The sequence below is a fragment of the Talpa occidentalis genome, unplaced genomic scaffold (genome assembly GCF_014898055.3).
Source record: "Talpa occidentalis isolate TD23 unplaced genomic scaffold, MPIMG_talOcc4v2.1 talOcc4.5, whole genome shotgun sequence".
NCBI classification, from domain to species: domain Eukaryota; kingdom Metazoa; phylum Chordata; class Mammalia; order Eulipotyphla; family Talpidae; genus Talpa; species Talpa occidentalis.
In genome coordinates, this window is record NW_023604861.1 from 15,628,329 (window position 1) to 15,700,417 (window position 72,089).

Below are 72,089 nucleotides of genomic sequence, written 5' to 3' on the forward strand. Positions count from 1 at the left end.
TATGTCCAATTGTGTTTTAGTGTAATTATAGTGAGTCTTGTATTATTTCACCAAACAGTGCTGTTATTTCATAAGTCTTGCTAATTTCTCCAGTTCTCTTTCCAGTTTTTAGAGTGTCTCCTCTACAGATGCTAACATCCTTGCCTCAAAGACCAACTCCTAAGGTAATGACTTAGTCAAAATGCTCGCTGCCAATAACTTAAACTACTAATAACCTCAATTTCCACTATTTCCTTTTATAGTCACTATATTCTTTTTAGTTCATTCTTTCTACTATACCTCCAACAGCTGACTGATTCTACTTACATTGTGCTTTCTCACCCCATAAATGCCTTCATTCCCATTTTCAAGTGGTTTGTGTGAGTAACTAGAACCATCCTAAACTTTAGAATAAAAAAAAAAAATTAATTTCTCTTAAAACTTCATTCTTCCAGTTACTCTAACCAGAAACTTTGGACTCATTCTTGATTCCTTTTTACTTCTCATATACCGAATCACAGCCATCATAATTGCTTATTGACTTTGATTGAAAAGTAGATACAGATAATAATCAATTTGTCTGTCTTTACTCTTATCAGACCATCAAACTACTGTCTGGATTTCTGAAATTACCTTCTACCTGCTCTTTCTACTTTAGTCTACACTGTTATATGATCTGTTCCTAACATTGTGTCCTAGCACATGTGTAAGTTAGATTGTCACCTGACCAGGAAGGGGCTCAAAGCACCAGAATCTGATCCTACCATCCAACAAAACTGCAGATAAATTGCAAGAATACTAGCCAATGTCCACTACTGCATCCACTGGGAATCAGAGAAGTGGACAGAGGGGCCTTGTTTCCAGCCCAGGAAAGGGCTCTTGAGACCCTCTAGTCAAGACTGAAAAGAGGTTTCCACAGATACCAGTAAGGGCAGGCAAGGAATCAGCATTTTTTGATTAGTGAAAGAGCAAGAATAGAGAGCTCTGGCGAAACCTCTTTGGACTTGAGAGATTCCTGGAGGTGGCAGAGCTAGTTATCTATATAGATTTCAGGGCTGGGGTTTGAAACAAAGGAATTAAGATTCATTGGCTGAGAAAGTGATGAGAGTGTGCTTGGCTTAAGTCCATTTGTCCATCTTAATGTGGTCCATTTGTTGTTGCTAATTGTGAGCACCAATCAGCTACAACTTATTGACTCTGCAGGGCTCATGAATATCTCATGGGCAAATATCTCATGGGGGTTGTGGTGTGCATGTGCCCACAGCTCTATTTTGAACCCATTTGGTCTCAGTTGTCTGTAACTTACTTGTTCTAGAACAGCCTGTGGGCTTGATAAGCTATAAAGAGATAACTCAGGAATGCAAAGACTGGAGGAAAATTAGTAATAAAAGCAATGGGCCTAGGGAATTTATCACAACAGATGTTTAGACCTAGAGCCATCAGATTTGTCTAACCTCCTGTTTAGAAACCCATGGAATAGTTAAGTTCTGTGTTTGAGTCCTGTCCTTGTCCAAGGACCCTTCCTGTCCCCTGTTCAGGAAATCCTTTTACAGTTAGCTTACCTGAGATGCCATTGCTTCCTTATCTCTCAGTGTAAAAACCAAGATAATAAAAGTCTTAAAAGCCTGTCTAGGGCCTCCCTGGTGGAGCAAGGGGTTAAGGCGTAACCTATAAAGCTAACCGCAGCCACTGCAATACAAGTTCAATCCCCAGCCAGGGAGCAAACCACATGGCACAGCAGACCTCTCCTGTGTTGCCCGCTGCTTCCCTTAGCAGTTGTATTTCAGTCAGTCTGCCTGTTCTGTTCCCCGCTCTGCCTCTGGTGAACCCTCTCACCCACCCTAAACCCACACCTCTGGCCTGTACCCCGGCTCTTGTATAAATCAAAGATTTATTTATTTATACAAGAGCCGGGGTACAGGCCAGGTGTGCAGGAGGGTGAGGGGAATCACCAGAGACAGAGCAGAACAGGCAGATTGACTGAAATACACTGCTGAGGGGAGCAGTGGGCGAGACAGGAGAGGTCTGCTGTGCCATGTGGGAATCTCCCTGGCCGGCTGGAGTCGGACCCCCCCCCCCCTCAAGCTGCAGAGGCTGCAGACAACTTCTCAGTGAGGCACTCAAACACCTGCGCCACCAGGGAGGCCCAAAATAAAATAAATCTTTTAAAAAAAGAAAAAGCCTGTCTGAACTGCATCCAGGACATTCTTAGACCTGATCCGTTGAAAGCTTCCTTTTCTTCACTGTGCCCAGTTATTAATACAGTTTGTATTGGTAGCTCTTTGAACCTAATTTTCCTACTCTCTGGGATGTATGCCCCGATAGCTTTAGCTCACTTCCTCACTCCTTTTGGATCTTTCCCATCACATACTTAGCAAGACCTTCAAGAGTTCTCCAGGAAGAAAAGAACAGAGACTAACATAAAGTGAAATACATTAAATATGATATTTTAGGTAAATTGGAATTTTATCTGTGTAAAAATATGAATTCTTATGGAGAATGTCTGGATAAACATCCAATAGTAAAACAGTCCATATATCAAGGGAAAAAAGTTTTCTGGTAGAAACTAGCAAACCCACTTTTACCCCTCTTTGTTAATGTTTCTGTTTTCTGGGTTTTTTTTTTCCCCCAAATATCTCTTAGTACCATCAAACATACTATACAGTTATTACTACATATGTATTAAGTGACTATCTCTACTAATTAGATTGCTAGTCCCATGAGAGAGGAAATTTTTAATTCACTTCTATACATACACACAGAGGAAATATAAAATAAATATTAAATAGCTAGTAAAAAAGAACAAAGCAACTCTATGCTTTTATGTGTACTAATATGGAATGAAAGCAATTTATCAGCAGTCAGTGGGGGAAATGCAAGATAATGTGCCTCTGTGCTACTATCTGGCTAACAATACTTTGAGCAGGATATACCGTTTATTTTGAAATAACTCTGGACATGAGACAGTAACTCTGGATACAGGGACTCCGAATGATATGGGAGAAGTTCCTTTATTCTCTCAAAGTATATTATACGTGTATGCATCATGTGCATGTGTCATATATCCCCCAAATAAATATATTACTCAGAATAATAAAAGTAATAAAATTTTACTATTAATGAACTGAAAATGACCAGAATAGTGAAATACATAAACCTGTTAATCAACATATTTATTATCTGCCATATTTAAAAGATGAAGTAGGTAATTTGGGAAATTATAAAAATGCAAATTATGCCTGTTTTGATAGTGTATACAATTAAGCAGGAAAGATAGGACAGAAAATTTTGAAAATTTATATAAATGAATCATGAACTTAGAATTTTTTTATAGATGTGTCTTCTATGGATATTTTATATATGTACATTCCCAAATTATATGCAATATGAAGTTTTACATTAGTATTCAATAGATTTATAATAAAAAAGGGTAGGAAAGAACATAAGCGTATGTCCTTCCTCACCCACATGGAACTCTGTATAATTGTTATCCAAGGTACATGGTGACCCAGGTAAATTATGGCAAAGCTTCAAAAGACTTTGGATGACTCTGGAGAAGCAGAATTGAAGCAGAGCACAGGGACTCCACTGAGTTGCATGGTTACTCCACTGTTTAGCTGGCAGACTTATGGAGAAGAATCTTCAAGTTCAGGTTACCCTGCCCTAGCATAGCTTGTCAAATGTGTAGACTATCCAAAAATAGAGCAGGGAACCTTTTCTCTTTTTTGTACCAAGGGCTATGACAAAAGAACTCCGGCCTAGAAAACAAATCGATAGCTCAACTAGAGAGATTATGTAACAATCTTGCTGATATCAGCCAGAAATCTGGCGATTATATTAAAAGAAAGTTTAGTGCAGCAGCTAGACAGCAATATGCCAGAACACATAAGATAGGAAGAGGGAAAAGAAGTTCCACTCATCCCAAGGACTTTCTCTTCTGTCTCTGTGCCAACTCTTAAATTCTTATTAAATATAAGTAGAGTGCAATCTGATATTAAATATAAGATGAATACATAAGATGATTCAGTACAGATACTTTCCTCTAAATATGGACTATTCTTAAATCATAGTCACTTGAATTTTAAAGGACCTTCAACATATGCTTGCACAGCCAGAGGAAATTATACAATCCAAGAGAGCACATAGCATACTTTGAACACCTTTCACACCAAGGTCAATACATCTGGAATTAGCTGACCTGCTTTTCTAAGGATTCTGTAAAGAGTTCAAGGTAGGTTCAGGTATTGATTCAAAAATATTATAAATATTTATACATTTCACATAATCTTTTTTGGAGAACCATTAAGAGTCCAGAACTAGCATTGGCTGGACAAAGAATAAGTAATTATTTTCTAGGCAATAAAGACCCAGGCTGTCTGATCAGCAAGCTTTCCATAAAGTGTCCCATAAATCAAAGATCATGCTTTGGGCATCATAAATGCCCAATAAGGGAGGAATGACTGTTAGTGATAAAGCCTGTTTTCCTGATAGTTCCAGGAAGACCACAATGCTGACAGCAGAGACAGAGAAAGAAATTATCTTTAATGACTGCTGGCAACTTGGCAACTTCAAGTGTTATACTATTTTTCCAGGAATAAGTGCTTTCATATACAAAGGGAAAATATTGTTGGTGGGGTGCTGCAATCTGTAGAAAAAAATAAGTCCTCAAAGTCCAGACTATCACCCACATTTCAACTCAAGATGGCATTCTATCTATCCAACACTGATACTTCCCCATATTAGAATGGGGATGGGCATAGGATGGGTGCTGTAGGGGAGTGAAGTCAAGTATGGATTTATCAGGTAGCTCTGGGGAGGGCTATTAGGGCATTAAGGAGAAGCCTTACTTATTCCCAGATCTTTAGAGGCATACTGATTCTACTGAGACTAAGTAATTAAAGTTAGTTTATTAGAATTAAATTTAGGCATAGAAGAAGAAAAGAAGAAGATTCACTCTCTCTTCCTAAAACCCTAATCTCACATCCCAGGAACCTGATTGCTCAAGCTGGGTAGAATGGGCATCATTGTGTGAAATTTACAAATAGCTGAAAAGAGGTCCTGTAGAACTCTTCTTCATAGAGGCTGACATTGGTGCCAAAGAGGATAGGCCTTATAATTCTCTGTGATAATTCCATTATTGTAATAATTTTTAACATAAATCCACCAATTTATGGTAGAAATGTTAAAAACATATGTTGATTCAATACAGAAACATTCTTTTAAATAGGCTTGTTGTCTGTGTGAGAATACAGGTAAGAGATAAATAGATGATAGAGCAAGATTGGGAGAAAGAATCTGAATAAGTTATATGTACACCATTTGACTATATAGCCATCAATATCTTAGTGTCCCAATGGCCTTGTCATAGAACTAAAGGCATTATTACTGATGATCCACAATTCTTTGAGAAGATATATTTTAGTCTCAAGATGGCATGTTTCACATCTGAGAGCCAGATTTGAATCTCAATCCATCATGAAGAATATCCAGTGTTATGTGCAATCAACTATTTATTATCATCTTGGCAGACTGATGTAGCATTCCAGTAGACATCCCATATTGAAACTGGGTTGTTTTATCAGTAAATCATGTTCTTTTATCAGGCGGCAAGTTTTATAGGCAGGGTCTTCTTGTAAAATATAGTAAATAGTACTGGATCTATGACTTGTGAGTATGTTACCACCTCTTCTTGTAATTCATCCAGTTCTTATTGACCTGGATTGACCCTTAATAGACTGCATATTTTTTTACTTCACAATAGAGGACATGGGCACATCAGCACTCTAATTTCCTCATTCAAAGTCTAATCTCTGTAAGATGAGTAATTTTCTCAGTGGGAGTCACCATCAGAATGTCTTCAATGCAAAGAAATATCTCAACACCTACCAGTAGTTTATATTGTGCTACAACATATCTGACTCACTGATGAAATATTGCAAAATAATTAAAGAAGATCTTTGAAAGTGTTAGTGGGCAGGCTGAGGAGTGCACAGATAGTGCATGCCTTGCCACATGGAAGCAAAGTGAACATGATCTTTTTTAGAAAGAACACACACAAAGAAAGTGCTAACAATGTCCAAGGCTTCATACCAGGTACCAATAATGGCACAGTCTGTTCAGAAGTTAGGATATCAGCCCTGGCTTGCACAAGGCTATTTTACTGTTTCCGCTTTGATATTCTACAGAAGGGTTCCAGACATCAGTAATAGTCACTGTTAATGGAATAGTTCGTCATGGGACCCCTGCCTTTATTAAATCATTCGTGAGAAGACCAAATACTTTTTCTTCTCTCATTGCAACTGTATAATCTTGACAAGCTTTGTAAGTATAGCACATCCCTGGCAATGCATTAGAAATATATTTATGGAAGCTGTCAGCAGGAGTCCATGGAGTGTGTCCAACTACCAGGTCTATCTGCTTGCACTGGGCTTATATACCCCAAAATGTTCATAACAAATTTAGTGTTCAAAAATGACCATCAATCACAGTCTATCAAAGAGTCCTGGAACCTCCCCCACCCCCCAAATTGCAGCCACTGCCTCTTGACTAAAAGTAATGTCATTTCATAATGCAAGAGGGAAATTTAATTATCAAGGTATTATCAACCTTAGGAAACTATCTGAGCTTCCCTTCCAAGGAGGCCTAGAATTACCCAACAAAACCTCAATCCCTGTTCTGGGTTTTTTGGTTTGTTTGTTTTAGTGAACATAAATTGGAGAATACAGTCAGTAATCCTTTTCCAGGTAACAGGTAAGTAGGCTTTATCTCAAGTCTTCATTTTATAGGAATAGCCTCACTGCTGAGTTCCCTAACCAGAACAGAGGCACAGAGGGGGGCTTGTTTAGCTTTTCTTGTTTAGCAGGGACAACTCAGGATACAATTCAATGCTGTCCTCTACACTCAGCTACAGAAACAGTTTCTCTTTTACAATTTGGAACTTTTCCAAAGTGACAAGAAGGAACTAGGAGACACGAAACATCCCAACCTTGCTGGCCCTCTATCTTAGTTTCCTATTGCTCCCTTAACAAATAAGTACCAATGCAGTAGCACAAAGCAACACACAACATCATCTCATAGATTTTGTGAATCAGAAGACTGGACACGGAACCCTTCACCTACTTCTGCTGCTCTGGCTTTTATAGGACTGGAATTAAGGCATCAAGAGGGCTACCTTCTCCTTTTTGGGGGGTTTAGGGATAAATCCTCTCCCAAGATCATTCAAGCTATTGGGTGGATTCAATTTCTATTTGTTCCACTGGCTTCCAGGCTGTGCCTGACCTTTGCTTTTAGTGGTTCCCTTGCCATGTGGTGGTGAATCCACTCACAATTTTGAAGTTACTTGGAGTGCAGACACAGCTTCTCATTCATCCAGGCTTGGTTATTCAATTTAACCAAATGACCCTCCACAGTCAAGGCAGGGAGTAAAACTGATGAAGTCAGATTTCAATTATTTCCTACTTTCAAGCACTGTAAGAATGAGACTCTGGCATGAAACCCCCTCAGGGGATAGATTCTTCAGCAAAGTACCTGTGCAGATAATTAAGCTATTTCCTCTTATCCCCAAACCCACCCTTTTAAATACTCCTTTGTGATTTGGTCAGTGGACTGATTTCTCCTTTGCCTGGTGTTTCTTTGTTAGGGTGGTCTTAACTAGAGTATAATAAATAGCAAATTGTAGAGAGGAGTTGGGGATAAAGAAGGGCTCTTCCTGTTTGCTTTGTGTTTCTATAGTGTTGCCATAGTAATACCTTTTATCTTGGAAGTGGAGTTTGATTCCTAGTTGCCCTGCCTGAGCTCCCTTTATCACATGCTTCTGAAATACCAGCCCCAACCAGCATCCTCTCCCCAGCCTTTTGCATCCCAGACATGGAGTTACAGGATTTTCCAAAGTTCTAGATTCTGGTGATGTCAATTCATTTCCTTAGTTTCCACACTCCTAGGGTTACTGAAGTTGCTGCAGCTTTATTCTTTCTGTTCTCTGATAAGTTTTATCAGTTACCCGTATTAAATTCTCTTTAACAATTACTGTGCTTCCTGTATTTGTGACTTTATCTTCCTTAACTTACCACAGAACTGCACAACACACAGTTCCCCCTCCCCACCTCCATATTCCCATATGCTGCAGTTGCCTGGAGGATGTACTGACTTTTACAGGTAAACAGAGGTGACAGGGGAGGTCTCCAGGCCGCTTACCCACATTTGTCTTTTCTCCTGTTACAGGGTACCATGAGGGGTACCCCGGGACCCCCCAATCTGCACGGTCTGAGTGGGTTCTGTCATTGGCTGCATAAAGACAGCTCATACTCTAGTGCATAATACCTTCCATAGAAAATAGCTAAAATACAATTAGTGTGCAAAAAGAGAAGAGAAGAGAAAGAATATAGGTTAAAATAGTTTTCAATTAAACACATCCTTGTGGATAAATACCCAGTTAAACACAATTGGCCAAAGTGGACTGTTACAGGGCAGGGAGGGGCACCTCAGACCCCGCCAACCTGCCTGCTCTAAATAGGCTCTGCCATCCGCCCCATCAACACAAAACATGAGATTTTAATCAAAAGGAACTTTAATACAACTAGGAAACAATACAGGAAAGGCAAAGAATCTAGTTTGTAAATCAGGCACCCAAAGTTACCCGTCCCCTCGTGGGTAAAAGTCCACCCAAACGGGACTGGCCCAGAGCAAGGCCCCAAAGCCTGTCACAAGTCCAAAGCACCTTCCAGTGGGGACCCACAGAAAAGAGTCAGAAACAACCAGACAAAAGCAAAAGCAAAATCAGCCAGACAGAGGGTCAGGATGAGAAACAACCAGATAAGGGCAAAATCAAAATCAAGAAAAAAACCGCCACTGTCACCTCCCCACGAGTCTTACCCACATCTGTGACTCCCAGTCCACAACCAAAAGGCAAGCGCAGTTTCTTCACGTGACTCTGCTCCATGTGCCTCCTCCAGGTCTCCTTCTGGCTCTCCACTCTGGATCCTTCCTTCCTCAGTCTCCTCTGCATCTTCTTCCCTCCCTGCTCAGCTCCACCCTCCTTTGGGCGGGGCAGGAAACCTGGAACCTCCCCCTTTCCTGGGGACCACCCGGTTACAGGGCCGCTGAGGACCAAAATCTTGCCGCATGACTAAGGCACCTTCTGCTGGGGACCAATAGGAAAGGGGCAGAAGGGGCCAGGCAATTTTGGAAGGAAAAGAGCACAAGCAAAATATAAGTCAAGATAAAGGCTGACATTGTCGAGCTCCTCCCGTGTCCTCTCACCCACATCTATTTCTCTTTCTAGTGTTTCCCAAGACCCTGGTACAAGTCCAAGGCCACCAAGCAAATGCAGCTTCTTTACATGTCTCTCTGCTCCACATGCCCCGCTAGTCTTCGTTCTCCATTTCTTTCCACTTCTCCTCAGCCAGCTCTTCTCTCTCTCAGTCCTTCTAGTCTTTTCTAGTTTCGCCTCCCTGACTAGCTCCATCCTCTCTTAGGGTGGGGGCATGGAATCTGCACCCTCCCCTTTCCCAGGGATTACCCTGTTGTTCTCCATCACAATTGAGTTTACTACTTGCCTGAAGGAAAAATCGCAGGCCTTCCTGTGGGCACAGGGTTAAGTCTGGGTGCTAACAATCTATTGGCAGCCACTGCAACCTGAGTTCACTCCCTCGCCTGGCGCTGACCCACGTGGCGCAGACCTCTTGTAAGGTCAGGACAGGACACAGGGCAGGTTTTCTAACATCCAGCAGACCGGGTAAAGGAGGAGTCAGAGTCCTTAGTGGCTTTTGCAGGTCTTTTATTGGGGTTCACCAGGCATATGGCAGGTAGGGGTGCTGGGGGGCTGGGAGGCGGGCTTGCAGCCCCCTGCAAGTCTTCACTCTATCCGGGCTCTCTGGCCTTCTCTCGGCTTCTGCTTCTCGCTTCTCTCTCAGCTTCTGCTGGTGTCCCCATGCAGCCACCCTTAAAAGCCCAGTCGAATCCCATCTACCTCTGCCCACACCCTACTCCGGGTGCCTGCCATCAGGCATGCATTCAGGACCATGGGGTTCCGTCATCTATCCTGATGGCGGGAGGGCAGAAAAGCCTGACACCTTGTACCTTACCCTACACCTCTCTTTCTTGCCCACTGCTCCCCTCAGCAGTATACTTCAGTAGACCCTCCTGCTCTGTTCCCCACTATCTCTGGTGAATCCCTTCATCTCCCTCACCTCTAGCCTACACCCCAGTTCTTATATGCATAAATAAATAAATCTTTTTTAAAAAAATAAAATAAAATAAATTGTGTTTTAATGAGTATCATACCTTGAAAATCAAGTACATTTCTATAGTGCCAGGAAGGGCAAAGACCAGGTTTTCTATGATTGGAGCAGATGGGTAAAGGAGAGTCCTGGAGCCCTGGATGGCTTTTCCAGGTGTTCTTTTTAGCTTTTACATGTCGTGCAGCAACCAGGTACATAGCAAGCAGGGGTACGGGGGCTGGGGCTCGGGAGGATCCCAGCGAATCTGCACTCTTTCTGGGCTCTCTGGTTCTCTCTCTCCTTCTCTTGTTGAATATAAATGCTGCAGCCTCTGCCCACAGAAGTAAACAGTACAACTGAAGATAACAATGTAACAAAATGCAGGTGACCACCATCAGGCATGCCATCTTTTTTTTTTTTTTAAGATTTATTTTTATTGGGCCTCCCCGGTGGCGCAGCGGTTGAGCGCTGGGTTGCAAAGCTGCCCGCGGCCTCTGCGGCGCCAGTTCGATCCCCGGCTGCTCCCCGGCCCCGGAGGAGGAGGGTCCCACATGGCGCGCAGACCTCTCCTGCCGCCCGCTGCTCCCTCAGCAGTGTACTTCGGTCCTTCTGCCTGCTCTGCTCCCCGCTCTGGCTCTGGTGAATTCTCTCACCCTCCCGCGCTTCTGACTGTACCCAGTGCTTGTATAAACAAAAACAAAACAAATAAAGAAAGAAAGAAAGAAAACATGCCTCTATATAAAAAAAAAAAAAGATTTATTTTTATTTATTTATACAAGCACTGGGTACAGTCAGAAGCGCGGGAGGGTGAGAGAATTCACCAGAGCCAGAGCGGGGAGCAGAGCAGGCAGAAGGACCGAAGTACACTGCTGAGGGGAGCAGCGGGCGGCAGGAGAGGTCTGCGCGCCATGTGGGACCCTCCTCGGGTGGCCGGGGAGCAGCCGGGGATCGAACTGGCGCTGAAGAGGCTGCGGGCAGCTTCGCATCCCAGCGCTCAACTGCTGCACCACCGGGGAGGCCCAAGGCATGCCATCTTAATGGCCGGTGGGCAGAAAAGCCTGAAAATCGTTTACCCTGCGTTACCAATACTTAACCTATTCCAGAGTAACAAAGATTATATTTGTTTCATAAATAGCATGGCTTTCTTAATGAAGGTGTCTTTATCATGAGGGCTAGACACATTGCCAAATGACAAATTTTTAACTGAAATGGGATTATCATTTACTTTATTTACATAATTGAAGTGTATCAGAAAGGCAGCTAATTGCTAATAAGTAATTCCATGTTTTAAAATGTTCAATATAAATCTAAAGGGGTCAAAAATTTAACAATAAAATACAGAAAATAATATTTTTTCCGGTATTATAGAAAAATTTGCATACAAAGTCACATCTATTGATAGGAAGCTACTTTCCCAAATCTTTTATATTCCACTAAGTAAATGGTTTTGCTATTACAGAAAGTAATTTATGTGTTAAAATGCCACTTTTCTGACACTGATTATTTCTAAAATAATCACAAAAGTAGTTTTGGAGAAAAGCACTTGCAAGTGCAATTATTAACACTGAACTTGCATTCATTAAAAAAAGCATTTTATTTCAAAACACTGTGTTGATCTTCCCAGACTTTGCTAGATTCTGTAGGCCATGCCAAGAAGGACAGATAGCCAATAGATATAATAGCATTTGAGGATATGCCTTTAAATTATAGTATTCCTTCTCTATAAACCTGGTATGCAAATCTACTCTTCAGGTGAAAATTTAGTAATAATTGTTTTCCTTCCCCTCCCCCCAATAATTGTGCTGATTTGTACATTAATTTAGAAAAAAAAATCCCTTAAGGTGATTAAAGGAATTTAAGGCTTAAATTCCATATGAGAAAAGAAGAAATGGCAAGAAAAATACTAATTACCTGAATTTCTTCCCCTTTGTTAACATCCCCTCACAAAGAACAAAGACAACTGTGATTTATATGCCCTTGAGTTTATTTTCACTGCTTAAATTTATCTTACACTTTCCCCCTAAATTTAAAGAATACATTTATTTTTAAAATTAAAAATTTGACCAAAATACATTTTTCTTATAAGTCAAACTATTGATATCTCAGCATACATACACCTGCACACTATAGTAATATAATAATATAGACCCAAAAAAAGTAGTTTAATCCAACAATGTATATTTTAAAAAAGTCATTCCCAAGCTTTCAATGAAAATGGAAAATAGTCAGTCCTTAACAGTCTCCGAATTACAAATCAATCAAACCTTAGTTAAAAACCAAACCAAGGTATTTTAAAATTTTAATGGTTTGAGTTAAATTCAATCCCAAATGGGCAGTGCCAATCTCAAGTGGTTAGGAGCTTGTCACATATAGGAATTCAAGGAAAGATATTTATAACAAAAAGACAAAAGCAAAGAAAGGAAATTATTGATTTACTATAGATTAAGCTTAGTTGGTATAAGTAAATGATTATCCTTAGGTTTCGATTTTGCTAAATTGAGGCATCTACATACCTAGATTTTGGTTCTCGTTTGAGACAGCCAAGGCGTGGGAGCCACCTTAGCCTAATGGTCTCTTTGTTTATTACCTTTAATCCACATATTTTGAAATTTTTATTAATGCAAAGCTTTAGAAAGAATAGACTATATAAAAACAGGTATAAAAGACATAGTGAAATAGAATCCTTTTATCTGAAATTAGATGTTAAGTTTCTAATGATGTTTTTTAGTAAAGATTTCAGAAGAAAGAGAAGCATTTTAATAATTGATAGCTTAAAATACTCTTGGTATAATTTAAGATGTGGGTTTTATTTATTAAAACTACAGTTTCTGGTTATCACAACAATCAAAAAAACATCTCAGGAACAATCTTATGTTCTTTGCTAATCCTCTGGCAGAGTGAATCATTTCTATAGTGAGCACAATCTTGTGGGATAATTGATTAAATAAATTGAATTAATTAAGAAAGCTGCAGGAGTTAGGTCTTCATTATGCAACATACTCTCTCTTTCATGATTTCTATCACTCTTAGATATCTTTTCAAATTGATAGAGCCATTTGAGATTAAAACAGGAAGTTCTCCTTTGGGGACCAATAACATGAAGGCATTAATGTATTATATTGACCTCAGCCAAGATTAATTCTAGCCTCAGCAATGAGAGGATAGAAAGATAGATGATTACTAGCTAGATTTGAATGCCACCAGTAGCTGCAGAAGAAGCAGTGTCATCTTTGGTGCATTCTGTCATGTGAAATAAAAATGAATACCTAATAATTACTGATATTGAAAATATCAAATTATGGTCTTAACATTCTCTACCCTTCTTTTATGACTCTTTAAAAATACCTATGCCATTAAATTTTAGCATCTTTTTTGTAATCATTACAGTGTCAGTAAAATCCTTAATAGAAGTTAAGTAATACCTATTATCTGTTCAACATTATTTACTACTCACTATGGTTAATATGTCTTTATATACACCATCTCAATTAGTACTGAAAACAGGTCTACAGCTGTATTGACACTTGGAGAGTTAAAAGAACTTCCGGTTACATGTCTGGACAATGCTTTACTTCTCAGACAGACTCAGCTCTAAAGCACTATTCTATCTCAACTGGCCTATGTATCAAAAATATTGGCTTTGTGTTTGTCATTTGTCAGCTCCTTCAAATAATTAAACATAAACACATATGCAAGCAATCACAATACATGATTACATCACTGTGTTGGGCACTGGGGAAATAAAGATTAATCAGATTTAATTACTATTTTTTTATTAATTTTTAGACTGGGAAGACACTTTGTAAACAAGTTATTGTGTTTTATTGTGATAAGTGATCATGAGGCATAGTTAAAGTGCTGTGTAAGCAACGAGTGAGCAGTACTCAGCTTTCTCTAGCATAACAGTCTTGGATAGATGGCCAAGGCAGGGAGCAAAAAAGTGCCTACAACCATCCTAACCTGGATGAACCAGGAGAAATAGACACTGAGAATACCCTGCTAGATCTACTTTGATCACAATATCCATTCCTATTCGCTGCAGGAGATTGACTGATATCAACTCTCAGGTGTTCCTTTATCTAGTGAATTGTCCTTTGTGCCTTGTGAAATATTTACCACCTGGAAGTTACACCCAACCCTGCTGCTGAAAGCAAACTTCCTCAGCCAGTGGCTGAGTGACACAGGGGATGCAAATTTCTTCCCCCTCGTTTTCAAAGAGGAATGGGTCTTGCTGCAAATTGTGCATGGTGCAACATCTCAAGGTGTTGCAGGGCAATTAGTCACCAAGTGAAATAAATCATTGATTTCCCTTCCATTGAGAATTTCCTTTTAAGCATTTGAATAAGAGTTTTCATCTCAATCTCTGCTTCTAGGGAATTGAAGGAAAGATACAGGGTGTCATACTCACATAGAACATAGAGAGTGGATTTTAGGGTAGAATCAGAGTAATAGAAGGAAATGAAGAGGTGAGGTTGTGGAATGAAGGAAGTAGGCAAATAAAAATGTACACTTATGTTTACACAGAACATGTGTGTATGTGTGTATGTGAGAGAGAAACCATAAAATTCATTAAGACAAGTATCTTCTCTTTTTCAACTTTATCTCTGTTATATCCCTTAGACTAGATTGGTCCATATGAATCCCCTTATTTCACACAGAGCTATGTAATTCATATAGTAGAGATTATTGAATCCTTTTCAAATAAATGAACACAGCTGTAGCATTCTAAATGTAGCAATATTCTTGTCAAATTTTATTTATCTACCACTGTGTTTGACAAAATATTTCTTGTAAACATTTTTATCAATTGTCCCTGATATGTTCAAACACATTCTAGGATAACTGTCATAACAAACAATTATGCTATTTGGACATGCTGTTATTTGAATGTAACATGGCAAACAAAATAGTGTGATTGTTATAAAATTCAGTTCAAATTGTTTTATGCAGAATAGGGAATTATCATATATTTAATTGAAAAGTCAAAGATTGTTGTCAGTTTTGTCATAATCCAAGTGTCAACACTGCCATCAAAAAGTGAGACCTACTTCTTTTTATCTCTCATATTTCTGTACATATTGGCCTTTCTCCAACATCAAATAAAGGCAAAATAGCTGCCCTCCCAGTCCTAAATCCTCTTGTGTGTCAGGCTAGAAAAGCAAGAAAGCTTCTATTTTAGTATATTATCATATACTTTGCTTTGCTTCCAAATGGGTAGTATGTCTATTCCTGATACAACCACTGTGGCCGGGGGCTATTTCTATATAAAATTTATTAATACTGTGTCATCTGGTGTTTCACTAACAAAAACAATGAATTAGAAGATTTGGTTCTTGGCTTGAATACAGGTGGACTAAATGTCTCAAGCTCAGGGACAGAGGCAGCTGCCCACCGTGTTTAAATGGAGCTTGCATATGGACAGGCAGAATATATTTCAAAAAAGGAATTAAGGATAACAGGTAGTCCTAAACCATAGTTCTCTCTAGAATGGCATTTATGGAGATTATTTTAATACTCAGTCAATGCATAAAAAGTGTACCTAGACATGATACTAAATTATAGAAAATTGTTTAATTAATAGTTAAGAATAAAAAGTGTGTTTTAAAATTAATAGTGCAAGTAAAGATTTTTAATAAAACATTCCCAATGAAACTCAAGTAATTAGAGTGACAAAATATCTGACTTTAAAATTGGGTGAAAGTATAAAAATATATCTTTTGAATAAGTCTAATTTGAATAAATTGATGAAATGATAATAGTCAAGGAGGTGACAATTGGTTTTTTGGCATGAACCTTTTTTTATTAATGAAATATGCATAAAGGAAAGCAAAATACTGATTAAAGGGTCTTTATGAAGTGAACAATATTCTCAGGAATATTATTTCCAGATATAAAACTTTGCCTGCCACCCTTGAAGACCCTATGTACTGTTTCAAAGTCCAATCTTTCCCTTCCTATACAATTAAACACCATCCTGTCCAGATTAGTCTTGATTCTTACATTCCTTTATAATTTTACTATCTGAACATGTGAACACAGACACTTGAGTTTTCAGTTATTATTCTTCAGATATATTTTATTTTACAGGTTCCCCCTCCATCTTTTGATTTATTACTTGCAATTCATATGTTTAAATGCTATTTGCCTTTGACCTGTAGACCTGAGAGCCCACAGTCTGGGTTTTGTTGGTTCCATAGTCACATCGTATTTCAGCATGTTTCTCTGTCTTTTGGATGTGGAATGATAGGTTAGATTAGACTCAGTCGTCATTCATTTTTATCCAGATTATGGATAATGTTATATTCTTTTATGAGGAGTGATAAAGGTAAATATTCCTTTGTTGTGCTATTAGTAGTCATTAATGTTCATTGTTAGAGCCATTAATTTGTTGGGGTTGATAATTGATAATCTAACTCTATCATAATTTTCTTTACTTGTGGAGTAATTTCATAGATAATCACTCATCCTCCTCTATCCTTTGATTATCCAGTGGTACATGTCATAAAAAAAAGTTAGTATTTGATTTCTTTTTGTGTTTTATTTATTTTTATATTTGAAGGTAGTGAAATGACTTTAAATTTTAACATTTTAATATTAATGTCAATTGATAGATTTAAATGTATTTGGTAGGTCTGAATTCATTACAATTATGTTTATTAATGAATTCAAATGGTTATGTTTTTGACAGCAGAAAACTTTTCAAGCTGACTTTCCATCTTTTAACAGTGCTCCAGTAAATATTGGTATCTTTGAAAGCTTCAAAGTTTGTCATTATTATAATGTAATAAAATATGCTAAAATTACTTTTCTTATATGTCTCCTAAACTTCACTGCTGATTATTTGCTTGTATTATGGTAGACATATATGTTATATCATTGTATTTCAGGTGAATTGAGTCTGTAGGTAGCTTAAAACTGTCAAAATGATTTTGATAAAAAATATGTTTTTCTAAGTTATTTTTTTATTTTCTAATTCTTTTCAGCAGATGCTTCTAAAATAATAAATATGCTCCCTGGAGAAAATTAATCACAGTGGGATTTAAAGATACAGTTTATTTGAAAATCCATAGCATTTTAAGATTGATCATTTAAGGTGGTATTACTTAGATTGTTCCAGAATGTAGCTTATTTCAACACTTACTCTGCCTGATTTATAGATATACACATGCTTATTTGTATGAAGAATATGAAGTCAAGTTTGAATTTTTGTGATTATATAAACCTATGAGTGTTACTATACAAAGGACACATACTAAACTTAGATAATTTGCTAATGAATAAAAAAATACTTAACAATACGAAATAGGTAATTTTTAATCTGAGTCATCCAAATAATTTTTTAACTCTCAAATATACTTCAATGTTTGTAATTGTTTACCTGGCATACTTTAATACTTATAATTTTTATGGGATATAGTCTCATTAGACTAAGTCTCTTTTTTCATATTATTATCAGCTAATGATTTCAAAAGGAAAAGTCAAATCAGCAAAATCACTTTTCGCAAAAATTAATGAAATGATTGGCTTAGGAACTAACAACAAATGCTAAAAAGAGTCAGATATTAATGAGAAAATCACTCTTTAGAGCATGCTTAAATTCACCCCTAGATTATTTTCTGATCAGAGGGAAAAGGGGAAATTGCCAACCAGAAATCAGGTTTCAGCAACAGTTTCAAAACTGACTTCATAAATTATAGGAGAACCAGTCTCTTTACATATCCTAACTGGTATAATCCCTAAGTGCACCATATAAATGATTATTATTGTCAAAAAACAAATGAAAAGAGAAAGAGTAGGACTTTAGTGATAATTTATAAAACATGTAAGGGGTAGAGGAACATGCTAAATAAAAACATGAGACAATAACACAAAAAGATAATTTAGAATGCAGGGAATTCTATAAGAACAACCGGATTTAGATACACAGTAAGCTAGAGGTATGAAAAAATGGATGGGGGTACTGTTCAAGATTAAAAAGATTTAAGCGATAGAATCTGAATCTCTAAGTGTCTTGTGTATACTTTTAGAATATATCAATTGTAAATACATAAATGTACATATATAGTTATGTCAATTTTATTTTGTCCAAAATAAAATTTGTATTTTTATAAGTAGCACTGTGTTAAACATGTAATTTTCATAACTTTAGTATCTACTTTCCCTTATATCCCTACTCTTGGCAGGTTAACTTTATATAAATAAATAAATAAATAAATAAATTGGTGTGTGTGTATTTCAAAAATATATGTATATATGTGTGTATATACATACACACATATACAAACTTTTTCTAAAGTAATGTAGCCGTTAAACCAAGTTAACACTACTCTTTCCATTTCATACATGTTAGGTTTATCTCTGCTTTGATAGTCTCCCCTTTTGCCCCAATGTGTGTATTATTTGAAGCCAATTTCCAGTGTACACTGGGAAGCCAATTTACACCTTCACAGTCTACAAAGATCTTTCCTTCATCTGCTACCCTATATAAAACACTTTCCTGAATAGCTTATTGAAAGTTTATCAGATTATTCGGAGATGGATTTATAAATTTGCATCTCCCTTTTCACATTTCCATAGGGCAGACTTAAGATGTCACTAATCCTCTTAATGAGAAATCTTTAGGGAAACTTTGTTTTTCCCCTATATCTTCTCCACTTTCTTTCCCCCTACTTAATTGGGGAGTATCTACCAGACTAGGGTGATATTTCTCAGGTGCTGTTTTTTTTTCCCTGCTTCATTAAAAACTTACAAGATAATCACTCTGGCCCTAGTGTTTCTCCCTCCAGGGGAGATCCTTTTGAAGAAACTTTGGAAAGTGGGATCCACCATTATCCTACTTATCAGTGTATAAGTAACTTGGCATGTGATTGATTTTGATATAGAGAGAAATAATCCCAAATTAAATCTCTAATTCTGTTCTTCTCAATGGCCATTAGTTGATATATGTTGACATTGCTCTGGGCTTGTAAAACAGAAACCTGGAATGGGAAAACTTCATTTGGCAGCTTCATATTTTATAAATTTCCATTTTCCACAGTAAGTTGTAATTTGCTTTCCTTAGCTGCATACTTAATATGTTGTGGAAACTAAATAAATGTGTGGTGTTCGTACTAAGAGTGATTTTCTCATTAATATCTGACCCTGTTTAGCATTTGTTAGTTCCTAAGCCAATCATTCCATTAATTTTTGCAAAAGGTGATTTTTCTGATTTCTGGTACAAATGAATTTTAGTTTTTCATTATGAGGAATTCTATAATTCTGTATCTGTTTAATCACTTAATTGTCTATCACGTTAAACATTAATGAAATATACTTTTTTAGAGTACAGGCTTTGGGGTCAACTTTTTCTTATTTTTAATTTCTGATCCTATGTCATAATAATATAATTTTACTTTGTGTATCTATCTAGCAGAGATTTGTCGTAAGGAGTAAATAAAGTAATGCATGTAAAATTAATAGTACTAGATCAGAGGTGGAATAATTGGTGTTTACAGACTGAAGGTTTTCTATATGACAAGCTCTATGTTCAATAATTCATGGAGGTCATTTCTCTAAATTCACTGTCAACTGTTTGATAGAAGTTCTATTATTATTGTGATTTCATAGGTGGTAAATTTGACACAAGGAAAGATTAAGTAATTTTCTGAAAACTACATCTAATAAATCACTTCCAGTATCCTTAAATTATTACTCTGTACAATGCTTAAGTGTTCACTCTTTTTCTCTTTTACTTATGTTATACAAAGATGGGTTAGGAAAAAAATGCTGATATTCTAATAAAGAAAAAGAAGATAAAGAGTAAATTTCTAACTTTTTTTTCAATCCATTCTTGGTACTTAAATTTAATATTGGCAGAAAACTTTAATTCCCTAAGGGCATATTATATACCAAATTTATTCATATGCAAGTCTAAGTAATTATGTCATATTCTAACTGAATTCATTTATTCTATGAAGATTGTCAAAAACAATACATAGTTTTATCACAAGAAAACAATTTTTACTTGATGTGAATTGTGTCTTCACAGAAAAAGTGAAGAGTTATAACTTGAGAAGATGAGAAAAGAGAATTGCTGTTGAAAGAATTTTTAAATGCACATTTCCACAGCTAGATAGTACTCCAAATTTGCCCAAACTTCTTAATTTTTATGCTATTTCTTATTCTAAGAAAACGTTTTAGAGAAAGAATATTAAAGCATAGAAGAAATTACCATTGATTTATAATTTGCTAAACTTAATGATATTAGCTTTGAAGGCTGGTAAAAGATGGATGTTTGGAGCAAATTTCAATAAAGTTTCAAGCTTTATTGACCCATATAAGCCCAGTTACGTTAATAAGAACACACACTGATTTTGCAAAACTAAGGATTAAGATAAAATCTGGTAATAATTATTATATCCTAACAAATCTAGAAGTTAATAAAGGTAAATATACTTTTTTTAATATAAAGTCTGGTATACTGGTATTAGAAATTCTGCAAATTTGTTCCATTGACAACAAAGTAAAATATATTCTGTTATAGATTAGTATATAGACTAGCTGAATTATTTGCCAAAAGGAAAAAGTGGTAAAAAATAATTCTAAAGGCACAGTACCTCAAAAATGTTGAATGAAATGTTAAGTGCAAAATGACTACTTGCATAAGTAAATCAAAAATATGTCTTCTAAAGCTGAAAAAAGAGATTTTTTAGAAAGCATATTTCAATGTAATTCAGTATATGTCTCTCTTGAAGATGTTACAAAGTACAGATAAAGGTACAATATTGTGTAAACAAATTTGATCTGTGTTGTTTGTGCCCCTTACAATTTTCACATTAAACAAGATAGTAGGTAAACTATTGAGCATATTTTATCTGTGCTAAGACTATAAAACTCATAGCTGAATGTTTAACTGGTAAAAAAAAAAAAAAAAGACAAAAACTGGAAGCAAATAAAGATTCACTCCCCATTTTTTTTTTTTGCTTTGTTAATGGGTTTAAAATGCAAAAACTAAGACATAATAAAATTTGTAGGAGAAAGATTTGAGGCATTAGATTCTAAAATTTCATCATGATGTTTTCCGAACACCGTGACTTATATCTTTCCTTTTAGACCACTGAGTGCCCATATTAATTATTTTCATGTAACCAAAGCAGAAAATTAAGAAATCTAAATTACTGCTAGGTTGGAGAGGAAAAGACTTAAAACATAAATTCATTAATAGATTTCAACAATAATGAATTTGACCTCTTCCTTGGAGGTATTAGATTTTTTTACAAGACTGTTAAGACACATACAATCTCTCTTCATTTATAAACATCTAAGCAGATGTGTGTTTGAACCATGAAAGAGGATAGACTCAAGGAACAAAATAAAATCAGTACTGGTAGCCATACAGATAATATATACAATAACCATTATACAAATCATTTTTTTTGCGATTTGTGATCCTTTTTCAATTAAAAGTGTTCTGTGTAACTGCTGAGAAAATAGAAATAGCAAAACAGGATGCCTCCACTCAAAGCTAAACGAGGCTTTCCTTTAAAAATGTCAATGTCACACTGACTCTGAAGTTATCCTTGAAGGTCTGTTCTCAGTAACCTTCTTAAGATTATATTAAAAGATTGGTGTCAGTTCAAAGAAAAGGAAAACTCTTGACATTAGCATTGGTTTCAGTGAAAAGCTCAGAAAGTCTTTTAACCTAGCATATTTGAAAACTCTAGACCTCCAGAAATGATAATTCTTAGCCAAGCAAAAGGAGTTGAGTGTATACCATAGCAAAAGTTAATTAGGAGTGTTGTTAATCGCTACTACAGTGTAAATAGAGATAACAAAAATAATCTTGTAACTACAATAGCTTTGGTAAAGCATACATGTTACAAAAGGTTTAAGACAAATAGCATGTTTATTTTTTCTGAACAACATTTCATCTTCAACTAAATGTATATGATTTTAAAAAGTAAGGATTTTCAACATTCATATATCAATCCTCTAGGTATTTCAAAACAGACAAAGATTAATCAACATCTAAAGCATTGGTAAAATTTGAAAGGGTAATTTTTAATAGAGGGTTTTTTTTAAGATTTATTTATTTTTATACAAGAGCTGGGGTACAGGCCAGAGGCGCAGGAGGGTGAGAGGATTCACCAGAGACAGAGCAGGAAGCAGAACAGGCAAATGACAGATATACACTGCTGAAGGGAGCAGCAGGCTAGACAGGAGAGGTCTGCTGCGCCATGTGGAATTCTTGACGGCAGGCAGGGATCAAACCGGCACTGCAGAGGCTGCAGACAGCTTCACAGCGCTGCGCTCAGCCGCCTGCACCACCAGGGGAGGCCCAGAATTTTTTAAAAAATCAAGAATTTTGTTAAAATAATTTAGTAATGAAATAATGGCCTATATGTGTATTTCTTTTTCAGAGGAAAGATTAGCTTACTTCAAAGGCATAATAGTTTTGTAGTACCAGCTGTTTCAGTTAGCTTTTATTGAAATCTCTAAATACTAGGTGTTTAAAATCCCTTGTCTTTCCAACACGGAGAACTGCAGAATGCCCATTTGGTTCACAGCCCTCTAGAGCCCTTTGTTCCAAGATAACACAGTGTCTCACTCTGTCCCTACATAGCTATGTATTTGGCCAAACACAAGGAGATTTCTATGCCGATTTTTTGTATTCTTCTGTTTGCTCACTCCTCTTCAGAATCCTGATTTACAAATTTCAATCATCCCCAGATGTCCAGACTCTGGTATATTTCTCCTGGGCCTGTAAGTTTGCTAATCTCTGTTAGGAATCCATTGCCCTTTTGTGCTGTTGTATAAAACAGGATCTGAGGTAGAAAATTTGAGTGTTAATACACCTGCAGCTTACATGAGTCCTTTATCCAATAGATCACAAAACTGAAACATTCATTTTCCCAGGCCTGAAACAGTTGTTTTGTATAGCATGTCTAGTACCCTTGTTGATGGTGGTAGAGTAAGACCTGATACTTGTATTTCATCATGACTGTAACTAATGCTATTCGAGTTATTATTAAATTGTGAAATATACATTTATATATTTACTTAACATGTGTCTCTGGTTTCCAGGCTTCATGCTTTTGTTCTTGCAATATTTTATTTCACTCATTTCTATCTATACCAAATTATCACTTATCTATAGCAAAATCCTCATATACTTTATTGTCTTTGAAGCTTATGAGATTAAAACACTTTTATATATAAATTCTTATGTCTATTTTTTAACATGCATTCTATTTTGCTACTTAATAGTATGACTTATTCTATTTTGCTACTTAATAGTATGACTTATTCTATTCCTTTGTATATATTTATAATTGAAATATATTTAATTATATTTAGGTGGTTAAAATGTTTTCGTTTTAGGGAAGAAAGCATGCTTTATATCTATCTCTTTTTTTAATACTACAGAGGCAATATTCATGTATGAATCAACCAAAGTAGTTACTGATTTAATTTGAAATGCCACAAATTCCTAGTCACCTATATTTTCTTATCCATATTTACAAAAAAGAATAAAATTCCATATTTAAAATCAATGACCATTAGTTTTATAATTACCTAGTGATTTTATTTCACTAACATCATTAAATATCCGTTAGATAAAGAAAATTTGAATTGTAAAATGCTAGTGATAGAAATTCCTTATACTTAATGTCCTAAATTTTTCAGATATGGAAACAGACTATAGATGATTTAATGTTATCAAACATGATACAGCAACTTACTGCATTGGGACAGTGGGCTGGTGATTTTTATTTAAATGTTCTTTGAGAGGTCAATGTAGGGCTTTCATAAATGACGTATGAAGAAACAATATTTTTATAACCTAGTTCAAAGAAAGTACACAAATCACTTCTAATATTTGTAGATGTAGAACAGAAAATCATTCACTGAATTTATTTTAGGATAATTATATAATTTATTGAATACTATGAGCTTTGGGCAAGAGACAAAAACAGAAAAAAAAATACTTTTATTTCTCTACACTTACCCTCTACTATGCTGTATGTTTGTTTCTTATTGGATAGAAAATCTTACTAATATTTCAGGAAAATACCATAATTTTCTCAGTGTTTTGTTATATTAAAAATCAGTTAATTCCAGCTAAAGAATTAATTCCAATTATAAGCTTTAATCTTACATGCAATCAACTATGATATGTTTCCCCCAACAATGGCAATTGGTGTGAGTAGGGGGCATGGTCTGTTATTCATTCTTTCTGTCTTTTCTTCAGTGTTAGGGGAGGGAACATTTTTTGTCCCTGGGACACACATCTTCCTTCTTTATCTTCTAGGGCTCATACAAGGAAGGAAGAAAAAGAAGTGTCCCTTGATTACCATAAACTTTTTCTGTCTTTTCTCTTTTGATTCTGATACCATGTCTGGTACTCTTTCATTTAAACACAAGGCAAGCCATGTTGATTCTTTTGAAAGAAGTATGTGAGTGATTATAGACTTCCTGATAGAAGCTTTAAAGTCATGTTTCCTTGATTTGCAGATTCTAACCACATCCTCTCTCCATCTACTTCAACTCCCACCCTTACATTCTACCTTAGACTCTTACTATCCTTTCAATCTGTATCACCAAGAAGTACCACATAAGGAATTTTTATGGACTAAATGATGCAATTGAACCAGAGCACTCAAAATACAGAAAACTGTTCCTAAAAATTAATTTGCTTCAAAAATTTAAACGCAATAATTTTCAGTAATTGCCAAAGCTAAATGGAAACTTGTTGCTGGTCGAAAAACACTACTTTCTTGAATATGAAAAAAAAAAGCCTTTCCATGAGAAGAGATATTTAGTCATTTAACCTTTTTAATTAACTTTTAATTTGAAATAAACTGCTCCTTTTATAATTTATGCTCAATCATTATAAATTATAATCACCATAGCTTATTTGTCCTTAGTGACCAATTATCCCTGATATTTGTTGAAAGATTTCATGGAAAGAAAATGAAGCTGAACCTTTGTGTAAATACAGTCTCTGTGAAGGTCTTTATTCATCGCTTAATTAGATGGGTGGGGAAAGCTGAGAATCTGCCTGGTTAGTGGAAATGTATTTCTTTTTTTTAATGTTTTGACACTAAACTGCATTTTTAAGGCTCCGTATTTATGATTGAATCATATATTTCTTTATATACTGTAATGCCTGCCTTAGTTTAGTGTTCATTTTGCTCTTTATTAATTGATTTTCCTTTGGAATATAATAATCTAGCAGAAATAATCCTCTTGTGATTTTATACTATTTTGTGATTATAAGATAACTATTATACTTCCAGTAAATTGATGTTGGGGATAATGGTAGTGGGTTGCTTGGTTCTAAAGAAAAATACCATTTACATCAAATGATTTAAGTAAAGATTTCTTAAGTAAAACATTGAATATTTATTTTCTGAGCTCAAAATATTTTAGAAAATGTCCTGGTTGTAGTTCTATCTATATAATATCAGTTTGTGTCTATTTAACTGTCTGTTCATTTATCTATCCACCTATCATCTCTCTTCTATCAATTCCTCTTCCTAGCTCTCTATTCATTTACTCTTCTATCATCTTTCATCCCAAATAACAACATAGATCTGCTCCTGTGACACTGTATTTTAATTCTAGGCAACAACTTTCAGTACATTCTTTCTCCACCCCACCCCCAACCAGGACAATCAGGATTCCCACTGATTTTACTTTCGACTAAGCAAAAACTAAGCTGAAATCTTGTGTACAAAGAAAACAATCTGAACACCTAAAACCCTGAGCATGTTCAGTTCAGGAAACCATGGACACCTTATAAAGTGAATTATTCTATATATTATAACAACCAGGGAATGCCAAAGGTCTATTCCTTGGCATTTTCCTCCCAGAGAATCAAGGCTTTTGGAAATTTATGTGACTACCATATTAAGTAAAAACAAAACAACAACAATAAAAACAAACAAACAAACAAACAAAAAACAGTACACATGCACAATGAGAAAATGATACTCCATATAAACCATGGAAAATTTTGCATGATGAGACTTAGAAGAGCTGAAATTTTCATCGTGGTATGTTTTCTTTCATTTAAATATTGAAGTCATTTTCCCACATGAACAATGATATCTTCTTTAAAAAATATTTTAAAATGTATTTACTAGGGAAAAAAAGGGTCTTCTTTTTATTATTAAAGAAAGAATGCCCTTACTTTAATGATGAAAAAAAACTTTGTTCTTGTATTATCCAAATATATTTAATATGCAAAGGTATTCAGAGAGCCTGCTAGCACTACAGATTACCATAAATTAGTGGATTTGAAAGAAGAAACACATTGATTTGATGCTTGCAAAAAATGCAATAGATTTATAGGAACTGAATAATTTGATACTTATGTTTATATTTTCTGTGCCTTGTAATTCTAAATAGATACTGTTAGTTTATAGCTAGAATACGTAATTATCATTTTTATGTTGATGCTTTTGGCATTTCAGTAGTGTTAAAAAGCTATAGATACACTTTTTCTGATTTTATGATAATAACAAAACAATTGCCAATACAAATTTGATAGGATATTTTAATTTGCATGCACTGCAATGATGAATCACAAGCCAACATGGTTTATTTTTTCTCTCCTATTACTACCTGAGAAGTCATCAGTGCCTACAATCAGTGAGGGAATGAAAGACGATGAACAGGAAAGTGCAGAATATAGAATTATAATTCATTTTTTTTAGGTTTCAATAGAGTTACAAAGTAGAAAATCGCTGGACAAAGAATAAAGAGACAGTGTTCTGTTAATAACTAGTTATCCTATTATTACTTGATACATGTAAATTAAAACATCTTCAATCTACAAAGGGGAGCAACTTATTTTTTTAATTAGATTGCTTTTATTGTGGCAATGTTGATTTAGAATACAGTGCATTTCTGCAGTATAGGTTCACACATTTTCAAACGCGTGTTATCGCACTAAGCACTACTCCCACTGCCAAAGGACCAATATCCTGCACCAGTCTCATGTAATCCCTTCCCTCTGTATTTGTCCCCCACCCCCCTCCCTTGCTGGTAGCTCTGTGGTGAGATTTCAGGGATTTGTTTTGGTTTGGTTTGATCCAAACAGGAATAATTTGTCCTCATATATTCTGAATTTAAAAATAGTTTTTAAGCAGAGTGTTGTTATTTTTCCCACGTTAGTTTATGTTGCAAATATTCATTGCAAGTTTTAATTTCCATATAGTACAAATATTAAAGTGAAAACAAAAGGTTTTCTATTTTTTTCAATTAGTTATTAATTTATTCCCTTCAGAAAATTTTTGGAAGTATTCTATATTTCCATTATTATTTATAAAATTAAACAATGAATTTTAAACAACAAAGCCAGCATGTAATACAGAAGAATCAGAATAAGATATCTGGATATAAACATATAATAAATATATAAGGGAATATAAAGACATGAAATTACTGCCTCCTTTCATTTTTATTTGCTATTATTTTTATTGACATAGCATTAATTAACAAAACTCCTTGCGATTCAGAGGTTTAAGTTCCTATCACTTCAGTTACATGTAATCATGCCCCACCTAACATCAAAGCGCACACATCTCAGGATCCAGGTAGAAACTTAGGGCAGTGATATATATGTTTATTAACTGAAGTGTAACGATGGTTTCACAGGTATGTGCATATGTCTAAACACATTAAATGTCCATTTTGATATAAAATATGCTTTTTAAAAATAAAGCTTATTTTAAAGAGAAATTCAAACCAAGTAGAGAAAATAACCTGTTCCAGGATTGCATGTCCAAGAATAACTGTTGGCTACCTCTAATTTATCCGGTTACTTTAGTGAGTGAATTTCAGATGCTAGTGATAGATTTTACTTTAGATATTTGATACTAAAAGAATCTACTACATGGTTTTAAGTGCTTACAAATCCATTGGCAGAGCTGGAGGAGACTGCAACATGAGCTTTTTGGCAAAAGTCCAGAAACACATTGTCTGACAAGGAAGGGAGTGCTTCCAACCGCACTGCAATTATCCCTTAAGGTGAAAGTTGTTCACTGAAGAACTATAAGATCCCTGCTGCTGTAGGTGTTAAATCAAAATAGAGATCCTGTTCCTAGTTCTTCTACCCATGTGATTTAGTATCAAGTCTGCCTTTTGGATGTACAATCAATGGGTAAAAATAAATTGGCTCAAACTCTAGCAGTAAAGGATTCAGTGATTATTTTAGTTTTCTGATCATCACTGCGTGTGAGAAGGTTGGTATGTTTTATCACTCCATCAGACCCTTTATTTTAAATTAATTTGTAAGACTCTTGAATTAATAATTTCACTGTAGAAATAAGGTTCCCAGAATTCAGAAGTTTTGATTGTTTTTGCCATTATGTAATACAATGTCTTCCATATATGTGATTCTCCAATAAGATAACATTGAAGAATAAATAAATGCCAAGGATACTGCAAGAATGCTTGTTCTCAGGTTGATAAAGATTCCCTTACTCTGACAAAATATTTCTAATTGCATTTAGAAGAATAATTATGTAAAAAAAACAAAAGTATGGATATAGCTTCTTGACAGGGATATAGCTTCTCAGATAGAAACTTTATATTTCAAATGAGAATATATCTCAGTAATGTATTTCAAAAGGAATCTAAAATATTATGATCTTTCCCTTAACAAAATCAACTTGTTCCCTTATTGCCCCCTATTTACTTTCTAAATATAACAATCAATTTAATGAATACAAATCAAGTAATAGTAAAATGCTAAATATATTTGAAGCTTTTTTTATTGGCCAAACAATTCAATACAAAAGCTTTAAACTAATCAACAAAAGGTGTCTAACTATCAGGTAATCCTACCCATCCTCATGAACTGACTCTAACACCCAATTTCAGACAAGCTATACTTTAGTCACTGGGGACTGTTTTATATTATTGAATGCAAAATGCTTTCCCCCAACTTGAGTATCTAGGAAGTGATATTGCCTTAATAGATACCAAGTTACATTTTCTTTCCTGATCACACCACTTAAATAGGAGTATTTTTATTATAAGTTTAACACTCAATTTAGTTAGTGCACTATAATTAGGGTAGGCTGAAATTCTCAGTCTAGTCAATTACTAGAAGAAATTGTAATATATTATTTGTAATGTCAAATATATGGTTTCTTCAAAGGAAGATAGGAGATAGGTGAAAAATAAGTGATTTTCTTCATATACAGTTTATTTGTAATTATGTCTGGACTAAAGTTTATTTTAAAATAAGCGTTATACTTGATTTTGAGATTTTTTTTTCTGCTGGCAAATATCTGAAATCATAAAGTTGAATTTCTGCTTATAATCTATTCACAGAAGATATAAAAAAAAATCTAAATAGGATATTCTCCTAGAAACTTAAGTAACGAAAACACAATGATTTAAATTACATGGAAAACTAAAATTTAAATAAAATCTTAAAGATTATTTCCTAAATTGTTGAATACCAGCTCATCAATATGATTCAATCTCTGTTATTTTGCCTTGTATTCATAAATAACCTATAAGTATAAACATTGAATGATTATACAAATGCATAATTTTAGGCAATCTAGATAAGACCATCAAAGCTTCATTGCAATAAATTTTTCCGGAACAAAAATGTGTTGAAAGAATTATAAAGGACCACCATAATTTATTTCTTAGGTTCAAAATTAGTTAAGGTTTGGATATATATGCCAGATATGTAAATGTTAAAAGTACATTACACAAAAAATGTTTCTATATTTAATAGAAATGATCTTTAATAACAAGAACATTATCCTACATAAATGAATAAACAAAAAACATAAGATGTCTCCTGTGTCTCCTATTATTCAGAAAAATTCTTCCAACCATCCCCTTTTTAAAAAAAATGGAGAGATGTTGATGAGTTGAAGAAACTGAAACAATTCTGTATAGACATCTCATAGAGATTTTCTCAATTTATTATATTCTCTACATTAATTAGCCGACTTTAGTTTAGAACGAAGAGGTTTCCTGATTTCGTCACTAAGCAGGATGACCCAATTTTTCTTCCTAAAAAGATTGGTTACATAGCTAATTACATGCCTAATATTTTTTAATTAGACAAGAAGAAAGTATAATAGTCAACTTCATTCTTTTTCTTGTTGTGAGTGTATGTCTATATAGTACATAGATGCACAATACATACATATATAACACACATGTACCATATATGCATATGTGCATGTACATGTATATTTGTATATGTATATGTGTATACCAATATTACATACATGCATGTATTACATATATACATGTATGTACATACTTGTGTATATACCCCATATATGTATATAAACAAATGTACATTTGTCTATCACATTTATATATGGAAGAACATATATGTGTATAGTTTTGTCCTCAGAATTTGGGTGACTGAGTAGTCAGATGCCTATTTTTATATGGGATACCTATTTACATACACAGACATGTACACACACAAGAAAGAATATGACACAAATATATCAAAATAATAGCACATGGTGAAATTCTTTTAGTAGTATATGAGAAAACTATACTGTGCTTACAGTTTTTCTATGAAGTGTGAAATTGTTCAAGTAATATGTTAAAATTAATTCCTTAAAATTACTTTTACAAGTTCATTTGACATGCAATTGCTGAACGCTATTATTTAAGGGAGCAATTTTCAAGAAAGGTTTCAATGAAGTGGGATCTGGATTCAGGGCCAAAAATTCAGGATGATTTGGAACCACTGTCAAGCCTAAGAGAGAGACCAAATGGCAAGACAGGGCTCTTACCAATAAGGTTTTGGGATACAGCCAGTCTGTCAGCATTGTTTTGCTGTAGTGTGGCTCCACAGGACTGAGTATATGCAAAGGCTGGATCACAGCAGGACAGGACCTGCAGGAATAGCTGGCAAATGTAAGCACACAAGCTCAGACTAAGTGACACAAATGGAAGCCCCTGTGAAACAGCATTAGCCAAGTAGCCTGGCTGGTGAATGACAGTCAGAGAGCAGGTGGCTGGATTTGAGCAAGACAAAGACATCAGGAAATCTCAAGATAAAAAGAGAACAGCAAAAATAATCATAATGTTGACATGGACCTCTGATGAGAGAATGGCAGGATGCAGATTAAACAGTTTAGCATATTTATTCTAATTTATTAATTATTTCATCAGCAGAGTAACCAAAAATAGAAAATATTAATTATAGGTGTAAAATATATATTTAAATAGGTAAATCATAAAGTTCACTTGAGTCAAGGACTCCACCCACAATATGGCAAAATAGGAAGGTTTTGCTAAACCTTTCCCTTAAAAACAACTGGGAAATCCTAAATTTTGTTCACTGGAAAATTCGCCAGTTCATTGAAAAATTCACCAGTTCCATTTATAGAAAAATGACCCATGGGCACTGGACAATGGGAACTGAGGGTGTTCTTTGTGCAGAACAGGGAGTGACAAAAGGAATTGCAGATAGATTGGTGGCCATTCAAATCAGCTGAATAAGTTGGGACAAGACACAGAGCATAGTGCATGGGCTGGGGACAGAGAATCTTTTCAGTGAGGGCTACGTGCAGGCCAACATGCATATTGGTACTGGGAAGAATAAACATTCTTACTAAGGCAATATTACCTAAAGTAATTAATGGAGTCAATGCAATACCTATCAAAACCTCCACAGCATTTTTCAAAGAAATAGAAAAAACAATTCTAAAATTTGTATGGAACCACAAGTAGCCAAAGAAATCCTGAGAGAGGGGCCTCCCCAGTGGCACAGTGGGTTGAGCGTGGCGCTGTGAAGCTGTCCGCAGCCTCTGCAGTGACAGTTCAATCCCTGCTGGCTAGCGAGAATTCCACATGGCACAGCAGACCTCTCCTGTGGCGCCCACTGCTCCCCTCAGCAGTGTATTTCTGTCATCTGCCTGTTCTGCTCCCTGCTCTGTCTCTGGTGAATCCTCTCACCCTCCCACGACTCTGGCCTGTTCCCCAGCTCTTGTATAAAAATAAATAAATCTTAAAAAAAAAAAAAAGAAATCCTGAGATAAAGAAGGAACAATGGAAATAATAGATGCCCTGATTTCAAACTATACTAAACAGCATAGTAATCAAAACAGTATGGTATTAGAAAGAAAACGGAAACACTGGTAAGTGGAATAGAGAACTTAGAAATAAACTCACACAAATATGGGAAGTTAATCTTTGAGGCTAACTCACATACAGAAAGTTTAAATTAATTTTGTTATTAAATCCCAGGCTTTCTCTCTCTTAAAATGATCTGTCTGAAACAATTCCAAAGTTGTTCTCTTTCACTTCCATTTCCTTTTCAAAAATTTTCTTAATAAAATGATTTAATTGGCAAAGAGCTAATTGCCCTGTGATTCTGGCTTATAATTTGAAAGTAATTCAAAAATCCAATGACATTGCTGAAATGATTCCCATCTCTATGTAAAAGCATTTTCTAAAGTTTATAAATCTAAAAAGAAAAAGAAAAAAAAGCAGATATAGATCAATGCTATCCTAGAAAAACATAATTATGAAATATTTTGAAATTATGTTTTAATTGAGAAAACACCAGCCCTAGTCACCTCATTGAAATGCTATCAATAACTCTTTTTTAAATTATTATGCTTATTTTTTAATATACTAAAACTTGAAGCAGATATTTTGTCAGATGTATACTATTAATAAATGGAATACAAATGAACCCAGAGGTGGAGCACTTAGAGAAACTTTTTTAAATTTCAACTTAAATTTGCATGTAAATTTTCATTGTGAGAGAATAATAGTGCTTAATAATAATTTTCAAGAATAATAGAGTACTATGTTAAAAGAAAGAATTAAGTTCTCTGGAGGAAGTAGAATAAATTAGATTCAAAGCAAAAAGTAAAAATATGAATTTTTCTTTTATTAAAGAACAGCTCATTCATGATATTTAGATGGATGATAGTGTGCAGGCAAGCATTATGGTGTTCACATTCCATTAATTTAATTTTAAAAATGATGTGAGTTTGTTTAAGGTGGCAACATTGCACATATATTATGCATATTTTCACAAAACTTATATTATTTGCAGCTATTTAAATTAAGTATGAAATGGCTTCTCTATCAATTTGAAAATGCTTGAGGGATAGTAATTTTTCTTTATTCTTTTTTTCTCTCTAGTCCGTTTTACTTGAGCAAAGAAACTCTGAATAAAAATTGTAAGATTGATTATTTACAATAAATTCTCTGGTTTTAATATTTTCATCTTGGGAAATCAGTCCAAGAATCTTGTTGGGCATGCCTTTCAACTTGTTTGTTCTGATTTGCTATCCTGATGAATTCTGTTTCTAGATCCATATTCTGGTGTACATAACATGACCCTTTCATTTAACAGATTTGTATATTTTATTTTATAAGCACATATATTATATATATATACACACACATATATTTCTTTTTAGCTTATGGAATTTTCTATTATTTTAGCTATTGAAACAATGATCAAAATAAAACTGTTTCAGAGGTAGATGGTTACTTCTCTCACATGCACTACTCAGGGTATCAACAGTTAAAAGGACATATGGTGATTCCATGTTGTTGGGGAATCAGGCTTCTTTTGTCCTAAATTATACTTCTTTTGTTTCCTATGGCTTCCATCTCACAGACCATAATAGTTCTTGCCCACAGCATGCCCACATTGGAGTGAGCTGAGGAAAAAAAAAAAAAAAAGATTACCAGAAGGGGATTTTGGGTGGTGAGAGGCAGAAGGGGACACAATGAACTGCGGTGTGGGATTATGGGTAGTGTGTTCTTGGGTGTGTGGTGTAGTAATACATATGTGAAAAGGTGTAAACCTACACCTTTTTATCATAAATGGTGTGTAAACCCTTATGAGCAATACCATTTAGGCTTGTGTGATTATATTCAATGATATGCACACAAACTGCAAAATAATTTACCAGTACATTTGCAATATGGGAAAACTTTCATATAAAAATTCAAGATATACATATGCATCATTTTTAGTTCATATGTATTTAATACCTAATGATTTAAATCATAAATCAAATAGATTTTTCACACCACGAAAAATAAAATATGCTTGAATTCATTGAAAAAAATTAATTGCTTCTTTTTTAGGAGAAGCGTTTAAAAATGTTTAATATATAAACCATATTCACAGTTATGCTTTATGTTGAATGTTTACTGGAGACCTACTCTATGTTTAGCTACTCTTTACTAAATCAGTTTTCAAAAATGAGCATTCGACATTTTCATTCCCTTATTTCAAAGCCCATTTTCACATTACCTTTATTGTCATTAAATTTTTCTTTCTTCTGTATTACTTTCCTGAGTTTCTCCCTCTGGGGATATTTCAGGAAACTGGATTGAAGTTTCTCTTAATAACAATCTAAATTAAATGTATTTTGTCTGTTAATCCTGTGCCATTCCCTCTTTAAAAATTGCAATATATTTTTATAAGTCATTTTAGTTGTTACAATTGCTAACTTATTCATGAGGACTCCCCATAGCTTTGCCTTTCTGCTTATTATGACCACTATCTCCAGAAAGAAGTACCATCTACCTCATTTTGCAGAATGACTCCTTGCACTATTAACCTGTACTCCATTTATCTCATTTTTGTTCCAAGTTTGGCAATATTAATGAAACCTTCCTAACATCTTACCTACATATCCGCTTTGCTATTTAAAGAGAATCGGAATTTTAAAATCCTCCATTTGTCTTTTTCTAACAGACCCCATCCAGTAGACATTATATCTAGTACTCTGAGCTGACTGTTCTTGTTAAGGATTGCATCCCTTTTTCAAACACGAACTAATGTCTGCCCTTAGTCTTATGGTTGTCTTTTTCCAAGGGATATACAGATGAGAGTGTAAACTTACATTGTCGTTTTACTCTAAGAAGAGTACCTTTTAATAAAAAGGGAGCATGCCAAATGAACAACTTTGTGCCCGGTATTTAAACTAGAATATTCCCCTGAAATGTATGATTAATGTGTTTGTCTTAGAAAAGAAATCACTGAATATCAGTATTTTTATTTAGTATTTTCCACGAAGATGTTTGGGTCATCTTGTAGTTTTGTATGTTTTATCAAAGTGACACCTTGTGACCAGGGGTGGTTATGTCTTCCTAGACAAAATAAACAAGCCTAAAAGTGCAATGGATCCCAACAATAGAAGTTCATACATTGTGACCAGTTATTTAAAAAAAAATATGTATTTCATACAGAAATAATTACAATTTAGAAGGTATAGGGATCATACTTACTTTAGAATAAGGCATTGAATAAATTATTAATTTACATACAGTTGACATATAATATTATATTAGTTTCACATATACAACACAATGATTTTAATATTTGTATATATTGTATTTATTATACATGTGAAATGGTCAACACCGATCTAGCTATCATCCATCAGCATCACTTTTAAGATCTATTAGCAACTTTCAAATATAAGTACACGGTTATTAACTTTCCTCTCCATGCTATACATTACAATCCACATGAGCTTGATTTTTGCTTGCTTGTTTTTTTTTACTTTTTTTTTAATTTTTAGATTTTACATGAATGTGACATCCTACAGTGTTTTTCTTTGATTTTTTTTACTTAGCCTAATGTTCTCAAGGTATATCCATATAGTCACAAATGACAAGATTTCCTTCTTTATTGCCTAGTAATTTTTCAATGTATATGTACAATGACATGCAACCCTTACCTAAGTTTTGGTCAACAATGAACCACTGATATTTGGTGGTCCTACCATATATGATATAGTGTATGTCCGTAATGAGCAATACCATTTAGGCTTGTGTGATTATATTCAATGATATGCACACAAACTGCAAAATAATTTACTAGTACATTTGCAATATGGGAAAACTTTCATATAAAAATTCAAGATATACAAATGCATCATTTTTAGTTCATATGTATTTAATACCTAATGATTTAAATCATAAATCAAATAGATTTTTCACACCACGAAAAATAAAATATGCTTGAATTCATTGAAAAAATTAATTGCTTCTTTTTTAGGAGAAGCATTTAAAAATGTTTAATATATAAACCATATAAACATTTAAAATGTTTAATAAGTAAATGAATACTGTTAGATGTGTGAAAATAAAAACTCACCTGCTATTAGTAATATCTTTTTTTTTTCATGATCTTTTCATTTATTTTCATATGTGTGGTGATTTCACAGTTCTCATTTTTATTTTTTTTGATGGAGTATTTTATTATTATTATTTTTTAAATAAATTTTATTTTTATATTCCCCATACAATTGAAACCCCCTTATTTTGACCCCAATCCCTCCCCTCCCGCCCTCTACCCCCCATAGAGTGTCACTGGTTCATAGTTTTTTGTTGATTTTGATTTTCACTTTCTTATAGTTATTCATTTTCCTGGTCCCTTATTTAAGTTTTCTAGATTCCTGCTATGAGTGAGACCATCCGGTATTTTTCTTTTTCTTTCTGGCTTATTTCGCTGAGCATGATCCCTTCCAGCGCCATCCATGTTGCTGCAAATTGCACGTGTTTATCTTTTTTGAATGCTGAGTAATATTCCATGGTGTATATGTACCACATCTTCTTGATCCAGTCATCTATTTTTGGGCATTTGGGTTGTTTCCAAAGTTTAGCTATTGTAAATAGTGCTGCTATAAACATAGGGGTGCAGGTGCTCTTTGGAATTGATGTTTCTGTGTCCTTTGGGTAAATACCTAGGAGTGGAATTGCTGGATCATATCGAAGCTCTATCTTTAGTAGGTCCAGAAATCTCCACACAGCTCTCCATAGTGGTTGGACCAGTTTGCACTCCCACCAACAGTGCAGGAGAGTTCCTTTTTCTCCACACCCTCGCCAACATTTGTTGTTGCTAGTTTTTTTTAATATGTGCCATTCTCACTGGTGTGAGATGGTATCTCATGGTAGTTTTGATTTGCATTTCCCTGATTACAAGTGATGTTGAACATTTTTTCATATGCCTGTTGGCCATTTGCATTAAAAACATGGAACACTTCACGAATTTGCGTGTCATCCTTGGGCAAGGGCCATGCTAATCTTCTCTGTATCGTTCCAATTTTAGTATATGTGCTGCCAAAGCGAGCACTATTAGTAATATCTTGTTCCTTAAAAATTTACTAACTCAGGGGCCTCCCTGGTGGCACAGGGGTTAAAATCTCAGTTCAATCAAGCTATCACAAGCCACTGCAGCATGAGTTTGATCCCAGGCCAGGCAGCTAACCCACATGGTGCATCAGACCTCTCTGGTCTTGCCTGCTGCTCCCCTTAGCAGTGTATTTCAGTAGACCCACCTGTTCTCCTCCCACTCTGTCTCTGGTGAATTCTCTTACCCGTCACACCTCTGGCTTACACCCTAGTTCTTGTATTCATAAATAAAATAAGTCTTTAAAAAATTACCCACTTAAATGTATCTAATATGAGGGTTTTTTTTTTTTTCTTTTTACAGACTAGTCCTGCAAATTAGTCACCTCTAATCAAGTAACTGAAAATCTTTGAATGAAAGAAGTGAACTGCAAATGTTTAAATCTGGTTTCTGATTACCATATTCTCACATCATTGTCAAGCTTGTATGTGGGCAAGTGACAAGGTAGGATTTAAATAGCACAGGAAAAGTTAGATTTTAAATTGTTTCTACTCTTGGGAACCTTTAGATTCATGTTTCCTTTGTATTTTACCACCAACCAGAGTGGACAGCAATTGAAGGTATTGTGCAAGAACCTGAAATCCGCCTATATTCCAACAATTACTAATACTAGCTTAAACAAATTATATCTGTAAGATTCAGGTTTCACAGGTTGTGTGTGTGTATGTGTGTATGCATTTATTTGTGTGTGTAAAATAACCTTTTCCACTTAGTTATTGGGAAGAGTGAAATGATTCATATAACCCAATAAGTCTATTTTCAGTACTTAACTAGTTTTTTTAGTAATAATAGTAACAGGATATAAATTATTTTTTAAGAATTCTCATTTGTATTCCCCAAATTTTGATATATATTTTCATTATTTTGCAGTTCATAATAATTTCTAACACCTTTAAGCATTTTTTTCATTAACTATTTTAAGAATTTTTTTTTATGTTTATGTATACCCACTAACTTAATTTAAATTTGGGGCTGACAAGTTTGAAATTTGTAGAACAGGTTGGTCAACTTCAGAGTCAAAGAATTAATGTTGCAAGTCTTTTATTTCATTGTGGTAACATTACTTTACAAAATTGTGTATGATTTAGAGGTATAGAATCATCCCCTTGAGGTGTTCTTAGCACACCACTCCCACCAACAAGGCACCCAGAGTCTTAAATCTGGAAACAATTGGAAGCTGAAAACTGTTATGGTCTCTATGTTGCAGTCTGGAAGGCAAAATTGCTACCTTTTTGGAAAACCTCAAAAATTGCTCAAAAAGCTGTTTATTTACTAGATGAGGCTCATTTATCCATCTTGAAGGTCAATCTTCTCTACTAACTCTACTGGTTTTAATGTTAATCACATATGAAAAATATTTTTCACAGCAATATCTAGTCTGGTGCTTGACAAGCAATGGAAACCATTGCTCAGTCAAGTGGACATATACATTTAACCATCACAATTTTTATTTTATTTTTTTAAAACACATTCTCTTTTTTTTTTAAAGATTTATTTATTTATACAAGCACTGGGGGTACAGTCAGAATTGCGGGAGGGTGAGAGGACTCACCAGAGACAGAGCGGGGAACAGAACAGGCAGACTGATGAAATACACTGCTGAGGGGAGCAGCGCGCATGGCAGGAGAGGTCTGTCGTGCCATGTAGGGCCCTCTCCCGGCGACCGGGGATCGAACAGGCACTACAGAGGCTGCGGGCAGCTTCGCAGCCAAGCGCTCAACCGTTGTGCCACCAGGGAGGCCCCCATCACAATTTTTAAACCTAATAGTTGGAAGAGCAGGGTGAGTTGTATATTAATGCATGTAGATTAAAGCATGGAATCTGATCATATTTCTCTGAGATAATATGCAGATGGAGAAAATAACTACCCTGGATCAAGCTAACCTCATATTTCAGCATCCATGTTACATGGCTGCAAGTGTAGCTTTAATGTAGAGATTTATAAGTAGTGGTAACTGGTATTATTACTAGTTTTTAGTGAGAGACTAAGAATATGACTTTGGTAATAGACACAATGGATATATATTCATTTTACGAGTAGTTTCTTAGAATACATGAATTCGTATATTGTCACAGGAATCGTTGTTGTTTAGTTTCCAAAAGAAAATTGTTATTTAAGGATTACATAATTTTTGTTCAGAATTTTTGTATAACTTGGGTCTACTGTTTATTCAACCATAATACCTTTATTATGAGTATTTCAAACTCCTTACTTTTTCTATTTATTACATTAGTTTTTTCCATCAATATTGCAATTTATATTTTACTATTATAGTTATTATTGTGATTATATTATGCACAGAATTTTCTGATAAGATGCTTTAGTCATTTTCTATTATTGTAATTAAAATTAAATATCCTTTTCTATGTATATTTCATATAATTTACAATAAAAGAACAGTTTGTTTGGGAGTCTAGCCACCTCCTGCTGTTAGATAAAATTATTCTGGAACATTAAAACTACAAAAAAAATAAGGTCCTTCAATCATTCAAGCACAATAAATGTATTGAGACAGTTTTGCACTTGTTTATTTGTTCTGGAAGTCATCCAAATTAACTTGTAATTCTAAATAACCACAGATGCCAATGCAAAGTAATTTGAAATGACAACATATCAGTTTAAAGTGCAACCATAGCACTAGGTGTTACAATTTGTGTATACCAGGTTCAACCAGGCCATTTCATTATGAGAGATACTGATTTTCAGCATGAATAGAAACATTTATAAAATAAATTATATCACCAACTAATAGACGAACAGAGATGTTAAGTAACCTTTTATTTAATTGCTTTATTATCAACTGTTAATTATATCAGTTAAGTTTCCTATGTGTATTCACCTCTAAGAAGTAAAAGGTGTTAGAGGAAATAATAGTTCTTCTCAAGTTTCAGTTGTGACTGTTTTTCCCAAATATCACAGAATCCTGGATAATTTACATTCTGATTTGTGAAAATTCCTTTTATATTGATTCCAATGTGAATATCTAGAGGTAGAATTAATATATTGTTTATACAAGTTCTAACCAAAATATGCAGAAGACACACTTTCTCATTAAAAAGTTATTTGGGGCCTCCCTGGTGGTACAACGGTTGAGCGCTGGGTTGTGAAGCTGCCTGCAGCCTCTGCAGCGTCAGTTCAATCCTTGGCCGCCTGCGAGGGTCCCACATAGCGTGACAGACCTCTCCAGCCGCCCTCTGCTCCCCTCAGCGGTGTACTTCATCAATCTGCCTGTTCTGCTCTCAACTCTGGCTCTAGTGAATTCTCTCACCCTCCCACGCTTCTGAATGTAACCAGTGCTTGTATAAATAAATAAATAAATCTTTTAAAAAAAAAGTTATTTGAATGTATCAATTTGAACTTCATTCAAAGGTAATCTAGATATATAAGCACTGTAAATTTTTGGCTTATAATTGACAGTATTGAACTGAAATCTATAAAACAATTTCTTTTTAATTATTTTCCAATGTGAACCAAGAAAATACATTGAAATTGATCTTAAAAATATATATAGATGTTAGGAAAAGCTTCCCATTCTTTCATTAGTTCATTTGTTTCAAATTTTAGCTAACAAACTCTCATTGGTTTATTTTTTCAGATGATTAATTACACCAAAAGTATATTAAAATTATAAAGTTGCTAATGTTTTTGTTCATTATTTTGAATTTCTTTCCTGTAATGTTCCATGGCCAATCTTTTATTGTACTTAAATAGTTTGATTCACTGTAAGTTTATCTAGCATTTGTTTCCTATGTGAGAAAAGAATAGATAAATTTTGTCTTCTAAGGTCAGAATGGATATGTATGTACTATTCAGATATTACTCAAAAAAGAAGCTATATTAGTATCAGACAAAGTAGATGTTCAAAGAAGGAATATTACAAGGGAAATAAAGATATACTTCATTGTGATTAAAGGATTATATCCCAAAACTTCTTAGGTATTTTTGGGGAAAAGGATGATATTGTCACAAAAAAAAACAAAATGTAAATGATTACTGTATACATCTGAACATTCAGACTTTAATTAAAATCATCATGAGGATGCATGAGATTTGCAAAAAAAGTACCTCATATCCAGTTGTTTACAAATTGTGAATTTCATTTGAAAAGTGCTAAAAACAAACAAAAAAATGGTGGAAAAATATCTCTGGATTCCAAGATTTCTGGAACTTTATTTCTCTTTATTTATAGGAGAACCATGAATGAACACTAAGGATTGGATGGAAGGGCACACATATTCATGGTTTTTTAACCACACAACCAACATGAGAAATCAAAAGACACATATTGCTGATGAACAAGGGTGGAAGGAGTCTCTTTGATTGTGGTGAAGGACTATGGGTGCCTTGGTGGTTGGTGTGGTGGGTAACACACATCTGAAGAGGTGTGAACGAACTTATGCCTCTGAATCATATATTGTATTATAAACTGCTGTAGCCTCAAATAAAAATAATAAATAAAATTTCACTTCAAGGATTATAATTTAAAATATTTGGTTTCAAATCATTTTGGTAATATATTTTCAGTTTTATAAATTTATTTATACATGGTAATTTAAAAATATGTTCTTCTACATTTATATTCTGGCAATGTTAATAGAATTATTTGTAAAGGTTATAATAAGTTTTCTGAATTATTATTATCAGACTAGTTAATTCTTTTGATCTATGTATACGGTCTCTTTATCCAGAAATGATGCATAACCTTATTAAATTCTTTATTTTTTATTTTTGTAGATTCTCCATGTGTCCATGTAGACAAATATATTTAGTAAATATTGCTCAATTTAACACTTACAGCACTTTACTCATGTCAAAGTGGTACATTTTATTCTAACATATACTTTTGATTTTTATTTTATTCTGTATACTTTTGAAAAGTGTAAATAGCTTGAATTGTCTTTCTTATTCACAAAATATGCATAAGCTATAAACAATTTTACTATATGTAAGTTTTAAAAGATGTTAGTTTTGTGCCATATAAGTAATAGTTTGATTTTAGGGCTCTCAACTTTCAGTATTTTCTTTTGAGTAATTTTAAAATATTTTCCTATATTTTTCATATTCCTATACATGTTCAGCATTATTTATGTTCAGGGTACTTTAGAATATTATCCATACATGTGTTTATTTTGCATTTTTTTTATAACCTTTATTCTTTCACCCCTTCCCCCTTCTCTCCTGACTCCCATCCTCCCTTTCTTCTTTCCTCTTTTCTTTTCTTCTGGTTATTTTTCTGGAGATGTCTCTGAAAGTTAAATCACAGGTCTGTGCACTCAATTTCTGGAAGCTGCCTGTGCAGAGAATGGGATCAGTGAATAGGTCAAAGGTACTCTTTAATCCACCATATAAGGGGAACTAGCTGAAAATTACATCTTTGCTGTTCTGGAACTATCAAGAAAAGATGCAGGTAATGTAAGTATTGAAGCAAAGAAATAAGTATTGTTAAATGATACATCAGTCTGTGTGGCTGACTTTTCCTTATATTAATTTCTAGCTTATATATTCTGTCTTAGCAACCACCAATTCATCAAGGAAAAACAAAAACTCTCTTTTTTCTCTTTAAAGCATGCCATGGGTGAAATAGGCTTTCTATTGAGAGTAGAATATGTTTAAATGCAAAGACTGACATGAGTTGTTTGAAAATAAGGACTTATCAAAACGAGGATCTTAAAATATCTTGAAGAATCTCTTTTATAGCAATCTTCTTCAATGTTTTAGTCCGCATTTCTTGTGTTTGTAAAAACATTTTTCACTAACATATGAGCCTGAATAAGTATTTAACAACAGGTAAAATATTGCTCTGCCTTACTGATTCTGAAGAAGACTTTTTGGATGGAGCATCAATACCTTTGAGGTACTGCAAGTATTTTTTTTTTTAAGATTTATTTATTTATTTATACAAGCACTGGGTACAGTCAGAAGCACGGCCATGTGGGACCCTCACAGGAGGCAGGGGATTGAACCAGCGCTGCAGAGGCTGTGGGCAATTTCGCAACCCAGTGCTCAACCGCTGCGCCACCAGGGAGGCCCAAGGCACTACAAGGATTTTACCCAAAGGAGTTTTTACCTTGGTGTACTGGCCAAAAAAGAGCTAAAATTCAAATAGTCAATACATTCTTTGTGCCTTTTATTGTTCTGAACTGAAAAAGAAAAGAAAAGAAAAAAACCTGAGCAATTCCACTAAGCATTGAGTAAAATTCAGTCTATACTATAATTATGTTATATAAGTTTTATCATAAATAATTATATACTTAGTGTATAATATAATTAATTGCAACCATAGAATGTCAAATTAAACTCCTAAAAATATATTTTTATGTTTGAAGCCTTTTGAAATTAAATTTCTGTTTTCTAATCTGAAGCAACAAAATGTGAAAAACAAATCATTGCATCCCCTTAAAATTTTTGCCTCATCTTTCATCTTTTGAATATTTTTCCATACCATTTTGGTATTTTGGGGACTATAACGAAATAATTTTTATACAGAAAGTCCAATGCTGATGTTCATGCCTTGAGAAACGACTCTATAGGAACTTAAAGGAGAAACAGGGCATGTGAAAGAGAGAGAAGAAAGCTTTACAGAGTATTTAGGGACAAAAAATCATTTGGAGATGTACATTTGAAAGGTAGTTAGTCTAAAGTGTAAAAACATAATGAGGGCCTAGAAATTTATAGACTTTCTACTTCCTGAAGTCCTATGTTGTGATGATAGTTATGTAAATATTTTAGTTAGACATCTTGAAAATATTCTGGCGAACTTATATGGTATGGCAAACAAAGTACATAACTAACATTTTATAAACACGTTCTTTTTCTCCTCTCCTGAAACTCAGGTGTTGGAATTCTATGGGATCAGCTGGTAGGTCTGTATATTTTCCCACCAGCCTTTGCCATTGTAATTTGTATCTGTAAGGTGAGGTGACATGCAGAGAAGACTTCTTTATATGCACTATTTTAGATCTGATTTCAGTATTCATCTTGAAAAGTAGTATTGAAATAACAGAATTTATCTGAACATAAATGTCCTCAGTCTAAATATATTACAGTATATATTACTGGAAAGTTAACCTATTGTAACTCCAATTTTATAACTTTATTTCCATTTTTTTGCCAATCTCAGTCTCTCTAAAATCAATTCTACTTGCAAAAAATAAGCCTTACTTGGATTTATACAGTTCCTGAATTTTCTGAAAAGATCAACTCTCCATTGTTCAAAAAAAAAAAAAAAAAAAAAAAAAAAACTGTTGGAAAAACAAAGCCTCAGGAAAATTTTGGAATTTCACAAAAATTTCTCAAGTCTGTCTCCTTTTTAGCTTTTCTGTGGTACTAATGCTAAGGTTGGAGCAGGAATGGGTGTTTTCAAAAGGAATCAGTGCTTCTAGAAGAGAGATCTAAGTTGAGATGAGTTGTGTTTTCCAAATGTTAGGGGACAAAAAGTTGACAATTAAGCATTAAACTTTGTAAAGATGACAGGAAGTTGGGAAAGAGAGGTTCATGTATTAATTTCTGGTTTGAACTTTCTGGTGGTGAAAATACAAATAAAAGAAATCTTTATCTGTGAACTGTATGATACTCAAAATTAACAGTCTATTTGAGAGTGGAATTGAATGTTTTAATCATGATTTGTGCATATATTTTTCAATGAATATAAATAAGATGGTTATTATAAGCTTTTATTTCCCTGGGTGAGAAAAAAAAAAGCTAATAATATGAATTCTTAGAAATTTATATTGAATGCTGAGTTATGAAAGTAAATATATTTTGGGATATCTTTCTTGGGTGCTGTTTCCTATGGGGAGGAATATTTGGATGAATATCAAGAGCTTTAAGGAACTAAACATATTTTATTGGCAAGAGAATGTAACTGGATGTCTTGGTTGGACTAGCTAAAACTCAAATCGACCTGTTTTTGAAATAAAAAACACCTGTTCTGAAGTATTGCTGACTCTATAGGTAAAGTGAAAAAATAAAAGGCAAATACATAACAGGTTGCTGCTTATCATGCAATAGGACTATTTTTTTAAATTGATTTTTTAATCTAGAGATTATCCTCATAAAAAATAAGCCATAAATTTAGTAGAAACTATCTAAATGCTTTGTTCTTACAAATAAGACTATTAACTGTTGATGGAGAAGATGTGTGGTATGAAATCATTGCTACTTTTCTATGTACAGTGTTTTGAATGCAACCTCTCCCTCTATTATCTACTCCTTCCATTTATATGAAAATTTGCTGAATCTATTATCTATTACAGAATATCACTATTTTATTTAATAAGGGGAGTTGCTATTCAGCAGCAACATAAAATGTTTTGCTTCATGAAGCAAGTTCAGATTTAGAATCAAACTCATTAAAATTTTCAAGAATGTATTGTGATAACAAACTAGAGGAGGAAAAATTGCCAGGTTTTACTGTTCGGAAAATTAGGGAGTAAGAATGATTGATGGAAGTTTCGATGGCCTTCAAAGATAAAACTGAGTTTGCATAAAGCTGGGGTTATGCTGGTGGGTAGAAAAATAGTGAATGCTATTACAAAGACAGGTGAATAGACAAAGATATACAGCTCAATATCACAATGCCATAACAGAAGTCCAAAAATATTTAACTATTTTATGGCTAGCAGAACTCAAATTTCATTGTTTAAGAGCAATATTAGATATGTTTGTGATATTTTTTAATAGAAAGACTGAATAAAAATAATGTTGATTGGTACCTGAAACAATCTGGGTGCATCTTGTATATCCAAGTGATTTACACAGACATAATTTTATAAAAGGTAATGGTTTAAGCTTTCAGTGTATACTCATTGTATGCAGAACCAGTCATAGGTACATGGTGGGCACAGGGATACACAAAGAGCAGGAAGAATCACTAAAGCTGGACACCATGCTCTGTCCTAATAGTTCAACTCAAAGTCCCAGTGCTGACAATTTTATACAGGAAATGGTGAATTAAAACTATTGCAAACTGAGCATGTGTTTTTCTATCATGTGAACTAAGCAGATAAATATCACAGGTATACCAGGATTGACATGTGGGGATGCCATTCCACATAGGCAGTTCAAATGCAGTTATTTTTAAAGTCAGATCTTTCAAAAGAAAGATGCGGTGGCATCAGCCGAAACTTACTCCCAAAAACTCATCATTGGTTAAAAGGCTCACATGTAATTTGTCCTATGACACTGTGATTAGTAAAGGGAAATAGAAGGGCTAGACATGGCTGCCATGTGCCATGACTGCTAGACATGGCACTTCTGTTTCTGTTTTTTTTACAAGATTTATTTTATTTATTTATACAAGCACTGGGCACAGTCAGAAGCGCAGGAGGGTGAAAGAATTCACTAGAGCCAGAGCGGGGAGCAGAACAGGCAGAGTGACGGAATACACTGCTGAGAGGAGCAGCGGGCAGCAGGAGAGGTCTGTGCCCCATATGGGACCTTCGCTGGCAGCTGGGATCGAACCGGCGCTGCAGAGGCTGAGGGCAGCTCTCAACAGCTGCGCCACCCGGGAGGCCCCAGCACTTCTGTTCTTTTAAAGGTGAAGCTCATCAACTAATCAATACCCACAATATTAACCTGTAGAGGTCATGGCCCAGCCAGAGCTTATTCATCCAGTGGTACATATTCTATAATTCCTGCTCTACTTACATAACGATAATTTTACTTTTCTCAGAAACCCCTAGTACTTTTAAAAATCATTGAGCAACCCAAAGAATTTTATTTATTTATTTATTTGTTTGTTTGTTTATTTATTTATTTTTGTATCTATGTTTATTTTACCATACCTAAAATGCTGTGACCCTTCTGCTAACTTGAGAACATCAGTCAAAGTCCCTTTGGAAGTTAGCAAGCCGGGGCCTTCCTTTGTCAGACATAGGGAATACTTGGGAATAATGTGCTACTATCTGTTGTATTTTTAGGAAGGTAAAATTTGAGCTAGAGAAAAATGCTTCTTAAAGTTAGTCTTTTAATGATCATTCTGTCATTATTCAGCAGTAGCCTTGTCATTATGGGTTTATAGATTCCTATAAGACTCCTAAGCTATTTGTTATCATATCCAGACAATTGTTACTGTTAATGATGCTGCTACTATTACTGCTGTTACGACTACAACTACCACCACCACCACCTCCAATATTAATTTTCCATTCACTACCTGCCCATCCCTATTATAAGTAGCTGTTATCTCACTCAAATATGACAAGCTACCACTTCATTTCTCTCTTATATTTAGCAAGAAAAAAAAAAGGTATGCCAATGAATTTAAGTGTGCATGCCTGTGCTTCTAAGCTTGAATCAGAAAATCTAGTAATGATGTCCTTACAGGAAATAAAGTTTGTTTTTTTTTTTCCAAATTATGAAAAAGGTAGTAGGCAATCAGAGTCCAACTTGGTTTTGGATCCAGTTATGGTTTTTCAGCCTCTCCCTTTGTATGAAGCTTCACAGGAACACTAACAAAGTCCTACTGAGTATCAGAAAATCTTCCATTTAATCAGTATATCTTGAAAATTGGTTTTGTATTACTGTGAAGAAACTAAAACAAGATTTTATTTTGTATTCGTGTGGAGATAATTATGTAAAGCTAATTCCATTTCAGGACAGAAAGCACAACATTACTTCTGCTGAAGACATTAGCAAATTAAGCCATCCTCTATGATCTGCTTATAAAGATGGTGACGGATGTCACAGATCGTAGATTCATTTTATAATATTATTTTAGTAAAATGTTGGGAAATAGGAAAGTAGGCATTCTTAAGTTACATTTATAATACTTTCTGTAGGTAAATTTGTTCTCTTGAATCTTAATGCTTAATCATTTCTTTGAATGCTCTATGATTTGCTAACCCTATTTATAAACCAATTGCTTTTTACCACTTTCTTAAGGTATGCTGCTCCTGAATCTCACGTATGGAAGAGGATCTAATTTTTAATTTGTGAGAACTTGTCTCATAGAGTCCTACACAGAATGAAATCAAAATAATTTATGGTAAACCCTACATGTATAATGGATTCCAATTAAAGCAATTGACTGATATGAACACTGATGCCTTCATTACATTTCCTAATCTCTTACATATTTAGTAAATTCCTACAATTAAAATGCTAAAATTATTTTTAAAAATAAAATATAAATGTGCTCTTATCACATGATTTGGGTAAAATTTTACTTGAAGTGATAGTGCTTCATGTTTCCCACAAGGTATTTGTTCTTAAAAAAATTAAGTGCAATTCATTCAAATGAGTGCAAGTGATATGATAAATTTCTTTAATATTATCTTCATGCTGACAACTCTTTAAAATAAAAAGGAACATGCTGACTCCAGGGTTGAATGAGATTAAGTGCAACTCTGAATCACCCCTAAATTCTTTGGTTCAAAGATGAGATTGCTTCTCCAAAAACTAGGTGATTGAGAGGATACATATGTGATTTAGTCTCATTCACATAGTATCGCTATATTTTCTCCTCTGTTTACCAGTCACTGCTCAATGGTAAGGGATGTAGAAGCAAATAAAACACTCTTCCCATCTTCAAATACTTGTCTAGGTGCAGAAGAAATTGTCCCCTACCCCTCTGGGTTCTTCTAAGACTGGGTGAGTAATTGAAACAGAATCAGATAGTTTAACAAAGGAAGATCCATCGATTTAATAACATACATCTGGAGAATTTACATCACTTTAAATTCTAAAGAATAATGGAGCAGGGCCTTCCAGGTGGTGCAGGGGTTAAAGCCTCAACGCTATCAAGCTATCACCAGCCACTGCAGCATGAGTTAGATCCACGCCCAGAGTGCTAACCCACATGGCACAGCAGATCTCTCCTGTTTTGCCTGCTGCTCCCCTCAGCATTGTATTTCAGTCTGCCTGTTCTGCTCCCCACGCTGTCCCTGGTGAATCCTCTCACCCTCCACACCTCTGGCCTACACCCCTGTTCTTGTACCCATAAATAAATAAAATAAATCTTTAAAAAAAAAAAGCATAATGGAGTAGACCAGAATTTTTTTTTCTCCTTGTTTTTTAGAACCTATGGTAACTAGGAGAAAAGGTGATTTAATGTGACAAAGAAGGGCATTATGTAATCCTTAGTGTGTGAGTAAATGTGAGATTCTTAGAGAGGACAAATTCACTGACAAACTTATACTGGGTGACACTCCCCCAACTGCATTCCTCAGTGTCATTAAAAGGAGAGCAGCAACTTCTTCTTCAACTAGGAAAAGTGTAGAAGTGTAGAAAGAGATGCTTTCTTCTTCAATTAGGGAAGAATGGAGGATTTAGGTAAGAACAGAAACTTTTCTTCAGGACTCTTGCTGCCTTCAAAGCAAAACAACCTGCATTATTTTTAAGTAAAAATAACAGACTTGCAAAATTCACAGAGCCTTGATAGACCTCTAGTTCCCATACCAAAGTGACCACAGAGGCCTATTCTGGGCCTAAACAAGACTATCTAACCTTCTTTGTGAGATTGTCCCTACATATTTTGTAGTCCAGTTAAAAGACATAAATTTTATTCAACAGCTAATTATAATGTAATATATACCCCATAAACACAGTAAACATACATTAACATTCTAAAGAATTCAGGATTAATCACCGTTTGGGAATTAGAAATTGTACACAATTAGAAATTGTATAAGGACACAGAATTTGAACTATACTTTGAAACTTGATGAAAAGATGTCCTCTGAACATAAGTAGTTAAGCAGCTTTACCTGTGTTTATTCACATAGAGTCAATCACTGAATAACTCCATTTTCTAAATTGTGCCTTATGTGAGACACACTGTCATCCCTCTAGTACCTGACAGGAAGGATACTGCATTATGACACAGTGCATATAATCAAAGAGAAAATATTATTCTTCAGAACATTAATAACCCCTTGTAATTCTCTAGGCTTACATCTTTAATTAAAATGGAATATTTATTACCTCATTCTAACAGAGTAAACCTCTGTGAGATACACAAGGCAATTTTAGATAATCCTGCGAAATAAGTAAGGTCGATTTTAAAGATTTGAAAACTGAGACCAAAGGAGTTATAAGCCCAAATAATTCTTGACCACAGCCTGGGAATTCAGTCTAGGTATTTTAACTCCTATTTAAAAGTCTCCTTTTGCCATACCCCATTGCCTGTACAAATAGGTTTAACATTTGGATACTATGTTTCTGTTATTAAAGTAGATCACCACTTATCTTATATAGGAGGTAGAAAATAGGTTTAAGCCTCTCCATGGGAGCTGTTAACCTGGAAAGGAAGGAAATGCATCACAGGTGAAAGACAGCTGAGCAATGTGACCTCCTGCTAATTTGAGGTGGTGTTCATTTGGGTGGGATTTGACATTTCTGGGTAGATGTATATTTGTGATTGATATTTCATTCTTTAAAGCACAGCCTTTAAAACAGCTGTGAAATGTCAAGTTATTAATTTACACATTGCAAAATGTAGTGTTAGGAAACCGATTTACGTCTTTCTAAATTCAACCCCAGGGATACCAGGCTTTTGAGATCAGCACATCATGAAGATTATCCCAACAGCATAGCTCTAAAAATTGCTTCTTGACTTTCAGCTCTGCATACAGGCAAAGGGAGGAGAAAGGTCCTGAGGTCTAGTTACAGAAGGAGGTACACTTTGCCAGGCAGTTCACCAGGCTTGGCGTGTCTTTCTTCCTTCCTACTTTTTGGCTTAGAGTTTTTTATAACTTAGGGGGAAAAGTATGGGACTGACAATTCAATGGGTTCCTGTTTGTTTATTTATTTTTTATTTTTGTATAAAAAAACAGTGGATTAGGCCAGAGGTGTAGGATGTGAGAGGATTCACCAGAGACAAAGTGGGAAACAGAACAGGCAGATTTACTGACATACACTGCAAAGGGAAGAGCTGGTGAGACAGGAGAGGTTTGCTGGGCCATACATGGGTTAGCTCCCTAGCCCGGGATCCAACTCAGGCTGAAGTGGTCATAGCAATAGCACTGAGATTTAACGTGTAGGCCAACAGAGAGGCTCTTGGATTCCTGTCTAATATAATACAACTACTTCCTAAGAGGAGAGCTTCATTTTAAAGAACATGTATAACCTATTTTACACATGGTCTTCCTGAAATATCTTCATGGATTTTTCTGCACAGTGAAGAAGCAGACCTAGAACGATAGCATAGTCAAACAATGACATAGCCCTGCATAGTTAGATACCTGCAACATTTTAATAAAAAATATTTTGAGAGAAAAATCCTTGATTTAATATGTAAATTCTATTGGAAACAATTCTTTGAATTTGTACTATAGTTGAAATATTATTTAATCACCCTCTACTTCTTTTTTTCATTTTCCAAGGTTTATATCCATTGCTTCATTAATTTTATATTAGATGAAATATCTGAATGTGTTTTATGATTCATCCATTAGTAAAGAAGTGGGAGACTAAAATAAATGAACGATTTTCTTTTCCTTAAAGATATAACCACATCCCTGACTCTCTGATATTTTAATTGAATAAAAACAACATTTATTTGGTCAGAAGCATATTTACATAAAAAATATGAAAACCTTGTTGAGAAATTTGAATTTCCATAGGAAAATAAAAATTTTTGACAAATCTAAAAAGATAGGAATAAATAAGATTTTAATCTCTGTTAAGAAATGGATGATGCTGAATATCATAAAAATGAGTAAAATGATAATGAAGGAATATAACCTAAGAGATTATTAATAACTATCCTTCTGGACGACTTAATCAGTTGCACAACATTAACAGGTTCAACACATTGAAATACAGTTGGTTATATATGTATGAAAAGGCAATTAAGATTTTTTAAAAATATGATTTTAAAAATCATTGTTTTCTATTTACTTAATATTATCATAATCATATTCATAATTTGATAGTGATTAAGAATTAATTGCAAGCAATTCATTTGAAATTATTTTAAATTATTAAAAGAGAAAAATATTTTTTAAAATCAAAATTATACTGACATCTCCTTTCCACCCCTAGCCACCCTTCATTATTTAATCAAGGATGAAAAAATACAAAACAAAAACATGACTTTGCTTATGGTGTTACAAAGACAATGTAGAAAATCAATATCTGATAATATATTTTTGAAATCTTTGATGAAAAATAACAAAGGACTATAAATTTTCCTCTTAATCTTTTTTTTTTTAATCTTTAAGGTATTTATCATTTGGTGAAGCTATAGCAACCTTTGGTAAAATTTCCATGAAAACAGATGATGTTGCAGTTATTATTTTAGTTATTTTATAGAAATAAAAAAAGTTAACATGGACATCAAATCTTTCCTATAGTCATTGAGCCAGAAAAATTAATTTTAGTGTTGCTCTGTGTACAATATTTAAACACAGAAACACTATGCTCTGTCATTCTCATCTTTATAAAAGTATGTTTCTCATTAGTGAAATGTTCATGTTTGCCTCCCTAACAGATGCTACTACTGTTTTTTTTCAGTGGTGGTAATTTCTCTTACTTCTAATCTGAAGCAAAATAATGCAATTAGTTTACTCTCTTGTTCAACTTATCCATATGGGTTGAAGTAATGAAATAAATAAATCAACTATAAAACACCAGTGTTGGCTGACATCAGGCAGCTGATGAAAGAGCAGACTTGACAGACAGGTGTGGTGTACATTGAATATATTTTTTGCCAAGAGGCTCTATAGAAAAAAGAAGAGAAAGCACAAGTTTCTGGGAAAATGTTATCTCTTCTATTGTTGACACAAGCTTGCATTAAGTAAAGTAATAAAATTATTCTTGTTTGTCCCATTTTAACATACAAATTTGGTAAAAATAAAAAGCAACCTTTTGGTCACAAATGGTAAGTGATAGAGGGGAAAGCATAATCATAAAATAAAAATAAAAATTCATATTTTCAATGTCACTTCTGTAATGCTTTGTTTTAGTTCCTTCTGTTTTTATTTTTCCTGAAATATGACACATTTTATAATTATGTATACATAAGCAACATTGCATAACATATACTAGCAACATTTACAGTTCTTGGTACATTCTAAGAACTTTACATATCTTAACTAATTTAATCTTCAAAATAATCTATTGGTTGGAAATAATTATATTCTTTACTTTAAATTATAACAAAGAGCTGGGTCTTTTTTACTCACAAATTTTATTTCTCTTCATTTGAAATATTTCTAACAAGACTAAATTGATTTATTAGTCTAATACAAATTTTGAGTGTAGAATCCAAAGGTATTAAAAGCATTGAACAAGTTTGTAGATTTCTAATATATTAACATAAAATGCATGATTGCATTCAATACATCCTATAGGTAAATTGAGGTGAAGAGGAAAAAAAGGTTGAGGTCTAGAGAAAATTAAATAAGTGAAAGTATAAATAAAGATATAACCCATATTGTAGCATATCTACCCAAATCTAGCACCAAAAGTGCTGCCAAAATACACCCCAAAATAAAACTATTTCAAATAACTCAGGAGGAAGATAATACTGATGAAGACTCCTGTCATATATCTCAAAGCTATGGGACAGCCTACCCCCTCACTGCTTATTCTGTGCATATGGTGGCTTGTGGGTTTTTTTCCCATAAAAAAATTATACGATTTTTAGTTTTGATTAAGAGCTACAAAGCCCTAGGATGCCCATAAAAAGTGGCTGGCTCCTTATTGTTAGTGACACTATCCAATTTTTAAAATTCATTTAAAATATAAACACTGAGTCATGATGCAGCAACAAAGTGTATGTCTCTCTCTGTTCCACCAGATAAGCTCTCCCATTTCCTTTATTTTCCCTCTAGTCTTAATAAATCTTGCTTTTATACATTCCAAGTGTAAACAACTTGGCTACAAAGATAACATCAGAATTGATGGCCACGCAATGATGTTCAAATAAGGGGTTTTTAGTGAAAAAATCTAGAACTGAAGAGCTCCACATTCAGGTTTTATTTATCATCTAATATCTCAATATTCAGAAAGTCTTACTAAAAGAAAATGAACCCATTTGGCGTTAACAAATATCTCTTTAACTCCACTCTACACAGAGAAAACATTCACAAGTCTCAACCAAAATAATTTATAGTTAAAAGTGAATTGTGCAGATTTTCAATGAAGTCACTAACCATGTAACCTACACAAGAGTTGATTATTTACAATTGGCAAACCCTCTAAGAAATGTCTCCCAAGAAGCATTAACCTTTCTATTTTTGTGGGCCATCCTGAAGACTTGCACATTTATTTTTCAGATAACTTCATGTTTTTATTTTTTTTAATTATATATTTATACATCCAAGAGCTGGGGTATAGGCCAGAGAAACAGGGGGTGAGAGGATTCACCAGAGACAGAGTGGGGAACTGAACAGGCAGACTGACTGAAATACACTGCTCAGGGGAGCAGGGGGCAAGACAGGAGGTCTGCTGCACCATGGGGGTTGCTCCCTGGCCGGCTGGGGATCGAAGTTGTGCTGCAGAGGCTGCAGATTGCTTCATGGTGTGGTGCTTAACCCCTTGTGCCACCAGTGAGGCCCTAGATGACTTCATGTTTTTAGAAGCGTGAATACCATGTGGTGATTCTTTGGCGCTTAACCTAAAAACTAGATATTTCCCCCAAAAGCACTTTTATTCTGCTTTAGAAGTTTTTCATTAGTTACTATCTTTATCAAATATCAATATTGGAGGAGGTGACACAATATAGCATATATAGTCATGTTATAGCCTGTGTATGTATGTTACAGGGCAGGGAGAGGGGCAGCCCAGACCCTGCAAACCTGCCTGCTCTAAATGGGTTCTGCCAACTGCCTCATCAGCACAAAACACATGAGACTTTAATGGGAAGGAACTTTAATACAATTAGGAAAAAATACAGGAAAGGCAAAGTATCTAGTTTCTAAATCAAGCACCCAAAGTTACCCGTCCCCTCGTGGGCAAAACTCCATCCAAATGGGATTGGCCCAGAGCAAGGCCCCAAAGCCTGCCCCAAGTCTAAAGCATCTTCCAGTGGGGACCCACAGAAAAGGGTCAGAAACAATCAGACAAGTCTGGAGGGAAAAGCAAAATCAAAATCAAGACAAAAACCGCCATCGTCACCTCCCCACGGGTGTCTCACCCACGTCTGTGTCACTCAGCCCACGACCAAAAGGCCAGCGCAGATTCTTCACGTGTCTCTCGGCTCCATGTGCCTCCTCCAGGTCTCCTTCTGGCCGCATCCTGCTTCCTTCCTCAGTCTCCTCTGCAGCTTCTTCCCTCCCTGCTCAGCTCCAACCTCCCTTGGGCGGGACAGGAAACCTGGAACCTCCCCCTTTCCTGGGGACCACCCGGTTACATTTAAATATTACTTTTTCAAGATATTTTTGCCAGAAAACTCAGTCTGTTCTGCTTAATGTTCAGTAGTATGTGTGTGACTCATCAGGACCTCGGCAATACCTTAATATTTCAAAATTATTAAGTAATAATCTCTAGGAGCATGTATACTGTACTGAATTATGACAAATTTGTTATGAAGGAAGACACGTGTAGTCAGTCATCTTAAAAAATATTCCAACCACTACTTCTCAATATCGAAAGACTAAAAACTGGATGTATTTAGCATAAAAAAGTAGCATCTCTATCAATGAGATTCCCCTCGTTTCATTTATTAGGAGACTCAAAAAAAAACCCAAAAAAGACAAAGTGTACTTCAGAGGAGCATTTATTTTTCTTATGAAGTACTCAGAATTTTTAATATGGGCAATTCTTTTTTTTTTCTTTTAGTAGGCTAGAAACTGGCCTCAAGGTTTGTGAAACTGTAGGGAAAATAACGCATTCAAACCTATTCTACAAATTGTCTTTCAGCAGAATAGCTGGTTTACAAGTTGAAAATAGGAGGGTCATTTAGTTGTTTTGTTTTCTTTCCAAAGTGTAAACCTCTTTTGTTCCCCTTCTACAAAACGTTATTTACCACTGTGGAGTGGGCATGGAAGCAGCTCTGGCCCTGGTGTCTCTGGCTTCTCAGAGGCTACTTTCTTGTTGTGCAAGGCTTGACTATGGATAGATGCATGCAAAGAAGAGCTTCCTTGGAGGCCTTTACAGATAATCCCAGAACAGATTTTGCTCCTTTTGCAGTTTGTGAGATCTAAAAGAGAAAAACAAACACAAAACCTGACAATTCTATTAGAGCTGGGAGCCATCTCTGTATTTGAGCCATTTCCTGACTGGTTACACAAAAGGAGGTTGAGCAGGGGAAGCGCTTGAGAGGGTCCTATGAGCATCTGAATGGCGAGAATTCAATTCCTTCTGTAGTTAACTGATCTGGTTGGTTTTTGTTTGTTTTTGTCCTGATGCCTGATAACGTTTTCTATTTGTTTTCAGTGTGATCTTTAGATTATGTCCTGCCCTCATCTCTACCATATGATTTTGGGTTTGTTGTTGTTTTGGTTCTGCTAGTAATTACTTCCATCCTTTCACAAGCAGGACCTAGGCATTGCAGCTGTCTCCTGAGTGAGTCCCCTGCAACTCCAAACACCAGAAATCATTTTCATGGTGTTTACTGTCAGTGAATCAAGAACTGATAGATTTAGTTCTGCAAATTCAGCAATCTTCTATATTTCAGTGTATCTTTGGCTTGTGAAAAGCAAACGTCTTTTCTTCTGGACAATAGTCCTCCAGAAGCAGCCTTTCCAGGTGGCAAACATACTTACGGCCAAGACATTGTAATAGTGTGATAGCCATAAAAGGGGGAGGTTCCAGGTTCCCTGCCCCACACAAGGAAGGATGGAGCTGAGCAGTCAAGGGAAGCAACAAAAGACAGTGGGAAGGAATTAGGAGAAGGAAAAACAAGGAAGAGGAAAAAAAAAAATTAGAGGATGCACATGGAGTAGAGTGACATGTGAAGAAGCAGCCGTGCTTCTTTCTAGGCTTGGGACTTTATACCTGGAGCTTAGAGAACATGGAAGGAGACTGTTGTTGTTGTTGTTGTTGTTTAAAGATTTATTTGTTTATGCATACAAGAGCTGGGGTACAGGCCAGAGGTGTGTGTGTGGTGGGGGTGGGAGGCATGAGAGGATTCATCAGAGACAGAGTGGGGAACACAACAGGCCGACTGACCGAAGTACACTGCTAAGGGGAGCAGCAGGCGAGTCAGGAGAGGTCTGCTGCGCCATGTAGGTTGCTCCCTGTCTCGCTGGGGATTGAATTCATGCTGCAGAGGCTGCAGGCAGCTTCATAGTTTGTGGAAGGAGATATTTGAAAGAGACAGATAAGTGGGGATGCTGCTGATGGAGTATAAGAATAGAAAAACTGGAAAGGAGGCACGGCAAGATTAGAAACCTGGCTCACACCTGCCAAGAGCTAGAGGTGGGGGGTTAAAGGGATTAACATAGCCATTAACCCAACTATAGAACCTAAGATCCTTAGGCAGCAATGCCTAGGTCACAAAGCATAAAACCAAAGCAGGTAATAGACTGCTGCAGGGGGTGCTAGGAGCACAGACCTGAAGGTGAAGATCTGGAGATTGAGGGCCTTTGAAGAAATCTGGCCCCTTCCAAATTACATAGTGCATTCAAAATCAACAACAAACAAATCGCTCCTTGAAGGAGTGAGGCTCTCCCAAAGAGAAGAAATTTATATTAATGCAATCTCTATACTGACAGGGGGCAGCAGGCCACTGCCCACCTGTGCCTATCCATGTACCCCTTTTCACGAGCTCTCTGTCCCTCTGCAGACCAGCAGCCTTTCTGCCTGCCGTGACCTGTGCCACACTGGGCCTTCTCTTCACTGACCTCCCTCAGCAGAGGCAGCTCCCCTTAAGGCCACCCACCCACGACCATGCTGGCCTCTCTCTTAGCAAACCTGTTCCTTTCTGGGTAGCCTTTTCTGCTGGTTTGTATCTATGCAAGTGTCCTTTATTCTCCTCTCCCTTTTATAAGAAACCTCCCCTTCTGGATATAACTAATGTTTATACCTTGGAGAAACTCACCTGGGAACTCACTGGTGCTAGTGCAAAGGGCAACTCTGGCAAAACCTTTCCCAGAGTGAAGCCAAGGACCTCACTCTCCGAATCTATCAACTCCAAAAAAAGATGACATCACTGACAGTGACAGCCTTTATCTTGACATGTATTTTAATTTTGCTCTTTTCTTTCCAGACTTGCTGGTTCCTTCCTGCCCCTTTCTTATCGGCCCACACCAGAAGGTGCCTTACTTGTGGCAAGTTTTCAGGTCGTAGTGGCCCTGCCATTTGGTTGGACATTTACCCACGAGTGAAAGGGTAAATTTGGGTGTTTCATGGGGAAACTATTTTAAGTATATTCTTTTTTTTCTCTGTATTGCACATTAATTGTATTAAAGTTCTTTTCTACTAAAGATATTATGTACTATGAGTATGTTTTGTCTTTATGCAGTGGATGGCAGAAGCCATTTAAAGTGTGCAGGTTTGGGGGTCTGGGTTGTCCCTCATTCTGCCTACTAAGACCTGCACTTGCTTCTTCTCCCAGCTGCCTTATGTAAGAGATTGTCTCCTGCAGTTCCCTTTTGTTGTTTTGTTTTTTTTTTACATAAATTAACTTTATTTTAGCATTAACTTTCGTTAGAGTAAGAAAATTTGATAATAAGTCTTCCTCCTATCTCTAGCCTCTCATAAAGACTACAAAAATGACCCAGGGATGTAAAACAAAAAACTTTAAAGCATTCCTAATGAATGCATTCAAAAAAACACTAGTGTATATCAATACTCTAAGTGAATTAATCCAACTTGCAGGATTCAAGACCTACACAGCAAAAAAAACAAAAAAACAAAAAAACAAAAAAACTATATATGCAACAAAAGTAACAGAAACTAAAATATAGTAAACCATTTAAATAGCATCAAATGTCAAACAATACATTTTCAACATAAATGTAAGACATTAAAGAAGACCTAAACAAACGGAAGAATGTACTATACATATGACTTATAAGATGCCACCATTGATATATTGAGTTATTATAATCACAGGCTATTTTTTGACTCTTATAGAATATCAATATTAATGATAATTCATTTACACAAAATCAGATGTTTTCACAAATATTGATTTATAAACCTGGGGATACAAAATGGAAAAAAAAAAAAAAGCTAGCTAGAAGATTTTAGAGAGATTCTCCCTCTTCCCTCTCCTGCTTAAGTGGTCATGTGGCTAGTTGATGCTCCAGAGGGAATCTCTCTTATAAAGGAAAAGAATTAGGGTTGACACGTTTAAACAAAATTCTCACTAGAATATTTACAGTGCTTTTGAAGACCAGCTACATAATTCCAAGCATTTTTTTTTTATAGATTTATTTGTTTATTTATACAAGCACTGGGTACAGTCAGAAGCGCGGGAGTGTGAGAGAATTCACCAGAGCCAGAGCTGGGAACAGAACAGGCAGACTGACGAGATACACTGCTGAGGGGAGCAGCGGGCATGGCAGGAGAGGTCTGCGCGCCATGTGGGACCCTCGCCCGGTGGCTGGGGATCGAACTGGTGCTGCAGAGGCAACGGGCAGCTTCGCAGCCCAGCACTCAACCGCTGAGCCACCAGGGAAGGCCCCATTATCCCAATCATTAACAACATGTTCTCAATATAAGAGTAGATTTCTTTAGAAAAATAATTGGCAATGGAAAACTGAGATAATTGTTCAAAAAAAATTCCCAAAGTAGCCACATGTCTTGCACAGAACAACTCAACACTTCATAAGTATCAAGCTGCTCTTTTCGAGAGAAATATGAATCATAGTATTGCTACTGAAAATGTTCATTAAACTAAATGAGAGTGCAATTAGCTTCCAAAAAATCTTAACCATTCCAATGTGCTGTCAAGAGAAATTATACATCCAAAATATGTTTATTAGCTGTAGTGTGCTAAAACTTCTGATTTCAGGAATATTTCTTAGAATGTTTTAAGAACAATTTATCTTTAAAGAACTTTGAATACAATTTCAATATGGTGTACACTGTATGTTAAAAATGTATGGAAATATTGATAGTCTTATTTAAACTTTTATTCCTTCATGCATGCTTCAAATTAAAAACTCTATTTGAACTAATGTAAAAAAAATGAGTCACTAAATAAAATTTATATGGCAATTGTGTTATGTTCTAGAAATATATCTGTATCAAGACAAGTATTTTCAATATTGATTTTATAAGATAAGTGATTTTATGAGATAGTTGCTCTTTTTCACGTTGATTATAAGAACCATCTGTCTAAAATGCTGATTGAATATAAGGAAATTTGTCACTGAATTGCAATTTCAGCAATATTGTGAAATTCTTATGGAAGAAATTTAAATTATCATGCATATTACTAAATTAAAATACTTTTCAATGAGTAAATTTTTGGAAATTAGAAGGGTAAATTCCTAAACACAAAGAAATAAGCTGTGGCCAAAAGCTAGTCTGAAACATTAATCTATGAAGGTAAGACCTCGGAATCTGTAGTATATTGCAGTTAGACCTAACACACCAATACAGATACACACACATGCACATGTGTATATGCAAATGATCTTTAAGATTTCCAACAAATATAAAAAATATGCTCTAGTAAGAAAGAAACATTTTATCTTAAAAAATTTGTTTATTTATTTATAAATGAATTGGAGTGTGGCCAGAGGTAGAGGGTGTGAGAGGCTTCACTAGAGACAGATTGGGGAGCACAACAGGTGAACCTACTGAAATACACTGCTAAGGGGAGCAGCTGGTAAGACCTGAGAGGTCTCTTGCGCCTTGCGGGTTAGCAGAGATCCAGAGAATCTCGTGGTTGCAGAGATCCAGGGAATCAAACTCAGTCTGCAGCGGTGATATTTTTGAGACTTAACATCCAGGCCATCAGGGAAGCCCAGAAACCAAGTTTTAAAATGCAATAAATTGTTTTGAGTGAAAATTGGTGATAAAAAAAATGATAGAAAGACAAGTAATAGAAATCAATATATCAGAATTCACATCTAGCATAGGAAATAGATTACATATATAAGTTATTAAATTAACCATTAAAATGACCATAAATATTAAAAAAAATAAATAGGTGTATTCATAGTAACAAAAACATAGATGTCAAAATTAATAATTAGTAATATTATTAAATACCATGGTATAAATTTGACCTGGATATTCTCCACTGCATTGGAACTATGACAGGGAGGAATTACAGAATAGAGAAGATAAGAACATATTTCTAAGTAAAATAATCCAAAAATGGTTGATTAACACATTTCTGTTTATGTTCTTTTGTGACTTGAAGTAGAAGTTCTTTTCTGAAAAGTGACATCATCTTTCAAAGGTCATAAATCTCTTCCATTTCTCTAAAGTAGGTCATTGTAGAATTGGCAGCTACAACATTTTCCATTAGCAATTATTGAGGTAAACCTCTGATGTCACTTAGTGCAGACAGTTCCTGGTTTTCATCACCTATGTGACCTCTGAAAGTATCAAAATATAAATCTCATTTTGTGAAATCAACTAAAACTGATCCATGAAAATTGAAAAGCAATTATTTCCACATAAATAAAATTTCAAAAAGGAAATTAAATCCTGGATTTCTGTACACAAAAATGAATAATCAAGGATATCATAAGAAATCATATGTGAATCATATGATTAACACAGTATAAAAATTCACCTTACCATTATAATATATATATTACATACACACATACATGCAGTAATATATATGTACCTGGAACTAGCTCAAAATCTATGGAAAACATTTATCTACTATCATTATTGTGATCAGATGATTTGTTCATAAATTTTGATATATTGACATGATATGAAGTCCAATTAGAAGTTTCTAATACAGATTTTTCATCCTACCAGTCCTGATCTGCTCCACCACTCCTTTGTCTGACACCTTTAAATACATATTCTTCTGTCACTGACTGCATTTTCTCAGTATTTGTGAATTTCATCTATAGTTCCCATAGTTAAAATTCATTATTTTTTTAGAATTGAATGGTACCTGAAATCAATTCATCAATGTTACCATTAATAGATATGTGTTATTTTCAAGTTGTATTACAATGATTTCTACTAGTTAAAATAAATACATTTGAAAAGGCATGTATCTTCTATAATGTGATAATAGCACTTTTAATATCTTAGCTTATTTTTACTGTCCATGTCTTTGGCAAATTAGACTTGCTGTAATTACAAATGTAGTAACAGAGTAATATCTCATTTTGATTTACGTGTGTATTTCCTTTTTTTCTAACCAGAGTAGGAGTTTCTTATATGTCTTTACAATATTGACATGCTTTGCATGAAAGGCAAAAACAGTTCTCAGGTGAATTTTATAGCTATTTCATTTATAATAGTATATGAGTTATTTAATACATGCACTAAAAAAACAAGGAAGGACTAAAATTAATAGGGGTGCAGACCAGAGGTGAGGAGGATGTGAGGATTCACCACACACAGAGTGGGGAGTAGAACAGGCAGATTAACTGAAATATTCTGCTGAAGGGCACAGTGGGTGAGACAGAAGAGGTCTGCTGAGCCATGTGGGTTAACGCCCAGGCTGGGGATCGAACTCAGGCCATGACAGTGCTAGCAGTGCTAGAGACATAACCCTACACCACCAGGGAGGCCCTGTCTTTTGATGTTGTATCCCATCAAATGCACCATATTTTAAATAGTTTTTTGGTGGAGTCTTTAGGGTTTTCTGTAACTAATGATAGTTTTACTTCTTTTCCAACCTGGATTTCTTTTATTTTCTTTATGGATTTTTAAAGGGATTTTCATATTCATAGCTTATAGATTGATTTCATGGACTTTTTATAAGAAGCTGAGTATAATCCCAGGATTATTTTACCTAGTAACTTTTTGTATCTGTTATTTCATAGACTGAAGTCTTTTAACGTGTTCAGATGTTCAGGACAATGGTTCTGGTAAGGTGTAATAGATTAAAAAAACTGGGAAAAAAGAAGAAAAAAAGAAAAAAAAAAGAAAAAAAAGGAACTGAGGAGAAGGTCATCAAAATGTTACCTTCAGTGAATATCAAGGTTTCAAATTTTCTTCAGTGATACTGATCCCTGGGTTGTATGGTAGGGATCCATCACGATCCTTTTCCTCATCTTCATCTTAAATAAAATGTCCCATGTGGCATTGTAGTACCAATTTCAAGCTGTAGACTCTGATTGTCTAATAGTGTAGTGATGAGTGGACAGTATAACTGAGATAAAGCAGGGTGGGTCGGGGTAAGGCAACTGTTTTGCATATCATATTCATTGCTTATCATATGCATAATATATTTGCATCATATGTTTCTCATACCATAACCACAGACTGCAAGAGGAGCTTTCTCTTCTTCTAAGAGGAGACAAAGTTAATCCAAGCTGGCTCATCCACCAATTTGGGCTTCAATTGTTCTATTTTAGGAGTATTGGACTCAAGCCAGTAATCAGTACTTTGCACCTTTACTAGTATCCAGGGGTGCACCCTCTGTTCTGTATGCCAACTCTATGGACCTCTTCTCCAGTGCAGTGTCTGATCTCCAAAGTCCCCAATGAAGGCATCTGCCCATGAGTCACCAACAGCCAACAGGCTCCACATAGTCACTGTCCTCTTGGGTGACACTATCACTCTAAGCAGAGTTCAATTACAGGTTTTCCTACCCCTTTATGTCATGTTTTTACTCCTGAGGTTTTACAGTGATTGTTCCATTACCTTTCAGATGTTTACTTTGTTTTATTTTAACTTGGTTGTGTGGAGTTTATGTGGAGGAAGTGAGTCTGTTTCTTTACTTTTCTACCATCTTACTAGACTCCTCTCTATGACATTTACTACTTGGTTAACTCAGCAATTACTGTTTGCAAGTGTTCAAACAAAATGGTAATAAGTTTGTTGAAAATATGTCTCCCTTGATCAAAATATTTTTTAGAGTTGATGAAGTCATTTAATTTTCATAACTCAAAAAAATATAAGCCTCCAAACTGAGGTTCTGATTTTGTGCAATTTAATGTAGGACACTTTATCCAAATGTTTGGAGAGACACTGAATATTTAGTTTCATGTCATATTTTCCAAACAAATCTTTGAAGAGCTCAAATTAGAGCAGTTAAAAGTCCCTCTTTCCACTGAACTTAGTGATAACTTCTGAGGAGGTTGAGTGAGCTAATGGAAAGCTAAATAGACTGAAAGAGGAAAACATGGGAGTTAAATGATTAGGTTTCACTTTGCTTCTTTACTCTTGGCTGCCTGTAGAACGAAAATGCTTTGCAGAATGGACACTGGAGGTTACATCTGTGTTGCTAGATTTTCAAAATGGAGAGAATGCTAATTGTTTATCTAACTAAATAAATTCATTTGAAATAGTTACAAGTAAAGTATACATATTAAAGTATTAATCCCAAATAAAATTAATTTATATAACTTATTCAAGTACATAATAATTACATATGTGCACTATATATATAAATGTATTTCAAAATATCTATACATCTATCTAAATTTTAAGATGAAATATCCACCTTGTGACACTATTTTAATATACAAAATAAATTCAGTCCAAACATGAACTGTGCTGGAATTATAATCTCCAAAATTCATAATTTTCTGATTATTGAAATAGCTTTCAGGGTAAGATAGAGCTTCTCCTGCTTGGGGTGCCATACCAGTTCCCTGAAATTTAGATATCTTTGAGTCCTTATAAATTTTCTCCATGGCCAGAAATGAGGTAGATCTAGTCAGTCATTCCTCAAATCCGGTCAGCTTTGTGTTTTGTCATCCCTAATAAGGTTGATTTTCTATTTGGTTATTTGGCTCATCCTTACACTTTAGCCTTTATCCTATAAAACCTTCCTGCCTTCCATCCCATTTAATAGTTCTCTGAAAGGAGATTGTCTACTTCATGAAATGTTAGATATAGTTTGCTAAATTATCCTTTTTTAAAATGTAGAAAACTGGGGTGTAGGCCAGAGATGCAGAGGGTGACAGGATTCACCAGAGACAGAGTGGGGAGCAGCGTAGGCAGATTAACGGACATATGCTCCCAAGGAGAGCAGCGGGTGAGAGAGGAGAGGTCTGCTTTGCCATGTGTGGGTTAGCTCCTTGGCTAGACATAGAACTCAGGGCATACCAGTGATAGTGCTGAGACTTAACCCCTAGGCCACCAGAGAGGCCCCTTCTTTATTTTTAACCTGTATAACAAAAGCAAAATATTTCAACTTATATTCATTTATTGTATGATATTTTAAGTAATGAAACATTTTTTTGGTAGTCTTAAAATGATTCAGGATAAATAAATATGACCTTTGTTTTCAAATAACTTTGTTTGAAACACTAGAAGTCTATCATCCATGGGAATGATGGGTGATAGGTCTCTGTTACTATGAAACACATTTAAACGCATTTTTGATTTAAAATAGTGAATATGTTGTTGTTTAAGTAACCTCTACCACCTCCTTAAACAGACTATATTTAACGTCTGTTTTGTCTATTTTTTCCTACATTTTCATTTTATACTTACATTTTTTAGTGATATTTGAAGTGGTATGTTTTAATTTTTATGGGAGAGGAAAATATTGACTATGAAAAAGGGGTAACAAATGATTGTAGAGATAACCGAAGATATAATATCATGAAGGAAAAGGGGAAATTTTAAAAAAATAAAATATTTCAGTGTTGAAAAAAAATGAGTCTATGGAAGGAAATAGTATTCAGTGGTTTTAGGAGCTATACAAATAGTCCAGTGGATAAAAACAGATTGCAAGAAATGTTTAGAGAGTAAAAAAGTGTTTGCAAATTATTTATATATTCTACTCTGCAATTTATTAAAAATAAATACTAGCAGTTGAAGGAGCTAAAGGTGTGTTCAGGGAACTAAAGAGTGATAGAATATTTTCCTAATAGCTGTTTATAAGATACATTTAAAATATTCACTTTTATTAATCAATTTTGGACTTACTTCAGTTTCCAATCATCCATAGTAGGGTTGTTATTATAGGGAAACAAAACTAGAATGAGTAAAACTTCTCTTTTTCAAGATTAAGCAACCAGAACAGAATGTAGAGGACTTATTTAATAGATACCAATCAATCATGTTGTAACAGAACATCTGCTGTACTGATGAAACATGTAGGGTGGACAGTCAGTCTGGGAACACAGATACTGTTTAATCTGCACAGTGACATACAATATGTATACAAAATATGGCAATATGTTACATATATTCATTATGAATATTCACCTATTTTTCCAGAATTATTTCTCTTGTTAACATCAGATAAAGAATCATACTTATAAATACTTAAATAATTTCCAGATAATATAAAATGAATTATATTTTTATTAGTTTTTGCTCTTGTTTGTGTACTTCAGTCTCACTTCACTTGTTTATACAACCGCTGAAAAAATATTGGCATAAAGTAGGCAATAGAATACAATGTCAATTTAGACCAAAAGTTTTCCACTGGGTGAGCAGAGGTAGACAGCAAGTAAAGAATCAAATAGGATCCATCTATGAAAGACTTGTTTCCCTTTGTAACCATGTGACATATTTATCACTTTTTTCCTAAAATATAACTCTGAGATATGCTATTTATTTATCATCAATTTATATCCACATTCTAAAAAGTTTAAAACCTAACCTCCATCATTCACATTGTGTCTCTGTATGGTAAAATAAATCTCCAAAAACAATATTCCAGGTTACTACTATATCACCCACAGTATCCAATAGAAACAGCAACTATAGGTCTATCCTGAGAAGTCTTGACAAAAGTCTACAAATGTTTATCAATGTAACATTGGGTTTAACAATTTCTATTCAAATGAAAACAATGGGACAGGAGATATTTTCTATTTCTAAATCCACAAAGAAATAGATAAAAATCAACAAAGAAATAGTTTGTTTATATAGAGAGGAGAAAATAATTAATCTAATATATTGAAAGTAAAAAAAAAAGCAGAAAAATATTTATGAGGGACATTATATAGTATAATTTTCAAAATGCATGTTTGTGAAAATTCAGTAGGAGGTAAGAACTACTGAAATTTTTATGTACTAGAAAATACTTTTGGCAGGTAAAAGTTTTATAATAATATCTGATTTGCTGTAGACACATAATACTAATTTATTATTAAAAACTATTCCATATATTTAAACTAATTTTATTTTAATGAATAGAAGTAAAGGAATAAAGCAATTTCCTCAAACACATGGTTTGTATTAAAATGTATAGTTGATGGACAGTTCCAAAATTTAACTTTCTTCTAAAACTCAAATTTAAATTGTTTTGAAGTTATAATTGTCTTTACAAAGGATATCTACCATACAGGAATACTTTGTTTTATTAGTCATTGCTTTGTTTTGTGACACAGACAATGTCTTTTTCACAAATTGAAGGCTGTGTGAACCCTGTGTCAAGTCAGTCTATCATTGCTAACATTCTAAAAGCATGTGCTCACCTCATATCTCTGCATTATATTTAATTAAGGTGTGTATAATGTTTTATTTGACATAATTCCATTGTACACTTAACAGATCACAGCAGTGTAAACATAACTTTTATATAGCTAGGGAGACAAAAATTCTGTGTCACTCACTTTATTGTGGTGGTCTGGAACGAAATCCACATATTTCTGAGGCTTGCCTGTACAAGTAGAAGCACATTACAACAACAAAGACTTTACAGCTCTTGATGTACAATTTTGAAATTATAGTGAATTATCTGAACTTACCCATTCCTAATGATCTACTGAAATACACTGCTAAGGGGAGCATTGGGCTAGACAGGGGAGGTCTGCTGCCCCATGCAGGTTAGTTCCCTGGCTGGGGGTCGAACTCATGCCTCAGTGGCTTGCACTATCTTGATAGTGCGTGTCTTAAACCCTTGCACCATCAGGGAGGCCCTTGTTCTCTATTTTCCATTCTTACTTGTTCAGTCTATGCTATTTCTTGTTTTCACAAATATGATGTATATGTGTGTGCATACATATTGACCATATTCTAACATAATTACCTTTATCCAGAATCTGTAATATTGCTCTTTAAGTTTATTTATTTTCTACAAAGAATCTATACATTTTCTATTAATGAGACTAAACACTCATTTTTGAAGTGCTAGAAATGAATATTTTAATTTGCTACAATATTAACTTGGTAAGTCTCACATTCCTTCTAATATTTAATTTATAAATTACATGAAAAATAGAATGCTAAACATATGATTTTCAGGTAGGAAAATCCACAAGACTTTTGAGCTTTGTAGAAATAAAGATATAGCAGTCATTTAACATTTCTTTCTTTTTTTAAGGATTTATTTATTTATTTATACAAGAATTGGGGTACAGGCCAGAGGCACAAGAGGCTGAGAGAATTTACCAGAGACAGAGCAGGGAGCAGAACAGGCAGATATACCAAAAACACTGCTGAGGGGAGCAGCAGGCAAGACAGAAGAGGTCTGCTGTGCCATGTGGTTTGCTCCCTGGCCGGTGGGGGATCGAACCTGTGCTGTGAGGCTGCAGACAGCTTCACAGCACTGCACTCAATCCACTGCGCCACTGGGGAGACCCAACATTTCTTTATTTATAATAGTAAAGGAAAATGCTTACAAAATGAAAATATTTAAATCTGCTTTGAAACTAATTGCATTAAAATTGTTTACAATTCTTTTAAGTATATGGATACATTTTATATAACTTTTGTTCACCTTTTTGGTATATTTAATCTCCTCCATATTCCTGGTATATTTAATCTCCTCCATATTCCTGCAACTCTAAAGCAAATACATAAAATCTTAGTACTCTTTATAAGAAAGCAAAGTATAATGTTGTGAATTTTTCTATTGCTTTCCTTACTCCATTTAATATTAATATATGACTTATCCTAGGGCTTTGACTTACAACTTGAACAAATCCCTTTTCATGTGACTGTAAAAGATGATTGTACTCACAAGACCTTGGTAAATATTAAATATCAACTTAACTTTTATTTTAATTCCACAGGAACTAACTCATATTTCTGACACTAAAAATACAATCAGAATTTAACAGTTAAGTAAAAATTAAAATTAACAATTGCTTTCGTGTTTTTTCCTTGAAATGTATTTTCATTACCAGATTGAAGTCCAGACACTACAGGTGTGTCAGGGGCAGGATGGCCACAGAGCAGGTTTTCTGATCTGGCAGACGGGTAAAGGAGAGTCCTGGAGCCCCTGGTGGCTTTCTCAGGCTTTTATTGAGCTTTACATGTAGTGTGGCAAACGGGAACTTGGCGGGCAGGGGTGCTCCGGGGCCAGGAGGCTGGGAGGCCTCCAAGTCCCCAGCAAGTCTTCACTTTGGGCTTCTCAGGCCTCTTTTTGCCCCTTCTCTCTCCTGCCTCTCCAGCTTCTCCTCTCCGGCTTTTCTTGGTGACTACCTCAATACTCCTCCCATGGCCCACAGAAGGAAACAAGATAACAGTGTAACTACTGCATGTGCCCCATCAGGCAGGGCAATACTAATAGTGGGAGGGCAGAAAAGCCTGAAAACCATTTACCCTACAAGGCGAAATGTGTATGTTATAATGTTTCAAAGATTTAAAAAAATGTTACTTTAAAAAATGTACACGGGCCTACTGGGTGGCGCAGCAGCAGGTTGGGCAGTGCTGTTAAGCTGTCCAGAGCCTCTGTAGCACAGGTTTGATTCCTGGCCGGCCAGGGAGATACCCACATGGCGTGGCAGACCTCTCCTGTCTCGCCCGCTGCTCCCCTCAGCAGTGTCTTTGGTCCGTTTGCCTGTTCTGTTCCCTGCTCTGTCTCTGGTGAATTCTCTCACCTTCCTGTGCCTTTGGTCTGTACCCCAGTTCTTGCATAAATAAATCAATCTTTAAAAAATAAATTTAAAAAATGTGACATATCGGGGCCTCCCTGGTGGCGCAGCGGGTTGTGAAACAGTCCACAGCCTCTGTAGCATGGGTTCGATTCCCAGCTGGCCAAGGACATCTGCACATGGCACAGCAGACCTCTCCTGTCTCACCCACTGGTCCCCTCAGCAGTGTTTTTGGTCATCTGCCTATTCTGCTCCCCGCTGTCTCTGGTGAATTCTCTCACCCTCCCATGCCTCTGGCCTGTACCCCAGTTCCTGTGCAAATAAATAAATCTTTTTTTAAGTGACGTATTACTGTCAAATAGAAAAAAAGAGATTTATTTAGCATTAAACATCATAGGAACATATCATAGCCAAAAGCAAAGGTTTTAACATATTTCAGGGATTTTTAAAGCCAGATTAAATTCCTAGAAGGGATCAAGGAACTGTTGCTTTAAGCCAGATTTGTTCTACAAGCTTTTGGAAAAAATAAGTCTACCCTAATATATTTGAATTGGGCAGTTGGACTACATTAATCATTAGGGAGCTATTTTCTTGGCTTCAGAAAATAATAGTATTGTTGCTCTTGAACATGAGAATCATATCTCAATATATATACAACTCTATAAAAAATGTTAAGTTACTATTGGATATTTTGTACTGATTGATTTTGCTTTATATGTATATATAGAGAGTACTTCACATTTATTTATTTACAAATCCATTCATTCATTTATAATAATTTTGTAAGACATGATTTAAAAGTTTTAAAGCTCAGAAATATGTCTTGAAGTTTAATGGATATTAATAAAAAATAATATAACTGAAAGCAAATGACATAAACAATATTTGTAATTTAAAATTAATAATTTAAATATTTAAATATTTTATTATACCATACCAAATATGGTATAATACATTTAAGATATATTACAATACATAAATGCATGTGCTTTAATTAAAGTGATTGGACTATCAATACTGTTTAGCGACCTGTCCAATATTATATAATTCACAAACACAAAAAGATAAGAAAATGTTTTCTATCGTTTTCTTTCTGTAGTCTTGATAGCAAGCTTTTAAAAGTATAATATTCTTAAATTGAGATACCATATTTAATTTGAGGTTCTGGAATTTTGAAATAAATCAACATAATTAGAATCTACAGAGCTTATTCTGTAGATGCTTTAACACTCAAAAATTTTTATCAAGATGATTATTCTAGTGACTTTTAATCCCCCTTCTTCAGGTCTACATAATTAATTATGTACCATCAGACATACGTACAAATTTACAGAGCACACAGAACTTTGATTACCATCATAGGTTTCCTGATGATCTTTTTAACTGAACAGCATTACAATCAACTTTAATATTAAAAATAAATGAATAAATAAAATTTTAGAATTTCAATGCATAGCTCTAATTCTGAAACACCCTATGTATGTGGTCAGTGACCAATATATCAGGGATGGAAAGTTATGTTAGTCAGATGAAAGAGAATCTATAGCTCCACTGTGCCTACACAATTTCCTAAAAAATATAACAAGGCCCTACACCCAAACAAACTCTAGTTATTCTTTCTGGATAGTCTTTACGAAATTAAAACTCTTTCTTGCAACACAGTTGGAGAGAAGGTAAAAAAGGCAAAAGTAAATTGCATGCTGGCATGCAACTGAGCTATGTGATCTATGTGTAAAAAAAAAAAAGTAAATTACTGGCAACAAAATTCGTTTAGCTTAAATATATCATACATTTTGAGAGAGTAGAAGATGAATTTTGAACTTCTTTTGATTCCTAAAGAATGAATCGCAAACCATATTCTCAAACCATAATCTCAGGAGAAACAAACAAAAACCAAAAAAATCCCTGGAACTTAAAAAGTATAATATCCTTTCTTTTCTAAGTTTTTTTTTTTTAAATGATTTATTTTATTTATACAAGAGCTGGGGTACAGGCCAGAGGCATGGGAGGGTGAG

General features: G+C 34.8%; 1 non-coding gene and 1 pseudogene across 1 annotated transcript; both read right to left on the minus strand.

The window, feature by feature from the left end:
• Nucleotides 1-37,192: 37,192 nt before the first annotated feature.
• Nucleotides 37,193-37,299, minus strand: LOC119259981 (U6 spliceosomal RNA). Its single transcript, XR_005128627.1, has one exon. It is a non-coding gene; the product is annotated as a U6 spliceosomal RNA (small nuclear RNA).
• Nucleotides 37,300-56,262: 18,963 nt separating this feature from the next.
• On the minus strand, nt 56,263-57,040 carry LOC119259675 (SIN3-HDAC complex-associated factor-like; annotated as a pseudogene).
• Between the last annotated feature and the right edge of the window lie 15,049 nt (nt 57,041-72,089).